This window comes from Silene latifolia, chromosome Y (assembly GCF_048544455.1).
Source record: "Silene latifolia isolate original U9 population chromosome Y, ASM4854445v1, whole genome shotgun sequence".
Taxonomy (NCBI): domain Eukaryota; kingdom Viridiplantae; phylum Streptophyta; class Magnoliopsida; order Caryophyllales; family Caryophyllaceae; genus Silene; species Silene latifolia.
In genome coordinates, this window is record NC_133538.1 from 106,465,066 (window position 1) to 106,537,154 (window position 72,089).

A 72,089-nucleotide genomic window follows, 5' to 3' on the forward strand; every position below is an offset into this window, starting at 1 on the left:
CGCAACCACTTTAATGGAAGTTTTAAGACTAGACAAACGAATGAAGAGTAGTCTTCATAAATTTCAATTTTGCTTCTCTTAGCAAAGACTCATTGAAATGAGTGGGAGCATTCTCCTAAACCGCTAAGACAGGGATGAGGTTTAAAGAAGTAAAATTAGAATGGAATTGATACAAGGTAATGGTAAAAGTAAAGTTATTGAGAATAACGATACTAAACCTATCAATCCTAACCGCTAAAGTTTCCATTGTTGGACACTAGAAAGGAAACTACCCCAAATTATTGAAGAATCAGCAAGTTAGTTGTGGGACATCTAATGGGACCTTCTTCTGTAAATTTTTATTTGATTGACATAAATTTTGCTAGTACTACTTCGTCAATATTAGAAACCGGTGGTGGTTTTCATCATTGTATTTGATACATAGGATGATTAGAATATGACGACTAGCAACAATGATGTCGAGAAATAAAGTCATTGTGTACTCAATCTAGTTTTTGGGTTTATAGTTGTACTTAATTGTGACTATTAAGTGCATAAACTCTAAATAAGAATATAAACTTGTTAAGATACAAAAGAGGTTCCACTTTTGTGACCCTATACACCATGATTTGATGTATGACTAGTCCATTATCAAAGGTGATTATATTCTAAACCAAACTAGAATGATATATCATGTAGATGATGCAAGACTCAAATTGGTAACCCAAGATTAAACCTTAAATTCTGGAATGATGAACGCAAAGAGTTATTGAGTACTCTTGGAACCATTAAATTGTTAATCTTATGGTATATGCGTATCTTGTATTCAGAGCAAGATGTCTCGTTCTTTTGGTGGAAAAGGAGATCGAGGTTGTAAATCATTGATCCAGAATAGGTTGATCATTTTCTTTTACCAACGATTTAAATTGACACTAATGTGTTCACTTAATAAGGTAAATAGAGAAATCTTTGAAGAAGTTCAAAGAGTTCAAAGAATCACGATTTAGTCGTGATGGGATTATCAAAGTGAAGACTTTCATATAAGCCAAAGGAAATGTGATATAGTATCACAAATTAATCTCTCTTAGCATGCATTATGGGATAATGTGTGGTTGGATAAAGAAATCAAACACTATTTGATATGCTTTGGACTTCAATCAACTTACTTTGAGTTACTTGATCCTTTTGGGGATTTTATCATTTTGTCTAAATTATTTTTCCACTAAATCAAAAACGAATCATATGAGATATGAAATGGTAAAGTACCATGTTTGTAAGTTTTAAAAAGAAACAAATGCTCATTTTTCCTTACTATAATCACGAGTACAACGGGTTTGTCGCTCGTGAAGCTCTCTTTCTAGAATATAAGTTATTTCTATAAGACAGAGTAGGAGAAATTATTCAAGAGTCACAAAGAACGTTATGTCGCAAGAAACTGGTCTTTCTTGGCTACATGAGACGTTTTGTGTAAGACGTTGTTTCTTCAAAACTTAGGAAAACCTAGGAGGTTAAAGTCATCACTTGTTGAAGATGATGAATTAGTGTTACTTTTAGAAAGAAAAGAGTTTGCAACTTACAGAGAAATTGTTTGATTCAAGTTAATTACTTCTGGAAAGTAATGAACATATGACTTACACGAGAGTGTTTAAGTCACAACTCAATACAAGGCTTAGAGCCATGAAAATCCGAAATAAATTCCAAGTGAATTGTTAGATATCAAAGCTTGATTGGTAGCAAAGGGTTTTGCACTAGTTGAAATGCTTAAGTCTATTTGGATCTTCTTAGGGATTGTGTTTCATTATGAGATAAATATAGCGAGTAAATCTAAAACCCACTTCTTCAATTAGAAGGAATGTATTCAATACATGTCTTGATTTTTGTAGATTCTTGCCATCCTAAGATAATGTGAAACCTAAGAGAGGGTCTTAAGTAGGACATCAATGAGTTGGAATCAATGTTTTGATCATGTTATAAAACTTTTCTCGATAGGTCGAGAAGTTGTGTTTATACATAAAGTTTAGTGGGAGTTACGGTAATTTTAATTAGTCTAATATTTGGATGACATATTGATCATTGGGAATGATTTAAGACTCGGAGAAATATAATACATCTTTAATATCCATATTTATGGAGATAAATCCACATGATATTAGCGTCAAATAAGAAGTCTTATGTTGATAAGATTCATGACTAGTTCAATTAAGTTGAACATATTTGATTGATTCCATTTGCTTCCGCTTCCGGATCATTAAATGTGTAATGATGTATAGCACTTCATATACTTTGAGTATGATGAGTTGTTTCAAAATTGAATTTAAGTAATAGTTATCAAATAGCCATATAGATTATTCTTAAGTGCTTGAAGAAGCATTAAGGATGGAAAGTTAAGTGTTTTTGATGCAATTCACAAATTTGTGTAAGGGCTTACACTAATGACTGTTGAGATTGCATAAGGTTTCGGACAAAAACCGTATTCGAAACACCTAAATATGGTTAAAGAACCATTGTGGCTATGTTATTTAAGAAATGGATTTGCTAGAATTGTTCTAGGACATATAGAACATTGAGAGATGCTTACAATGGAAATTGAGTACACTTGCAATCATGAGATGTGCGAGAGGGATGGGTCCCGCACACTGTTAAAACAGTGGGAGCTATTCTATGACTAGAGAGCTTTTGTCTAGATTGGATCTAGAAACGTACTCAGAAAGTTTTATAATACAAGGTATGCATTACGAAAGGAAAACGAGTATGTCATTGACTATTCATATGTGATGGGTTGAGCAAGGAGTTGCTAAAACCTACTTAGCAAGGCCTAATCATAGGCTAAACATGATGAGTCATGTCATTTCAATTGAATTGAAATGAACAACTACATACAAGATCAAATTAGATTATAGAATATGAAATAGTAATCTGGCATTGACTATTCATATGTGATAATCGCATTTGTCGTTCGAGTTTTTACTTTAAAAACTCTTTTCTTGTACTTTGTTACATCCAAACGGGTTGTATGACAATGTTGAACCCCGTTAAAGTGAACCCGGATTAACATGGTCTTTGCCCATAGTCACTTGAATGAGGTGATGTCTCGAAGTGACTAGAGTGTGATGCGATTGATGACAAGTTCAAGTGACATAGAGTCATGTGAGATGACTAGTCGATCACATAGGCATACTGTTAGGAACACTTTGTCGGGCAGTGCCCGCTTATAGAGTTCTGGAAAATTTATAAAGCCTGGTCGTGGCGAGAGCTACTATAGTATTCTAATGAGTCGATTCTTTAGACTAAAGACTGTTCGCCTAAGGTGGCATGGTTTCAGATTAACTTTGATTTATGTTACTACGACCTTCGTAAATGGGGTCAAATGGGCATATTTTGGGTTATGATGGCTGTGGCAAGTCGAAGGGAATAGTGCGATAGGAATTGTCCACCCCCTTGTCAGGGTTAAAACAATATCTCAGGGCCACTCGAGGAGTAATGAACTGGAAATGTGGGGCCACGCTCGGAAGGTATCTATGGTAGAAAATTCCGGTCAATCAGTTATTCTCTAGATCGAGGAAACCACTCTCAATGTGATCACTTGCAAGTACGACCTGAAAAACACCTTGCATTGCGTGGGAGATAGTAATAGGACAAGAGAATTGGTGACACACACTTGTCGAAGACAAGTGGAAGATTGTTGGAGTGTCCCCGACAATAATGCGATCACAATTGTCGATCATGATGATCACATGTTTAAATCTCATTTTAAGAATACGTAAGGGATGATTCAATTATATAGTCAACTGACCAACATTAATCGGTAACGATTGGCTTTCTAGAGTTTGACACAACTGTCGTGGGACGGTGGTGGTTAGTTGATCCCTTAAGGTCACACCTAAAGGATGATGCCCTTATCTGTAAAGTTGATTAATTGTATGACCATACAAGTTGATCAATTCCTTAAAATTGAACAATTCAATTGTGAGGGAGAATATTATTTCTTATTGTAATGAGATTAAATAAGATTTATTATAGTAATAAAAATGTTTTATTACTAAAATTGTTTATTGTTTGAGAAACAATAAAGATGAGAATGAATGGTTGATTATAATTACAAGATGTTGTGAATTATAATTAAATGACCCATTTTATTTATGTGATCAAGTATCACTAGTCAATTTGTTATATGTAATTTAAATAATTTTTAAAATGATATTTATGTGATAAATATGCATTAAATTAATTAATAACATGTATCATACTACATGTGACATATTGTGTGACAAGTGACAAATTGACAAAATAAAATGGTAGTCCATTTTATGTATATGGACCGAAATATTGGTGTAGAAGTAGTTAGTGGGTGAATTATTTTATGAGATAAAATAATGTAATCATGCCTAGCCTAAAACTAGCTTACACACCTACATATTTAGAAAAGAGTAAAAGAAAAAGTAGATGTCATATTTTGGCATATAGCCTCCACTTTCACGGCTCCCCTTACTCTTGATGATGAGTAGTTTTTCTCATTTTTGTCTCTTACCATTCATTCATCTCTCTTATTTTTGTTCATCTTTCTCTAAAAACTTGAGAAATGATGATCCAAATTGGTCAAATCACATTACTAATATTATTAATGTAATATATGAGTATTAGTAATCAATTTTAAGGTAAACTACTAAACAAATATCTAGCACATATTATTTAGTAGAGATAAGGGATAATCTTGGGTGCAATCAAGAGGAGTGCCTTCTATACTTGAAGTCTTTGGAGGATCATCCTATTACTTATCATAGCTCAAGAACAAGTGAAGGTAGGAGACCTTACTTGTGCCCATAACCCGAAATATTCAATGTAAGGAACCGGTTTTCCTCTACACTTATTTATATGCTTTGCATGCATAAGAATTCTTAAGTTTTTATGACTAAAACTTTAAACTAAAATATGTGATATTTAAAATATTTCCAACAGGGTTGTGTTTTTTATATTTTTAAATGCCTAAAAACAAAATGATTACCTACCTACTAGTAGCCATGCAAACCTATTTTCTTGGGAAGAAAATGGGCATCATGCATTGGCTCCCTTCTACCTATGCCCACCTGTTTACTATAGGGAAAATGAAGAGCGTTTTTCTCTTATATTTCATTCAATAAAATAGAGGATATACATGATATATTTTTCTAGTTCTTGTTAAAATAATTTTCCTCTACACTTTGAGAAAGAATAAGAGAGCAAAAACCTCACAATATCACTCCCTCTTGACCGAAATATTCAAGAGCATAATACAACTATTAAGGGTGTTATCTTGGTACAATACTTGGGGAGAGATTCTACACTTGAATCTTGTTCATCCATAAGGAAAGCTCAAGAACTAGCTAAGGTAGGTGACCTTACTAATTCCCATATTGCCGAAACATCGAATGTAAGGAACCGTTTTTCTTTACTCTTAAAATTGTTTTGCATGCATAAGATCTTGAATTAATTTTATGACTAAATTAATTATTCACATATTCAATATGTAAACATATGAGATTAATGAATCCCAACAGCTTTAACCATGTTTTGTTTTAGTGGAAAATTTAAATGCCAGACAAATTTTATAACAGAAACTACCTCTAACTACAATGTAAAGATTCAATCATATTGTAATGAAAGTGAACTTGTGATACCATATCACACTCTTTTTTGGTGCAGATACAAGTCATCACTTTATTGTTCCCCATTTTAACAAAGTACTAATACTTTGGTTTTATAATCTGTAGGTTTTGATACTTTTTAAACATTTATTGAACTTATTCAAAGAATTTCTCTTCTTACCTCATTAAGTGGATACCACATATCTACCTAGTTCGTTGGTAAAAGAGATGATGAAGTAATAACCTTTTCTAATTGAAATTGTATTCGACCATACACTTCAAAGTGTAAATAGGGCGAATATCTTGCTCTATTCATAATCTTTTTCAAGAAAAAATCTTGAATTAACTTGCTTTGAATACAAGATTCGCACACACCAAAAGATTCTCAATAAAATGGTTTGGGAGACTAGTCAAAACTAGTTTCTAAATGTTATTTTCAATCGATAATTGATAAGTGATTGGGGTCACCAACTTGAGTCTTGTATATATGACATTTTATTTCTAGTTTGAATATAATTACCTTGATTTGTATGGTCTCACCATAAACTTAATTGTGGTATGTTAGGGCACAACGCTTGTTTTAATTGCATAAAAGAGAAACCAAATTTTGAAGTGTAATCTTATTACCCCCACTAACCTCAACGTCAATAGAAAGCACCCCAAAAAGTCGTATTGTACCCTTATGAAATTGGGATTCATGGGTTCCTACTATTTGGTAAGGCTAAGTCTCAATTTTTAATAACGTGAGAGGTCGAGTCAATTTATTATCTATTAAATTTAAGTGAACTAAATTTTCGAACTAACGATAATTATAATTGACACGGTCGAATACTCGATATGATATGCATATGGCGATTTGGCAATGCATGCAAACATATAAAGAATAAATGCAAAGCAATAAATAAATTTCCTAGTATGGCCTTCCTAAAATAGAAAATCTAATATTCTATTTACAAATTCGGAAACCAACTCCATTGGTCCCTTTAACTTCAAGTGGCACACTTTCCACGGTAACACCGTCTTGATCGAAACACCTTTCCGAATGGCACCGTCTTGAGGGAACTCCGGAATTACAAATAATAATAAAATTACATAGCATTTCTATTATAGATTTGTAAAAATTAATCTATTAAAAATAAAAGTGATACGAGATCACATTAAAATTACAACCGAATTGGTATTCCGTCATATTACGGATAATACCGATTAAAACTAAGGCCATATTAAGATAAAATTACATAATTTAAAATTACATAAATAAAATATGACATTCATAAATAAAATATGCAGCATAAATATATGTGTCTAACATGCCAAATTAATGTGCCAAATCGCCCTACTTATACCTTATATCTTATATAATCCGGTTTTACGGAAATACGTGATAATAACTTATTAAAATCACAAATCAATACTTAAATCAAATTTAAGCCCAAGTTAATTACCATAACCTACTTAGGACTCAAAAATTAGTCTTCACTAAATATTTGACAATAATTCAACTTGGTTTTGTATTATTGCTTATTTAAACTTCTTTTAATCATAATAATTATGAAATAATTCCCAATAAATCATAAAAATTTGAAAAATTTCGAAATCACATGTTTGCATATACTGGAATATTACCAAGATTCCAACAACTCAATAAAATTTATCCACAAGATATTTATAATTTACTTCATTAATAAATAGTATAAATCATAACTTTTACCATTTAATCCAAATTAAACATAAAAATTATGAAAAAATCAAAATTAAAATTTTGAACATTCTTAAATAATTTCCAGAACCTGGAAATGGCAAAATTTCAACCAAAAATTTTGAATTAATTTTTATGACTAATAAAGTTGCCCTTTTATCAATTTTATCACATAAAAATCAATAAACATACCAAATCAATCAAAATTAATCATGTAACTTTAGATTTGATGTCCATATCATATATACAACATTAAGGAAAAATTCCATGCCATAAAAATCATTTTAGGTATTGTTGCTAAAAATAGTCACCATCTATATCATTTTAACCATTAAAATTATTAATCATGCATAATACATTATATTTATCTCAAATTTTACATACAATCCTTAAAATATTCATGTGACATCATGTTAAAATTTCATGGCCAGTTTCGAAGTTTAACTATTTTTAGTCATTTAACGTCCATTTATAGCATTTTTATCATATAAAAATCATAAAGCATGCAATATTAATCAGATTAATACGAAATTTTACATACAATATACAAAATATGCATGTGAGGTCATACTAAAATTTCATGGCCAGAGGTGAAATTTAACTATTTTTAGTAAATAGAAGTTCATTTTAATCAATAAAATGTAATTATTTCACTAAAAATCATTAAAATAAGCAATAATCATCCATAAGTCATCAAAATTACCTAAAAATATTTTAAAACCAGAATATATTACATTCAAAAAAAATTTGTGGCTTTATTCTTATGAATCACAAATTTTAGTTATTATTTTGTTATCAAATAACTCATAAAAAACAATAAAATGATATACATGCAACACCAAAGCTCTTGATTCCAATTGTTGGGTTCATATACCCCTATTAGACTCATCTAATCATTTTATAAATTACTCATAATTTATATACTAGTGGATCTAGTTGCATGCAAGATGTTTTTAATCAAAAATAAGGAGAACACGATTTTCTTACATACATTCGTGACAGATTTAGGGCACTAGATTTGGACACCTTCCAAATCTAGATCTTGAGCTAATGCCATTTTTTGATGATCCTCCAAGAACCTTCAAGCATTCAAGTGTAGAATGCCTCCTTAGTGATGCACCCAAGACATTCCCATAACACTAATTATATTACTAACTAGGTAATAAAATTAGTTAACCTTAAATATTAATTCTAATATTAGCTATATTACTACCATAGTAATCTTATGTGAATATTAGAATTATAAACAATTTTTTATGCATAAAACCCCATTTTCTTATGAGAGAGGAAGAGAGAATTAATTAATCTGTATCGTTATACAATTAGTTAACTTTACAGTTTGGGAATCGTCCCATAGGTGTGACCTTAAGGGATCAATTGATCACCACCGTCGAACGATAGTAATGTCAAACTCTAGTAAGCCAATCATTACCGATTAATGTTGATCAGTTGACTATATAATTGAATCATCCCTTATGTATTCTTATTATGACATTTGTTAATGTGATTGCACTATTGTTGAGGACACATACTCCAACAATTTTGTTTGGATTGGTATCCCTCTCAAAAATCGGGGTTTGATCGCTTGGTGTGTAACCCACCCTTTTAAGCCAAAACCCGTGTCAGCATTATACATAATATAATGAACTGCGAGTGCTTATGTGTTATGTGATCATAAGTCCTTCCGTGTCATTTCAAACTTTCAAAACCGCATTTTGCGCCGTTATAATGGCCATTTCAAACCTCGATCTTTCGCCGACCGTTGCATTTAAAAAAAAAGCACGCCTTTTTAGGACGTCGTGATGGCGAGTTTCAAACCCGATTTTCTATAACCATTTCAAAAAAGCACGCCTTTTTAGGCCATCGTAATGACGATTTTCAAACCCAGTTTTCTATAACGACTACAAAAATGACAGGCTAAAGTCATATGCCTCAAATTAACAATTTATAAAATTTAAATCCAAATACTAAACAGTAGTAAAGCGGAAATAAGGGTCGAACCCAAGGGAATCAGATTAACAATTTATGCAATTTATTGTGTAGGAACAGTCGATCTTTAATGTAATTAAAGATCGTAGTAACAAAAAGGGGGGGAAGGTTTGAGTTGATTTTCTAGTAAACTAAGATTAATAGCTAATGCAAATTGAGTAATAAAACTAATGACTTTTGGTGTATCAAATGATTTAAAAGGGTCTTAGAGCCAAGCATATATCCACACTCAATAACAATTGATCACTGTAAGACGGTTTCAATTACTAATTTTGATTACTCAATCGTGAATGACAAATTCCAATTCTCCTTACGAATAGTTAATTAAAACGAATCCCGTTCTTAATCAACCCTAACTGTTAAACAACCTTAACAATCCAGTTTAAGATTTAATTCAACAGCAGCAATATAAAATGGAGAACTCGATAGAGAATTAATAATGCACACAATACAGTTGCACTTTAGATATTTATGTGAATCGCTTCTAAGTACTAATATCAACGTATCCCGTTCAATATTAGTTCCTAGTTGTTACTAGTGTAGAGTTAATCAATAAATCCTATTGAATTAACAATACTAACAATAGAATGAAGAAATCAATCACTAGTTGTACACCTAGCAATAATCAGTCCACATTCATAAAATTAATAACTAAACAATTCTCAATAATCAAGACAAGAAATTAAAACCTTCAAACTCACAATCGTATTATGAGCGCTTCAATTGCTTGAATCGAAGATAAAGATTAGTTACACATCGTTTGTTAATAACAATAATAGGGTTTCTTTTCTCTCAAAGTTGTGTAAGTTTTTACTAAAGATGCCCTCACAAATTATATAGTAATAAGGTAAATAATTAAAGTAGGAAATAAAGTACTAAAAATAATAATAATAATAATAAAATTCACCAGAACAAACCGAGTCAAATAAGGAAACAAAACACGAGTCTTTAATTGGACGCAAAGCTGGACGCAGACATAGCAAGCATGTGCTCCAGTCGCGTCTTGGTCGCGCATAGGTCGAATACAGGTGGAACACAAGTCACGCAATAGCTGCTGTCGCATCCCTTTTCTTTTGATTTATGCGCGCTCAATTAGCGCACCTTAAGCGCACACGTCTCATGTATCTCCATAGGTATCCGGGCCTATCTCTCCTCGGACTTGGACTCCGTTCTAAACTTGAAAAACCGGCCCAATAGCTAACCAAAGCTCACTAGCAAATAACCTGCAATTCAGCTTCATAATACTACTCCAAGCCATTAAAACCATACTAAATCGCTCTAAATAACTACGACTAAATGAGTCGTATCAAATTCCCCATGCTTGAACTTTTACTCGTCCTCGATGTAAAACCAAAGGACACAATGAAAAGTATACCAACACAAGCTCAAACCCAGCACATGGTAGAAAATGACTCACAAAAAATAACGCTCTCTTCCTTCTCACGCCCTCCAAAGCTTCCTCGAATAAGAAACCAAACCACCAGTACTCACTCAAAGCAACATGTATATAGCAGCTCATCTCATAAATTTTCTGCATCTTCAAAATAAAATAAAGTAACGTAACAATCGTGGTGAAAAGAGGTCACCCCAATACAACAATACAATGCAATGCTACGCCCCTTATCGCTCCAACCTAAATCCATTCATATGGCATTAAAATGTGACATGCCCACTACCAGCAAGGCATGTCTTACCACTAGAATCTCAAAGTCAAGAAAAGCAACCTAACCTCCTCTACCTCAGCACGGCAACACAAAGCCAACAATCGCATGAAGACAGTGCAAACAACAACAACAACGCACAAAGATTCTTCTCACCTTAGCCACTAGTCCTGCCCGACCGACCTTCTTTAGCACTCTTCTTATAATGCCACACCAAAAACAAGACACAAAAATTAGTGTGAAATGGATTTTTTTTTCCTAAATCTCTCATTTTACCTAGAGCGCCCGCCCTTGTGGGTTTTCACTCTAGCTATTTTCCTCACACTACTCTCGTGGCACGCATCTCAATTCTTCATTTTACCTGGAGCGCCCTTTCGTTTTTCATTCTGTCCTCGGCCACTTTTCCCATTTTTGCCTAGGCGCCCTTCGGGTTTTCACCTAGCCGGGTATTTCTCTGTTTGTTTTTTTTTTTTCATTTTTTCAATTTTTTTTTTCCATTTTTTTTTCATTTTTTTTTGTTTTTGCTAAAACAAAGCAAATTAAATTACAAGTAACGGACTAAAATATGTAGAATAGTGAATATACCCCTCCCGATGCATGAACTCAACATTGTCCCCAATGTTGTACGGGAACACAAAAGAAAAGGGAAGGGGCATACCACTAGCTAGGAAAAAGGAGACCCGAACCGACGGGTCTGCCGGACTCTAGCACGAGCGTCTCTTTCAAGACGTCTCTGAGCCAACTCAGCATAGAAAGAGGCCCCTGGTGCTTTGTAAGACCCCGGATACATAGTTGTAAACATGTCACCCACGGCACGATGAAGTGCCAAACACTCCCTGGTCGCATCATGAACACTTTCAATTTCATCCCGCAATTCCTCTAACTCAAGCTCTACATGGTCTCTCCAAGCAGCATCACCAAACGCCTCCCTACCACTAGTACCTTCACCATCATGAGCCTTCTCTTCGTAATCATGCTCAGGTTCCTCCGAACCATCAGCCTCCGACATCACTAAATCCGTACTAGCAACTCCAGTAGTAGTCTTCTTTTTTGAGGTGACTAGAACAAGCAGCTCCGGAGGGTCCATGGAAATGAATAGATCGCTGTGACGCGGTCCCACTGGAATCAGCATCCCCTCCGGGCGAGGTAGTCTCAAGTAAGCTTCCTTCTTAACAGTTCCTAACAGCAAAGCATAGGCTAACTCCTCACAATCAATGCAACCCAACATCTGCATATGGCATCACATGGACTCAATGGTCAAAGAAGAGATCCCGTGGACGCGATCTCGTGGGTCTAACTCATACCCCAAATGCGTAGCAAGAAAAGTCACCATGCCTCCCATAGGAATCTTACCAATTTTGACACTCCGAACATCAACACACATTTGAACAAATTCACTCACCCAATCTGGCCGACCTACTCCTTCCGGCCCCATACCCCACAACATGTTAATTTCACTTCGGTTGATATTAGTAGGTTCTCCTTGGCACAAGAATGTCATGACAAGGACACGGTAAATAAAGCGGAATGTCGGGTGAGGTATCCTAGAACTTTTCTGAGTGTGACCATCATTACACTGATGAGTAAGTGTATACCAAAACTCATTCGTAGCTGCCCAAGAAAAACCAGCCCAACTCTCCGTATCAGCTCTTGGGGCTACACCAAATATTTCCCTCAAAGTAGGATAGGACAAGACGGTTTCTTTGTTCATTAACTGGAATTTAATGCTAGGGGGTCACTCTAAGGCACCTGCTCAACAGTGGATAAGAACTCCAGCGTTAATCTCTTTTACGTGTCAGCCTTCTTATTCAAAAACTCACTCAATCCAGCCCGTTCTAACAATACCTCCACCGCCTCAAGGACTCCCAACTGACTCAATGCCTCTCTGTCAAGAAATTAGGTTACGCGGATGGTTCTTTTGGGAAGTATAAGGGCTCTCCAGTATTTCTGTTGAACCTCAGTCAGAGTACATCCCATATAATCTACAGCTAGACGATTGGCACTAGCACGTGAGGTACTAGTGCTGGCCTTTGGGGTAGTTTTTGTAGCTTTTCGAGGTGGGTTTTTTCGTTTTGTGGTCATTTTACGGCACTGTCAGCAGCCAACAACAACAATATAGCAGCAACAACACACACCCTACTCCAATTCAACAGCTTCAAAAGACAACGACAACAACACAGCCCAGTAGTGCCTCACAAAACCAACACTCCCTCGTCACTCAACACAAACCCAATTTACAGCCCCCAAAACAACAATGAAACGCAAAAGACGACAACAATTGAGTGTAAGTACTCACAAATACTTGATTTATGCAATGAAATTTTCGATTTTAAGCAAAGAGACCAGAATGTTTGCAGAATTTATGAACACGAAAGTATGAGTACTTACAGACCAACCAAAGCAGTTGAGAAGGTGAGTGACCCGCTAGAAATCGACGCACACGACCCAACTCAGCGCCCCAAAATCATCAATTGAAGTATCAATTTACGATTTCAAAAATTAGGGTTTGTGAAAACCCATATTTGTCGCCCCAATATCGTCTAAATTGCAACAATAAGGGGCGAAATCTAAGCAATAATGGATCGAACTTATACGAATTAGGGAAGAATTTGTTGGGTTTGTTTCAATTCCAGAATTAGGGTTAGAAAACCCCCAAATTTTCGGACCAAATTCAGCAGGGGGATAAATTTTTCGAAATATCAATGGAGGAACACGAATTTTGCACCAGATTCAGCAATAATCCCCAATTTTTTTTCAGCAATTAGAGTTTACAAACCCCTGAAAATTTCGAACGCTTTTTTCGGAAATAAGGAGATAGAGTGCGATGAAATGAAGAACGGATTAAAGCTATTGGTGTTGTGAGGAATTTTCGTGAGATTTCAGCAGAAATTGTTTGGTAGATTTGGAAATAAGAAGGGATTTATGGTTGAGTGATTTTGTTTTTAGGAAAATAGAAGGGAAGGAGATGAAGGAGTCGAAGGAGGAAACCTTACCTGACGCGAAATTCGTGCGAATGCAAAGTGTGCCTGGTGTGAGCGTCGAACGCGTGTTGGGTGCGCATAGGGTGAATGTAGAGCGCGAAATAGGGACTGTCCGTCTGACTATGCGCGCTCAATTAATGCGACTGAGGCACACTTTACATTCATGACTTGTATTTATTTCTTTCTCCGTCTCGAAGCATTATTCATTATTCCTATTACATATAATAAACCGTCAAAATAAAATTAATTAAAACAAGTAATAAAAAGAAACATAATAAAATTTCTAATTACTAATTAAATGAAATAAATTAACTAATTAATAATAACTAAAGAAATATTACAAAGAAAAAGAATACAAAACCCGGGCTGCCTCCCGTTAGCGCTTTTGTTTATAGTCGTTTGCTCGACTTTTGGTGAAATTAATCTTCATAAACGGGGTCGTAGAGATCTAATGACTCTACCACCTCAATCTCGACACCATCATGATAGGGCTTCAGTCTTTGCCCATTGACTTTTAGCACTTTATCCATCGTCAGATCTCGTACCTCAACTGCACCATGAGGATAAACATTAGTAACTATAAGTGGACCGATCCAACGAGATTTCAACTTACCTGGAAATAGACGAAAGCGGGATTGGAATAAAAGTACTTTTTGACCAACTTTAAAGTCCCGTCTCAATATCATCTTGTCATGCCAAACTTTTGTTCTTTTTTGTAAGTAGCTGCATCCTTATATGATTCAAGTCGGAGCTCTTCCAACTCTTGCAATTGCAACATCCGATGCAACCCCGGGTCATCCAAGCTCATATTAAAGCTTTTTATTGCCCAATATGCTTTATGCTCCAATTCTACAGGTAAATGACACTCTTTCCCAAACAAAGTCGATAAGGTGACATACCAATTGGGGTTTTATAGGCCGTTCGATATGCCCATATTGCATCATCTAATCTCAAGCTCCAATCCTTCCGGTTAGGATTCCCTGTCTTCTCAAGGATAGACTTGACTTCTCTATTGGACACTTCAGCTTGTCCATTAGTCTGCGGATGATATGCCGTGGAAACTTTATGAGTGACACAATACTTTTTTAGCAAAGCACTAATTGTCTTGTTGACAAAATGAGTTCCACGGTCATTAATCAAGGCCCTTGGAATTCCAAATCGAGCAAATATGTTAGCCTTGATAAAATCCGCCACCACCTTAGAATCATCGATCTTAGTGGGAATAGCCTCCACCCACTTGGACACATAATCTACCGCCAACAATATGTAAAGATTTCCATATGAACTTGGAAAAGGGCCCATGAAATCGATCCCCCAAACATCAAAAACCTCACAGTTAAGCATATAGCTTTGCGGCATCTCATTCTCTCGGGAAATATTGCCTACTCTTTGGCAATTGTCACAAGTTTGACAAAATCCATGAGCATCTCTAAACAAAGAAGGCCAATAAAACCCACAATCTAGAACTTTTCTCGCAGTTCTACTTGCACCAAAGTGGCCACCACAAGCATGTGAGTGGCAAAATGTAAGGATAGAGGCCATCTCATTCTCCGGTATACACCTTCTTATGATTTGGTCGGAACAATGCTTCCACAAATAAGGCTCATCCCACACATAATACTTCGCATCACTACGAAGCTTGTCTTTTTTAGATTTAGAAAAACCTTGTGGAAATTTAGAAGAGCAAAGAAAATTTTCAAGATTGGCATACCATGGCTCTACGGAATGAATAGGGAACAAGGTTTCATCAGGAAATAATCCTTTCACCGGATTTTTCTCATGTGGATTTGCATCAACATCCACTAACCTGCTCAAATGGTCCGCTACAACATTTTTTGCTCCCTTCTTATCTTTCACCTCCAAATTAAATTCACTAAGCAATAGAATCCACCTTATCAATCCCGGCTTAGATTCTTTCTTCGCCATCAACTGGCACAGTGCTGCATCATCTGAAAATACCACCACTTTTGTACCAAGTAAATAGGACCCGAATTTTTCCAAAGCAAAAACAATTGCTAGAAGCTCCTTCTCAGTTGTGGTGTAATTTCGTTGTGCTTCATATAGGGTCATGGATGCATAATGAATAACATGGGAAGCCCTCCCATTCTTTTGACACAACACCGCTCCCAAAGCATAATCACTCGCGTCACACATGATCTCAAAAGGAAGAGACACAACATGTCCAAGTACTATACCTTGTTCCACCATAAAGTGACACTTCTCATAATTCAAAACAAGGTTAGCATCAATATAGCGCTTAAGAACAGGAGATAAATTGTGTAAACAAGTATCAAAAGAATCACCATACACCATAAAATCATCGATAAATACCTCAATGAAACGTTCAAGATACTCAGAAAATATGCTAACCATACATCGCTGAAAGGTAGCAGGTGCATTACAAAGTCCAAAAGGCATACGTCGATACGCAAAGGTACCAAAAGGACAAGTAAATGTGGTTTTCTCTTGATCCTCAGGTGCAATAGCTACTTGAAAATACCCCGAATACCCATCTAAAAAGCAATAATAAGCCTTACCCACTAGTCTTCCAAGCATTTGGTCAATAAAAGGAAGAGGAGAGTGGTCTTTTCTAGTTACCGCATTCAACCTACGATAATCTATACAAACCCTCAACCCATTTTGGATCCTAGTGGGTACAAGCTCACCATCTTTGTTCTCAACTACGGTCACCCCAGACTTTTTAAGGACTACTTGGGTAGGACTCACCCATTTACTATCAGAAATATGATATATCATACCTACTTGAAGCAATTTGAGAACCTCTTTCTTCACTACCTCCATCATAAGAGGATTCAATTGACGTTGTGGTTGCCTTACCGTTTTAAGCATCATCCTCTAGCAAAATCCGGTGCATACAAGTACTTGGACTAATGCCCTTGATGTCGGCAATAGTCCAACCAATAGCTAATTTGTTCTCCACAAGTACATCTTTCAACCTTGCTTCTTGTTCCTAAGTGATCTTACTAGAGATGATAACAGGAAGTGTTTCTCCCTCACCAAGGAAGATATACTTCAAATGCTCGGGTAGAGGCTTAAGTTTTACCACAGGTGCCTGCAAAACAGATGGCAACAATTTCTCCGAAGGAACAGTTAATGGCAATTTATTATTAAAATCCAAAGGAAGCTCCTCCAACTTATGTAAATTGGCCACAACCTCCTTCAAGTCAGCAGAAAAAACATATTCTACCTCTTGACCATCCACACTATTTTCTAAAGCTATCTGCAACTCATCATCACCATTAAAACCAAATAAATCTTGGGCCAAAGGGTCAATAATGTCAATAAAATTCAAAGAGTAGTAATCATCAGGATATTTCATAGCATCATAGATGTTAAACTGCACCACTTGACCACTAGACTCCATAGTCATAGACCCACTAGATACATCAATCTTAGTGCTAGAAGTTTTCAAGAATGGCCTACCTAACAGAATAGGAGCTGCATGTTTATCATGTTTCATGTCTAGCACATAAAAATCAGCAGGAAAGATAAGATTATCAACCAAAACAAGCACATCCTCAACAATCCCTTTCGGGTAGACATTCGATCTATTAACTAACTGGATAACAAAACTAGTAGCATGTAGAGGACCAAGTTTCATAGATTCATATAAGGAGTAAGGCATCACATTAATTGAAGCTCCTAAATCTAGCATGGCCTTTTGAATCTTAGTGTTTCCAATGGTGCAAGGGATAGTGAACATGCCCGGATCACAACACTTAGTGAGTAATTTTCTTTGAAACATAGTAGACACATGTTCACTAACCTTCACTTTCTTCACCCCTTTCAGCTTGTTATTCCTTTTAATAGTACACAACTCTTTTAAGAATTTTGCATATTTAGGAATACTTTTCAAAAGATTAAGAAGGGTGATACGGTCGTTTCTGTACCAAAAATAAAATACCTAAGTACTACTAACAGAAGTCAGCGGTAAGTAGGGTCGATCTCCACAGGGAGGCTAAGTTGCTATATATCTGTTTAATTCGGTCTGTCAGAATGTCACAGAATTGGGGGTTTAAATTGTTTTACTAAAACTATTAAGATACTAAGGAAAGAGAGATAAAAATAGAGGAAATTAACAATAAATTGAAGGGAACTAGGATTTCGGGTCAACAATAAACGTCATTCAGTCACAACTAAGGTCACAGATCAGTCGATGTGTCGGTCTAAGGGGCAACGAATATCTTCTTTCGGTCTCAATTCACCCTAAAATGCTATTAGCTTAACTTTCGCCCTCACTAAAGCATCCTATTGATCACTGCAGGTCTCACCCCTTCCAACCTTTCGGTCCAGGTCAAGGTTTACCTAAATTAAAAGGCTAATTGTGTCGACTCAACTAGTAGGATACAGTTAAAGCAGCAATTAACAACAAAGACTACAACTACAACGACATATCTAATAACCTAATTAGTAACTAACATTAGTCTAATGAATCACCTAGTCCTAGCAGAGGAATTTAGCTAGACATAATGGAATAAAGAATAAGAACAAGGAAAAGAATAATAAACATTAACATAAAATAAAGAGGGAAAAGAAGGGAAAAGAAGTTACAGTAGAAATAGATCCGGAATTAATAGAAAAATAAGGTAGCAGCAGTAATAGTGTATGGAATTATAAGAGATCCCGAGAGGGGAAGAGAAGAGAGAGTTACAATTGACGTAATACCTTCCTATTTATAAGAAAATAGGAATTATTCAACCTAATGACGGAAATAAATTAAAAAGCCCAAGCCCGTAGGAGAATCCACTCGATCGAGTGATTTAAAGCCACTCGATCGAGTAAACTAAAGCTTAAACCACTCGATCGAGTAGAAAATCTACTCGATCGAGTAAATCCTAAAATGCCACTACTCGATCGAGTAGAAAAAGGACTCGATCGAACATAATTCTACTCGATCGAGCACTTTCCAGCAACAATTTCCTGCTTTGCACACTGAACTTCAAACGGCTGCCATTTCTTCGTTACTTGGTCAAACAGAGTGATTCCGGTGGCATTGGAAAGCTAAGAGGACAAACTTTCATCTCCAGTTGGAATCACCTGAGTATCAGTTGTAGAATTCGAGATATGTCTCTCCAAAGTAGGCACTAGCAATTTGAAGTTCCTCCTTTGCTCGCCTAGCTATCTTTCTTCTTTGCGCATCTCAAAATAGCTATATTCCCGCTCAAAATTCACTCTTCCTCCAAATGCATGCTAAACGGACGGTAAAAGGCTTTATTTCACTACTTTCTGGTTCATTCCTGCAAATAAGACAAAACAAACCAAAGTAGCATATTCGGGGCATTTCGTAGCATAAACTACGATAAAAGCGTGGAAATACGTGCATGAAAAGGCCTAAAAAGACTATATAAAATGCACGTATCAAATCTCCCCAAACCAAACCTTTACTCGTCCTCGAGTAAACTAAATGCAAACTAATGGAACGGTAAAGATAACTCAGAGCTAGCTACAAATGCCCACTTAAACCAATTTAATGCAACAAACTAACACTTATAGCAAACAGTCAAATGCAAACGAGTTGTAAGATGTTTATAATAAAGCTGAACCGTTGACCTTGCAAGACCTTTAATAATGGACACTCACGGGTCACTCTTCTCTCATGAACCAAAGGGTAAGCATATGAATGTAAGAGAGGAAGAGAAATAGTCGCTCACCTAAACTACGACCTACACAACATGCATGCAACTAATATGATAGACAATTCTAGCTACCGTACATACATTCCAACCAAACAAGGTCCTGTCACAGCCGAGGGCTTACAAAATATGGTAAAGTGAGGCAATGGGTAAGAAAAGGCAAAACATTTATGGGAATGTGGAGGTATAGGTGATCAAGCTAGTACCTAAACAGAACAATATGATAACATCCATTTCCAACTCAATTATGAAATTAAGCACAATGCCCTTCATTTGGCATAAAACTCACCAAACCGAACTGAAAAATACTCCTCAATAAATGTAAATAAAGCATAGGAGTGAAACCGTCAACCAAACAACATCTTTTTTTTCTTTTTCTTTCTATTTTTTTTCGATTTCTTCTTTTCTTTTTTCTTTTTCGAACTCCCTTTTTTTTTTTTACATTTTTCATGTTTTTTCTTTTTCACGTCTTTTTTCATCATCCTCCCTTCCTTCATAAAATACCAACTCCGATAATAAATGGATACAAGCCAAACTCGGCACAATAAAATTAATACCGCTAAAACATACACTAAACTAGCTTGACAAGGCAGGCTTAAATTTGGAATGTAGCTAAGGGTCAACAGGCAAATTTGGCTAATGTGGAGTTAAATGGGTAAAAATGAAAGAAAAGGGAATGTAAGCACCTCCCTGCATGTGACACCAACCACTAACCCGAATGTATGTAGGCAAAAGGCAATTGAATTTCATATATGTGCAAATTGATGAACATGATATGCAAGGAGTAACTACTCACAATCCTGCATGAAACTGGTCATAAATCACACCAGTTTATACGGCTCTAATCCTTAGAATATATAAGTAGGTTGCCAAAATTTCAGGTCAAGTCTATTCGTTCAGCTAAATTTAACATAAACTCGTAGATTATGCAAAAGACAAAGCTAAAAAGATAATAGTTCATGCAAGGCTTAAGCAAAAAGACAAATAATAGTGCAATTTCATCATTGAAATCGACCGTTTCGACTCAACCTATATGCTAAAATAAACGTGATTTTTGAAATTATTGAAATTTTCAATTTTTATGAGATTTTAAATTTTATATGAAAAATAAACAACAATGCATACGAAGATTAAACGTGATAACCGAAATGCAAATAAAGACAAGATGCAGACACAGATATGGATGCATAACCTCCCAAAACCAAACCGTACAATGCCCTCATTGTACCAAAACATGGAAAGGAAATGCAAACTAAAAGAGAAATAGTGGAAATGCGGAAAACTTACAAGATTGCGCGAATAAGAGACCTCCCCAAACCAGCCAACAACGTGGGAGGTCACTAATAGCACCGAAATATCGTCACAAGAAGCTAATCCAAGCAATGGGCGTCCAAAACAGCTCGATCGAGAGGAATAGTGGTCGATCGAGTAAAATTGTGGTCGATCGAGTATTTATTTTTTTTATTTTTTTTTCCAGGTACTCGATCGAGTAGAATAAGTACTCGATCGAGTGATTTCAGCAGCAAAAGCTCTCGATCGAGTACAAAAAGTACTCGATCGAGTGATCCTTAGTATATTCCTGCAAAAGACGCAATAAAAACAGCCCGCAAAACTAACAAAGCAAGCATACTGATATAGTCCATGGTATGAAAACCATTTATTACAACTGAAATGAAATAAAATGAAAAATAAATCTCCTGGTTGCCTCCCGGGTAGCGCTAACCAATCAAGTCCCAGCTCGACCTTCTTTTCTTCGAGCCTCTCTAATCGATTATAATCAAAAACTCAAAGCGCGACATTAAATCATACATCTGCGCATGTGCTACAAAAAAGCATAAGTAGCACCATAGTGGAATAAAAATATAGGAAATAAAAATGTTAAACTGTTTAAGTCTAACAAATTTCCTATGAGAGCTCCTAAATTTATCCACAAAATATAGGAGCGCGGGAGCAATAGACGATAAAATAAGGCCCCGTTTCAGATTAACAATATTGAAATGATAAGGACGGCGGAAAATCGTTAAATTATTCGACCTACTGGGAAGGGGCAAAGCATTAGAATGTGGAGTGTAAGTTAAACGAGGCAGCTTACTATTTAAACAAACAATAAATAAATTATCGTTTACTACCTCGGGTTGGTCGTTCTCATTGACGGAATCATTAACAAAGGAAGATATTACCTCTTCCGCGCTAGGAGCAATCACCGACTCAACTGCCTCTTCGTCACCCTCCTCAGTGGATATCGTCCCGTAAATCGCAGCCTCTTGTGTATCCGACTCAGCTTTGAATATGGGAGATTTGTTGGGGTTGGTGTCCTTAACAGTTAGTGCAAGGACTTATAAACCTCTAAAAGGATCAAAGGGCATACTTTGGTATTATTATCAGTTGATCCACGTTTATCAATAACGGTTGGCTTGCTAGATAAGTTTGACGTTATTGTCATACAGATGGCGGTGATCAACTGGTCCCTAAAAGTCACACCTATAGGATACGTTCGAGAGATGTGACGGTATGAAAATACTGTCATGTAGATGCCAAAATTGACTAACCAGTTAGTCCGAGTTATTTGACTAGTAATTAGTCAAATGTGTGATGTTGAGATATTGTATTTAATACGGATTAAATATCATGGGCTATGGCGAATTAACCAGTTAATTCGTAAAATTAAATATAAACGATTTATATTTAATTAAATGTATATTGAATATAATTATACAATACTTGCTTTGTCGGACACGTATTAATAATTCAAATAACCCGTATTATTAGTTGATGCCTTAATTTCCGATAACCGATAACAATTTATAATATAAACCCGTCATATACATTTTAGCATTTGGCGAAACCGGACCTCGAGCTAAAATTAAGAGGAAGTGGAAGCCCACTTCCCCATGCATGCACTCGGTCCGGCCGAACCAAACAAAAGGAGAGACTCCCTCTCCTTTTGACCTAGACAATTTCATTTGCAGAAAAACTAGGGTTTTGAAGAGCATTCTCCTCTGAAAAACCTGAGATCTCTCATCTCGACAAAACTCACATCAGTTCTCCCTATATTGCAAGGCAATCGGAGAACACTGTTCTAGCACAAGGGCATATCTCGGACAAAGTCTTGGGTGTAACGATTAGGAGGAAATCGCTTTGATTTACATTTCTTTACGCCGCAATTTAAAGGACCCGAGGTTATTTCTATACATTAATCATTTCATTGTGTTTATCGTTTTATGACTATAAATTGCATGTCTAAATTTACGTTATAGTCCTGCAATTAAAGGGTAGTATACGGATATTAACCTACAAGTGGTATCAGAGCGAGGCCACGTGAATTTTTCATGTGTTTTTCATAAAACGTTTTTGAAACGATGATTTTCTGCTTTGAAAACCGTGCCTAGTATACACGGCAGATTTTTTTTTCAAACCGTGTCATGTATTACACGGTAATTTCATGTTTTTTCGATTTGGTTTTTGCATATTGTTGTTTTATACAGAGATTATAACAATATGTCATGTTTTGTCAATTGTCAAATTTGTTTTAATGCGTTTTTGATCATATTTGCAATTGATTTTGTCTCGAAATATGTTTTCACGAGGGTTTTGGATTTTCCAGAGATTTTTGCACTCGATCGACCATGTTTTTAATCGATCGAGTGGCTTTTCTGTATAATTTTTGCTCGATCGAGTCCCTGCTGTACTCGATCGACCCTGTTCCAAATTTTTTGCTTGATCGAGTCCTTCTTTGTACTCGATCGACCCCTTTCAAAACCCCTCTGCTCGATCGAGTTGTCCTCGTACTCGATCGAGTAGTTTTGCTGATATAGGTACACGATCGACCTCCAGTTTAGTCGATCGAGCACCTCCTGGTTAGCATACCTCTCGATCGACTTGCAGTTCAGTCGATCGAGCCCTCCTGTCCCTCGATCGAGCACTTATGTCCCTGGATCGAGGGATTTAAATCTTTAACAGACTTTGAAAATTTGTTTCTTTTGATTTAAATTTTCTTTTGGCTTAAATATGTACTTTATACGGATATAGTACACTCGCTTAATAGTGAATTGATTCACTCACGTACCATATAGTTGTTTTAAAGCGTCTTTAAAATGACGGATTATAATGGATTAAAATTAAATGATAGAAGCGGTTTTATCACATGAATTTTAATCATTAAAAGGTGGTTTGGATAAATTTAACATAATTACGGAATTATGTCACGAATGAATTTTTTTTTAGTTGATGCTTTTTTATTTATCGTTAATTTATGAATGCCGTGAATGCCTTTTAATTACGTATTTAATTTTTACAATTGATTGTAACTTAGTGTGGCCTTAGTAGAACGTGTTACCGTAATGATGGAACACGGTCTTGGTTGTATTTTGAGATCTTGTATCTCCGTTTTGGATTTTTCACTTGTAATTACAGTTTTAATTAGAATGTAAATAGGTTTATATTTTGTAATTATAAATTTGTAATTTTTGAGAAGACCAAAGATGGAGACCAGATGCTCACTCCCGCTACTTGGATCAAGATGGAACATCAAGACAAGCTTTTCGGGTCCAACGGTGGATTCCAAAGTTGTATTATGTTCTTTTACTAGGATAGGCCACACTAGGAAATTTTTTATTTACGTATTGCATTACTTTATTTATTCATTGTTACGATAATTTGCATCATTTTCCGCCTAAAACCAAACCACCTAATTATTACATGAAAACTGACACATATAGAGGTCACGAGTTAGTTTTCTTTGACATTCGTATGTCACACGATCATGTTAAGCCATCACCCAAATTAATTCATTCACGCAGACGCTAGTTATTCGTTCACTTAAAATGAATTATAATTTAGTTGATGGGATCTTCCTCGTATAAACAAAAATTGAGAACAGTCTTTATAGGTCAAACTTCAATGAGTCCCTTCTTCGTCGGTAGGCATACTATGACCCCTTCTACGTCGGGTAAGTTGGAACCGATTGACCTATTTTATCTCAACACTATGGTCACTCGTACGATCCTGTGACTATGGTGGACTATAGATAGGATTTACGGAAATCTATCGACCAAGAGTTCTTCCGGAAGAATTAGCTAAACAGTTGGCTTATCAGTTTACAGAAATTGAGTCTTGGGATCACTTGTATCATTCTTGAGGGAGATCAATTATGCAAGTGGGAGAGTCTACATGTTTAAAATGAATTTTAAAATAGACTTAAATCACCTCGATGAGTTGCTTATTTCGTTTTGTTTTTCCTTCTTTTTCAGTGTAGATCACGTATTAAACTGCTAAACATCAAATGGCTGGTTCAAGTGATAACCCAATGCCAAGTGCCACATTGGACCGTGAGTCCTGGCTTAGGATCTTCATGAGTCAGATGAATCAGTCTACTCGACTGAAGAATGACGGATCCAACTTCGCGGACTGGGAGGCGGCATTACGGAATGCTGCCGCTGCTGACGGAAAGCTCAGATATCTGCTTGAGCCCATGCCGTTAAACCCAGGCCCCACGGCTGGAATAAACGAGATCGACAAGTATAACGATTTCGCTTTAGAAGCGGGTGCGGTAAAGAACGTACTTATTTTTGCAATGGAACCCAATTTGCAGAAACGCTTCATAGCCCATGGTGCAAACAAGATTTTCACCACGCTCACTAAGGAATTCTCGAAAGCACCGAGAATCGTGACCTATGAGCATACCACTCGCTTCTTTGATGCGAGACTCCAGAAGGGCCAACCGGTTAGCCCACACATTCTCAGCATGATTGAGAATGTCGAGAAACTGGAGACCTTTAACTGTAACATCAGCAAGAATATTGTTATCGACCGTATTCTTCACTCACTCCACGATGGTTATTCGCAATTCAGAGCGAATTACTATATGAATGATTTGAAGAAAACTCCCCATGAATTGCACTCCCTCCTCGTACAGACCGAGAAGGACATGAAGTTCAGTGGGAGTTCGAAACAGGATGTTCTCGTTGTGTCAAACAAAGGGAAAGGTAAGGGCAAAGCTCCGGCAAACCTAACAGTAGGTAAGGCGAAGTTCAAGAAGTCGGGTTCAGGTAAGAGTGGTCCTGGTGAGGCGAGTAACTCATCAGGCATGACAAAGAGCAAGAGTGAAAACATGGAATGCCACCATTGCCACATGACTGGGTATTGGAGACGCACATGTCCTGTTTATCATGAGGACTTAAAGGCAGGTCGTGTTAAACCTGTTGGTATGTCTTCTCTCTCTTCTACTTTTATTCATATGATTGAGATTAACCACGCAAGTTACGGAACTTGGGTACTTGATACTGGTTGTGGTTCTCATCTGTGTAATCATGTGCAGGGGCTCCGAAACATCGAACCCCTCGTAAAGGGTGAGGTGGACCTGCGTGTTGGGAATGGAGCAAGAGTAGCTGCCATCTCCAAGGGGACATATGTGATCCAGCTTCCAAGCGGATTTGAGTTATCATTATATGATTGCTATTATGTTCCTAGTCTTTCGAAAAACATTATTTCGGTTTAAGCGCTTGATAAACTTGGTTTTTCATTTGTAATAGAAAACAATGCTTGCATTTTCTCATTACACGATATGATTTACTGACAAGCGGTTTCCATGAACGGAATTTATGTTTTAGATCAGACCTCGGAAATATTACACATAATGAATAAAAAGTTAAAGGTTGGTGACAAAGATCAAACGTATCTATGGCAACGCCCGTATGGGACACATTAATGAGAAACGCGTAAAACACTCATCAAACATGGAGCTATCTCGGCCTTTGATTTTCAATCATTTGGCACGTGTGAATCATGTCTCATCGGTAAGATGACTCGGATTTCCTTCAAAGGTGTTGGAATGCGCGCTGCTGACCTATTAGGGCTCATACACACGGATGTATGTGGTCCTATGTCAATCACCGCACGAGAAGGCTATAGGTATTTCATCACTTTCACGGACGATTTGAGTAGATATGGCTATGTCTACTTAATGAAGCACAAAAGTGAATCCTTTGAGAAATTCAAGGAATACCAAAATAGGGTACAGAACCTATTAGGTAGAAAGATTAAAACACTGCGTTCAGATCGTGGTGGCGAGTATCTTTCTCACGAGTTTGATCAACACCTAAAGGACTGTGGGATTGCCCTACAGTTAACTCCACCTGGAACACCTCAGTTGAATGGTGTGTCCGAACGGAGAAATCGAACACTACTTGATATGGTTCGATCCATGATGAGTCACACGGTTTTACCTGATTCATTATGGGGTTATGCTCTCTTGTCAGCCGCTCTAATACTTAACCGAAGTCCGTCTAAAGCTGTTGACAAGACTCCATATGAACTATGGAAGGGAACGGTCCCTAACTTGTCCTTTATACGGGTTTGGGGCTGCGAGGCTTATGTCAAGTGGAGACCTGAAGATAAGCTCGGCCCGCGATCGGTCAAGACATACTTTATAGGTTATCCTAAAGGATCACGTGGTCATTACTTCTATTCGCCAACCGAACAACGTGTTTTTGTTGCGGCTAGTGCGACATTCTTAGAGAAGGAATTTCTCGAGAATGCAAAGAGTGATAGAACCTTCGACCTGTCGGAGATTCCAGAACCAAATACCGAGCAACTATTGGAGGAACCTATTCCTTCAATCCCGGCTGCGTGAACATTCTGAGGAACCTAGGAGGTCGGGAAGAGTCTCTTTTCCTCCGGACAGATACATCGGTATGGTCGAGGAACATGACATAGATGACGTTCTACTCTTAACGAGTAGTGAACCCGCAACCTATAAAGGTGCCATGACTAGTTCTGACTCGAAACTATGGCTTGAGGCCATGCAATCCGAGATGGACTCCATGTATGAGAACAACGTGTGGGATCTTGTTGACTTACCTGCTAAGGTTCGTCCCCTTCAATGCAAATGGCTTTACAAGATAAAGCATTCTGTGGAAGGTCGGCAAGATATCTACAAAGCACGACTAGTTGCAAAAGGTTTCACCCAAGTGCCAGGTTTGCACTACGATGAGATTTTTGCACCCGTAGTTATCTTTGCGTTCCATTCGGATTATCTTAGCGATCGCTGCTTTTCATGACTATGAAATTTGGCAAATGGATGTGAAAACCGCCTTCTTAAACGGCTTTTTGGAGGAAGAGTTGTACATGGTACAACCCGAAGGTTTCATCGATCCTGAACATCCTAAGAAAGTGTGCAAGCTTAAGCGTTCCATTTATGGACTTAAGCAAGCATCACGGAGTTGGAATCATCGCTTCGACCAAGTGATAAAAGAAAATGGATTTACTCGATCGGTCGAGGAACCATGTCTATATATCAAGTCGAGTGGGAGCAAGATTGTCTTCCTAATATTGTATGTTGACGACATACTCCTGATTGGGAATGACATACCTCTCTTAACTTCGGTGAAAGTATGGTTGAAAAACCATTTCCGGATGAAAGATCTGGGAGAGGCACAAAGAATTCTAGGCATCCGCATCTATCGAGATAGATCACGACGGATGTTATCTCTCGATCGGGGAGTCTTACATAGACAAAGTCCTAGAGAGATTCAGCATGACTAACTCCAAGAAGGGTTCCTTCCCATGGCTCCGGGGTGCATTTGAGCAAGTCTCGGGCACCGAGACACACGGAAGAGAAAGAGCGCATGACACGGATTCCTTATGCTTCGGCTATAGGATCAATCATGTATGCCATGATATGCACACGTCCGGACGTGGCATATGCATTGAGTATGACAAGTCGATTCCAACAAAGAACCAGGTGAACCACATTGGTCGGTGTCAAGAACATTCTTAAGTACCTCCGGAGGACTAAAGATTGGGCATTGACTTATGGAGGCTCTCAAACGCTATGCGCAACCGGTTACGCAGATGCTAGCTTCCAAACGGATCGTGATGACTCGAAATCTCAGTCAGGATTCGTTTTTACTCTTAATGGCGCTGCGATCACCGGAAGAGTTCAAACAAACTGTTACAAGAGATTCTACGACCGAGTCCGAGTACTATGCCGCGTCTGAAGCTACAAAGGAAGCGATATGGATGCGTCAATTCTTACATGGGCTATCTGTAGTGCCTAGTTCGAATGACCCGATCACCATCTATTGCGACAATAGTGGTGCCATCTTCCAAGCTAAGGAGCCAAAGTCTAGCAACAAGTCTAGACATGTACAACGGAAAGCTCATCTAATCCGGGATTACGTGGAGCAAAAGACAGTTAGTGCGGATAACGTCATTGCACATGCACTTGTACGGACAAGTGGGAGCTTGTTGGGGTTGGTGTCCTTAACAGTTAGTGCAAGGACTTATAAACCTCTAAAAGGATCAAAGGGCATACTTTTGTATTATTATCAGTTGATCCACGTTTATCAATAACGGTTGGCTTGCTAGATAAGTTTGACGTTATTGTCATACAGATGGCGGTGATCAACTGGTCCCTAAAAGTCACACCTATAGGATACGTTCGAGAGATGTGACGGTATGAAAATACTGTCATGTAGATGCCAAAATTGACTAACCAGTTAGTCCGAGTTATTTGACTAGTAATTAGTCAAATGTGTGATGTTGAGATATTGTATTTAATACGGATTAAATATCATGGGCTATGGCGAATTAACCAGTTAATTCGTAAAATTAAATATAAACGATTTATATTTAATTAAATGTATATTGAATATAATTATACAATACTGCTTTGTCGGACACGAATTAATAATTCAGCTAACCCGTATTATTAGCTGATGCCTTAATTTCCGATAACCGATAACAGTTTATAATATAAACCCGTCATATACATTTTAGCATTTGGCGAACTGGACCTCGAGCTAAAATTAAGAGGAAGTGGAAGCCCACTTCCCCATGCATGCACTCGGTCCGGCCGAACCAAACAAAAGGAGAGACTCCTCTCCTTTTGACCTAGACAATTTCATTTGCGAAAAAACTAGGGTTTTGAAGAGCATTCTCCTCGAAAAACCTGAGATCTCTCATCTCGACAAAACTCACATCAGTTCTCCCTATATTGCAAGGCAATCGGAGAACACTGTTCTAGCACAAGGGCATATCTCGGACAAAGTCTTGGGTGTAACGATTAGGAGGAAATCTGCTTTGATTTCTGTTCTTTACGCCGCAATTTAAAGGACCCGAGGTTATTTCTATACATTAATCATTTCATTGTGTTTATCGTTTTATGACTATAAATTGCATGTCTAAATTTACGTTATAGTCCTGCAATTAAAGGGTAGTATACGGATATTAACCTACAAGTGGTATCAGAGCGAGGCCACGTGAATTTTTCATGTGTTTTTCATAAAACGTTTTTGAAACGATGATTTTCTGCTTTGAAAACCGTGCCTAGTATACACGGCAGTTTTTTTTCAAACCGTGTCATGTATTACACGGTAATTTCATGTTTTTTCGATTTGGTTTTTGCATATTGTTGTTTTATACAGAGATTATAACAATATGTCATGTTTTGTCAATTGTCAAATTTGTTTTAATGCGTTTTTGATCATATTTGCAATTGATTTTGTCTCGAAATATGTTTTCACGAGGGTTTTGGATTTTCCAGAGATTTTTGCACTCGATCGACCATGTTTTTAATCGATCGAGTGGCTTTTCTCAGATAATTTTTGCTCGATCGAGTCCCTCTTTGTACTCGATCGACCACTGCTTCAAATTTTTGCTTGATCGAGTCCTTGCTTGTACTCGATCGACACGCTTTCAAAACCCCTCTGCTCGATCGAGTTGTCCTCGTACTCGATCGAGTAGTTTTGTTGATATAGGTACGATCGACCTCCAGTTTAGTCGATCGAGCACCTCCTGGTTAGCATACCTCTCGATCGACTTGCGCTTGATCGATCGAGCCCTCTGTCCCCTCGATCGAGCACTTATGTCCCTGGATCGAGGGATTTAAATCTTTTAACAGACTTTGAAAATTTGTTTCTTTTGATTTAAATTTTCTTTTGGCTTAAATATGTACTTTATACGGATATAGTACACTCGCTTAATAGTGAATTGATTCACTCACGTACCATATAGTTGTTTTAAAGCGTCTTTAAAATGACGGATTATAATGGATTAAAATTAAATGATAGAAGCGGTTTTATCACATGAATTTTAATCATTAAAAGGTGGTTTGGATAAATTTAACATAATTACGGAATTATGTCACGAATGAATTTTTTTTTAGTTGATGCTTTTTTATTTATCGTTAATTTATGAATGCCGTGAATGCCTTTTAATTACGTATTTAATTTTTACAATTGATTGTAACTTAGTGTGGCCTTAGTAGAACGTGTTACCGTAATGATGGAACACGGTCTTGGTTGTATTTTGAGATCTTGTATCTCCGTTTTGGATTTTTCACTTGTAATTACAGTTTTAATTAGAATGTAAATAGGTTTATATTTTGTAATTATAAATTTGTAATTTTTGAGAAGACCAAAGATGGAGACCGATGCTCACTCCCGCTACTTGGATCAAGATGGAACATCAAGACAAGCTTTTCGGGTCCAACGGTGGATTCCAAAGTTGTATTATGTTCTTTTACTAGGATAGGCCACACTAGGAAATTTTTTATTTACGTATTGCATTACTTTATTTATTCATTGTTACGATAATTTGCATCATTTTCCGCCTAAAAACCAAACCACCTAATTATTACATGAAAACTGACACATATAGAGGTCACGAGTTAGTTTTCTTTGACATTCGTATGTCACACGATCATGTTAAGCCATCACCCAAATTAATTCATTCACGCAGACGCTAGTTATTCGTTCACTTAAAATGAATTATAATTTAGTTGATGGGATCTTCCTCGTATAAACAAAAATTGAGAACAGTCTTTATAGGTCAAACTCCAATGAGTCCCTTCTTCGTCGGTAGGCATACTATGACCCCTTCTACGTCGGGTAAGTTGGAACCGATTGACCTATTTTATCTCAACACTATGGTCACTCGTACGATCCTGTGACTATGGTGGACTATAGATAGGATTTACGGAAATCTATCGACCAAGAGTTCTTCCGGAAGAATTAGCTAAACAGTTGGCTTATCAGTTTACAGAAATTGAGTCTTGGGATCACTTGTATCATTCTTGAGGGAGATCAATTATGCAAGTGGGAGAGTCTACATGTTTAAAATGAATTTTAAAATAGACTTAAATCACCTCGATGAGTTGCTTATTTCGTTTTGTTTTTCCTTCTTTTTCGGTGTAGATCACGTATTAAATCGCTAAACATCAAATGGTCTGGTTCAAGTGATAACCCAATGCCAAGTGCCACATTGGACCGTGAGTCCCGGCTTAGGATCTTCATGAGTCGGATGAATCGGTCTACTCGATCAAGAATGACGGATCAACTTCGCGGATCGGGAGGCGGCATTACGGAATCTTTGCCGCTGGCGGCGAAAAGCTCGGATATCTGCGCGAGCCCATGCCGTTAAACCCAGGCCCCACGGCCGAATAAACGAGATCGACAAGTATAACGATTTCGCTTTAGAAGCGGGTGCGGTAAAGAACGTACTTATTTTTGCAATGGAACCCAATTTGCCGAAACGCTTCATAGCCCATGGTGCAAACAAGATTTTCACCACGCTCACTAAGGAATTCTCGAAAGCACCGAGAATCGTGACCTATGAGCATACCACTCGCTTCTTTGATGCGAGACTCCGGAAGGGCCAACCGGTTAGCCCACACATTCTCGGCATGATTGAGAATGTCGAGAAACCGGAGACCTTTAACTCGTAACATCAAGAAGAATATTGTTATCGACCGTATTCTTCACTCACTCCACGATGGTTATTCGCAATTCAGAGCGAATTACTATATGAATGATTTGAAGAAAACTCCCCATGAATTGCACTCCCTCCTCGTACAGGCCGAGAAGGACATGAAGTTCAGTGGGAGTTCGAAACAAGATGTTCTCGTTGTGTCAAACAAAGGGAAAGGTAAGGGCAAAGCTCAAAAACCTAACAATGAGGTAAGGCGAAGTTCAAGAAGTCGGGTTCGGGTAAGAGTGGTCCTGGTGAGGCGAGTAACTCATCGAGCATGACAAAGAGCAAGAGTGAAAACATGGAATGCCACCATTGCCACATGACCGGGTATTGAGACGCACATGTCCTGTTTATCATGAGGACTTAAAGGCAAGTCGTGTTAAACCTGTTGGTATGTCTTCTCTCTCTTCTACTTTTATTCATATGATTGAGATTAACCACGCAAGTTACGGAACTTGGGTACTTGATACTGGTTGTGGTTCTCATCTGTGTAATCATGTGCGGGGGCTCAAAACATCGAACCCCTCGTAAAGGGTGAGGTGGACCTGCGTGTTGGGAATGGAGCAAGAGTAGCCGCCATCTCCAAGGGGACATATGTGATCCGACTTCCAAGCGGATTTGAGTTATCATTATATGATTGCTATTATGTTCCTAGTCTTTCGAAAAACATTATTTCGGTTTAAATTGATAAACTTGGTTTTTCATTTGTAATAGAAAACAATGCTTGCATTTTCTCATTACACGATATGATTTACTGACAAGCGCTTTCCATGAACGGAATTTATGTTTTAGATCAGACCTCGGAAATATTACACGTAATGAATAAAAAGTTAAAGGTTGGTGACAAAGATCAAACGTATCTATGGCAATGCCGTATGGGACACATTAATGAGAAACGCGTAAAACAGCTCATCAAACATGGAGCTATCTCGGCCTTTGATTTTCAATCATTTGGCACGTGTGAATCATGTCTCATCGGTAAGATGACTCGGATTTCCTTCAAAGGTGTTGGAATGCGCGGCTGGCGACCTATTAGGGCTCATACACACGGATGTATGTGGTCCTATGTCAATCACCGCACGAGAAGGCTATAGGTATTTCATCACTTTCACGGACGATTTGAGTAGATATGGCTATGTCTACTTAATGAAGCACAAAAGTGAATCCTTTGAGAAATTCAAGGAATACCAAAATAGGGTACAGAACCTATTAGGTAGAAAGATTAAAACACTGCGTTCGGATCGTGGTGGCGAGTATCTTTCTCACGAGTTTGATCAACACCTAAAGGACTGTGGGATTGCCCTACGATTAACTCCACCGGAACACCTCGGTTGAATGGTGTGTCCGAACGGAGAAATCGAACACTACTTGATATGGTTCGATCCATGATGAGTCACACGGTTTTACCTGATTCATTATGGGGTTATGCTCTCTTGTCGGCCGCTCTAATACTTAATCAAGTCCGTCTAAAGTCATGTGAAAGACTCCATATGAACTATGGAAGGGAACGGTCCCTAACTTGTCCTTTATACGGGTTTGGGGCTGCGAGGCTTATGTCAAGTGGAGAACTGAAGATAAGCTCGGCCCGCGATCGGTCAAGACATACTTTATAGGTTATCCTAAAGGATCACGTGGTCATTACTTCTATTCGCCAACCGAACAACGTGTTTTTGTTGCGGCTAGTGCGACATTCTTAGAGAAGGAATTTCTCGAGAATGCAAAGAGTGATAGAACCTTCGACCTGTCGGAGATTCCAGAACCAAATACCGAGCAACTATTGGAGGAACCTATTCCTTCAATCCCTACTGCGTGAACATTCTGAGGAACCTAGGAGGTCGGGAAGAGTCTCTTTTCCTCCGGACAGATACATCGGTATGGTCGAGGAACATGACATAGATGACGTTCTACTCTTAACGAGTAGTGAACCCGCAACCTATAAAGGTGCCATGACTAGTTCTGACTCGAAACTATGGCTTGAGGCCATGCAATCCGAGATGGACTCCATGTATGAGAACAACGTATGGGATCTTGTTGACTTACTCGCTAAGGTTCGTCCCCTTCAATGCAAATGGCTTTACAAGATAAAGCATTCTGTGGAAGGTCGGCAAGATATCTACAAAGCACGACTAGTTGCAAAGGTTTCACCCAAGTGCCGTTTTGCACTACGATGAGATTTTTGCACCCGTAGTTATCTTTGCGTTCCATTCGGATTATCTTAGCGATCGCTGCTTTTCATGACTATGAAATTTGGCAAATGGATGTGAAAACCGCCTTCTTAAACGGCTTTTTGGAGGAAGAGTTGTACATGGTACAACCCGAAGGTTTCATCGATCCTGAACATCCTAAGAAAGTGTGCAAGCTTAAGCGTTCCATTTATGGACTTAAGCAAGCATCACGGAGTTGGAATCATCGCTTCGACCAAGTGATAAAAGAAAATGGATTTACTCGATCGGTCGAGGAACCATGTCTATATATCAAGTCGAGTGGGAGCAAGATTGTCTTCCTAATATTGTATGTTGACGACATACTCTGATTGGGAATGACATACCTCTCTTAACTTCGGTGAAAGTATGGTTGAAGAACCATTTCCGGATGAAAGATCCGGGAGAGCACAAAGAATTCTAGGCATCCGCATCTATCGAGATAGATCACGACGGATGTTATCTCTCGATCGTGAGTCTTACATAGACAAAGTCCTAGAGAGATTCAAGCATGACTAACTCCAAGAAGGGTTCCTTCCCATGGCTCCGGGGTGCATTTGAGCAAGTCTCGGGCACCGAGACACCGAAGAGAAAGAGCGCATGACACGGATTCCTTATGCTTCGGCTATAGGATCAATCATGTATGCCATGATATGCACACGTCCGGACGTGGCATATGCATTGAGTATGACAAGTCGATTCCAACAAAGAACCAGGTGAACCACATTGGCTGGCTGTCAAGAACATTCTTAAGTACCTCCGGAGGACTAAAGATTGGGCATTGACTTATGGAGGCTCTCAAACGCTATGCGCAACCGATTCTGTGAGATGCTAGCTTCCAAACGGATCGTGATGACTCGAAATCTCGGTCGAGGATTCGTTTTTACTCTTAATGGCGCTGCGATCACCGGAAGAGTTCGAAACAAATCACATGCAGATTCTACGACCGAGTCCGAGTACTATGCCGCGTCTGAAGCTACAAAGGAAGCGATATGGATGCGTCAATTCTTACATGGGCTCTCAGTAGTGCCTAGTTCGAATGACCCGATCACCATCTATTGCGACAATAGTGGTGCCATCTTCCAAGCTAAGGAGCCAAAGTCTAGCAACAAGTCTAGACATGTACAACGGAAAGCTCATCTAATCCGGGATTACGTGGAGCAAAAGACAGATTAGTGCGGATAACGTCATTGCACATGCACTTGTACGGACAAGTGGGAGCTTGTTGGGGTTGGTGTCCTTAACAATTAGTGCAAGGACTTATAAACCTCTAAAAGGATCAAAGGGCATATTTTGGTATTATTATCACTTGATCCACGTTTATCAATAACGGTTGGCTTGCTAGATAAGTTTGACGTTATTGTCATACGGATGGCGGTGATCAACTGGTCCCTAAAAGTCACACCTATAGGATACGTTCGAGAGATGTGACGGTATGAAAATATTGTCATGTAGATGCCAAAATTGACTAACCAGTTAGTCCGAGTTATTTGACTAGTAATTAGTCAAATGTGTGATGTTGAGATATTGTATTTAATACGGATTAAATATCATGGGCTAAGGCGAATTAACCAATTAATTCGTAAAATTAAATATAAACGATTTATATTTAATTAAATGTATATTGAATATAATTATACAATACTTGCTTTGTCGGACACGAATTAATAATTCAAATAACCCGTATTATTAGGCGATGCCTTAATTTCCGATAACCGATAACAATTTATAATATAAACCCGTCATATACATTTTAGCATTTGGCTGAATCGGACCTCGAGCTAAAATTAAGAGGAAGTGGAAGCCCACTTCCCCATGCATGCACTCGGTCCGGCCGAACCAAACAAAAGGAGAGACTCCCTCTCCTTTTGACCTAGACAATTTCATTTGCGAAAAACTAGGGTTTTGAAGAGCATTCTCCTCGAAAAACCCGAGATCTCTCATCTCGACAAAACTCACATCGCTTCTCCCTATATTGCAAGGCAATCGGAGAACACTGTTCTAGCACAAGGGCATATCTCGGACAAAGTCTTGGGTGTAACGATTAGGAGGAAATCGCTTTGATTTACTTTCTTTACGCCGCAATTTAAAGGACCCGAGGTTATTTCTATACATTAATCATTTCATTGTGTTTATCGTTTTATGACTATAAATTGCATGTCTAAATTTACGTTATAGTCCTGCAATTAAAGGGTAGTATACGGATATTAACCTACAAGATTCACCGTATCCATTATCATCGTCAAAATCGTCATCCAAAACAAATCCACATGACGAATCAATGCTCTCGATGGCCAGTTCAGTCGATCGAGTAGAATTGTTGCTCGATCGACCATTTCCTTCCTGATTTTCACTCGATCGAGTAGAAATATCACTCGATCGAGAACTTTCTTCTGGAAATTCACTCGATCGAGTGATTCTTCCTGTACAACGCTGAAATCTTCGTGTATGCTATTGAAATATGAAAGAAATTCGTCATCCGAGTCATAAAGATCATCCTCAGCATTGGGCAACACAGGTTCTTCATGGGAAAAACCGCTCTCAGGAAAGTATACCTCTTCTGTTTGCCAACTATCGACTTTCAATCGAGCTATTATAGACTCAAGCTCATCAATGTGCACGAAAAACCGTCTATCATGCTCTTGCCTTTTGGAGGCAAGTGTCTCTAACAAAGATTTCAGCTCCGCAATATCTTCTTCTTGTATATCAGGAGGATCTTGTTGCGGTGGCCATTGATAGGGTGGATGTGGCGTAGGAGAAGTGCAGTAATTACCACATCCCCAAGATTTCATCCTTTCCCAACTAGCAGGTTTTTCCGATTGGGCTTCAAACTGAGCGATTAGTCGGGAGACAGATGTCATCTTGGCAAAAGGGATCGAAGGTACTCAAGCCTTCCCTTCGATAATCTCCCTCGGTAGCCTGTCTAATAAACCTGTAGGCCTATCAAAACAGCACTAAAGAAAAAGATAAGAACAACCTCAAGGTACTTAGCCTTCCCTTGAGGCGAAAGACATACAAAATAAAACAGATAAAAAAAACGTCGCCTCCCCGGCAACGGCGCCAAAATTTGATACGGTCGTTTCTGCACCAAAAATAAAATACCTAAGTACTACTAACAGAAATCAGCGGTAAGTAGGGTCGATCTCCACAGGGAGCCTAAGTTTCTATCTATCTGTTTAATTTGGTCTGTCAGAATGTCACAGAATTGGGGGTTTAAATTGTTTTACTAAAACTATTAAGAGACTAAGGAAAGAGAGATAAAAATTGAGGACATTAACAATAGAGAGAAGGGAACTAGGATGTCGGGTCAACAATAAACGTCATTCAGTCACAGCTAAGGTCACAGATCAGTCGATGTGTCGGTCTAAGGGGCAACGAATATCTACTTTCGGTCTCAATTCGCCCTAAAATGCTATTAGCTTAACTTTCGCCCTCACTAAAGCATCCTATTGATCACTGCAGGTCTAACCCCGTCCAACCTTTCGGTCCAGGTCAAGGTTTACCTAAATTAAAAGGCTAATTGTGTCGACTCAACTAGCAGGATACAGTTAAAGCAGCGATTAACAACATAGACTACAACTACAAGGACAGATCTAATAACCTAATTAGCAACTAACATTGGTCTATTGAATCACCTAGTCCTAGTAGAGGAATTTAGCTAGACATAATTGAATAAAGAATAAGAACAAGGAAAAGAATAATAAACATTAACATAAAATAAAGAGGGAAAAGAAGGGAAAAGAAGTTACAGTAGAAATAGATCCGGAATTAATAGAAGAATAAGGTAGCAGCAGTAACAGTGTATGGAATTATAAGAGATCCCGAGAGGGGAAGAGAAGAGAGAGTTACAAATGACGTAATACCTTCCTATTTATAAGAAAATAGGAATTATTCAACCTAATGACGGAAATAAACTAAAAAGCCTAAGCCCGTAGGAGAATCCACTCGATCGAGTGATTTAAAACCACTCGATCGAGTAAACGAAAGCTTAAACCACTCGATCGAGTAGAAAATCTACTCGATCGAGTAAATCCTAAAATGCCACTACTCGATCGAGTAGAAAAAGGACTCGATCGAACATAATTCTACTCGATCGAGTACTTTCCAGCAACAATTTCCTGCTTTGCGAACTGAACTTCAAACGGCTGCCATTTCTTTGTTACTTGGTCAAACAGGGTGATTCCTGTGGCATTGGAAAGCTAGGATGACAAACTTTCATCTCCATTTGGAATCACCTGAATATCAGTTGTAGAACTCGAGATATGGCTCTCCAAAGTAGGCACTAGTAATTTGAAGTTTCTCCTTTGCTCGCCTAGCTATCTTTCTTCTTTGCGCATTTCAAAATAGCTACATTCGCGCTCCAAATTCACTCTTCCTCCAAATGCATGCTAAACGGACGGTAAAAGGCTTGATTTCACTACTTTCTGGTTCATTCCTGCAAATAAGACAAAACAAACCAAAGTAGCATATTCGGGGCATTTCGTAGCATAAACTACGATAAAAGCGTGGAAATACGTGCATGAAAAGGCCTAAAAAGACTATATAAAATGCACGTATCAAAGGGGAATGTTTACCTCACACTTCTGGAATACCTCATAAATGTCCTTGTCGTGCTCAAAGTGGTGAGTCCTCTTAAGTGCATCAGGAAAGGGTACCTCCGATTCCACCACCGGTATAGAAGAGGGAATCTGCTCCTTATTCTTAACAATAGAAGCTTCTTCACCTTCCTTGATCACTATCTCTTCCTCTATTTCATTAATCCCCGGTTCCTTGGCTTTTCTTTTCACTTTCTCAGCCTCCACTAGTTGTCTCCCATTTTTCAAAGAGACTGCACTCACATTCTTTGGAATCTCTAGCCTCCAACCGATTAATTGCGGTAGCCAGCTGACTAACCTGATTTTCAAGATTCTTAAAATTTTGCTTATTATCTGCTCTATCTTGAGTAACACTGAGAGTAAGAGCTTGAATCATATCTGATGCGTGTCTTTTTGATGTGAACATTATTTGCGCACATTTAGTCCCCTAATTGAGCCTATTTTGCATACTATTATAACATTTTATGGCCATTTTATCCGTCAAAACCTTCCTATTTGCTTTTCTATCGCATTTCATATGTTTTGTAGAAAAGGAGAGAATAAGGCGGAAATTCCCGTCTTTCATGCATATTTGGAAGCTTATTGATGATATTAGATGGACTAGTATGAAGAGGAGGGAAGAATGATGGCCAAGTATGTAGGAATAAAGAGTATATAGAAAGGTCATAAGGTTTAAAGCAAGGAGGAAAAGCAAGGAAGCCATTCATGAAGAAAATTGCTCGAACGCAAATCAAGGGCTGATCCTTTGGCTCTGAAAGTATGCTAGTTGGAACAGCGTCGAAAAAACAAGTGATCTAGGCTTTTGAATCACTCCAATAGGAGTCCGGATGAGAAAATGACGTCCGTTTTACAATCCGAGGTCAAACAAAGAAGCTGTTCGGGAATCCGCGCGTCCCGAGAGGAAGACGCCCGTCTTCCCCAAGACGCCCGTCTTCCCCATAAGACGCCCGTCTTATGGCTGGGAAAAACAAGAAAATTCACTGGAGGAGAATCCGCTCGTCTTCTCCCAAATCCGCCCGGATTGCATCTTTAGAATCCGCCCGTCTTCTCCCAAATCCGCCCGGATTGCATCTTTAGAATCCGCCCGTCTTCTCCAAAATCCGCCCGGATTGTATCTTCAGAATCCGCCCGTCCCGACTCCAATACGCACGGATTCCTGCACAGCACAATTTCGTCTTCTCCAAGCTACAAATAAAGAAGCCCTTCCTCCGAAAAATACCGGCTCCTCCCTGCTCTAAACTCAAAAGTGTAATTACTAAATTAGCCTTAGTTAACCCTAAATGCATCCACCTAATTTCCACTATAAATACCGCACTTGTAAATAATCAAAGGGCATCTCTTTAACATCTTTTTAGCTAGAAAAATCCTCTCTTAGATTAGATTAGGAGTAGATTAGAATAGATTACTCTTTAATCTTTCCACAAATCTCACATTAATCTCTCCTTAATTATTGTTCAAGTTTATTATTCAAGTTTGTTACTTTTGGCTAATTGAAGATTATTGGGTTATTATTGGGAGATTGACAATCTTCCATCAATCATCAAGTTTTTCTATTATTCTTTGCATTATTATTTGGATCACCTCAAGTTTGGTATAATCCCTTTACTCTTTAATCTTTATTGTTCATTTCTTCATTCTATTATCATGTTTATACTTGTTGTGATGATTGACACCATTAATGACATGTTTCCCATGATGATGAGTGAGTAGTTACTTAGCTAGGATTAGTGGGTAATTAAGGGAAGTCAATATGGGATTGATTCATGCTTAATCTAATATGTTTTCATGATTAAATTGCTTGCTTGTTGTGATGTCAACTTTATGCACATGTTATGTTTGATGAAATGCCAAGCCTATGAATCCTTGCATTTACAACCATCTATTATCTACTAAACTTGACTTGTAAGATATAAACCAACTCGAGTCTTGTTAGACCATGCATAGAAGTTGAATAGGAGGAAAGTAAGTCGACTTGTAGGTGTTGTACAATCTAATCGATTCGGCTCCGGGACCCAACCCTTCCTATGAACCGTAAGATATAAACCAACTCGGTTCCTCAACAACATTAATTGCTTGCAACTTCGTAAACATGTTTGTATGATCAACACCATGAATCCCCTATGACCCCATGATATCCTAGCACTTTTAATCATTTGTTTACATCTTTCCTTTTATTTCTTGTTTTACTTTATTGCTTTTATTAGTCTAGAACACAACTACAAACCCAAACAAATCGTGACACTAGCATAAATTGAGATAGATAGACTTAGAACCCAAAGCACACCATCCCATGGATCGACCTCGACTTACCACTAACTAGTAGTTTGTTGAGTATTATAAATGTGTTTGATTGGATGTGACCCGACGACATCACACTCCACATCAAAATGGCGCCGTTGCCGGGGATGGTGCTATGTGATTAAGTTCTTACTTGTTTGTCTATTTTGATTTTGCTTTCACCTTGAGGAACTTGTTCCTCAAGGATTGTTCTTACCGTTTTTGTGTAGTTTCCATGCTTGTAGTTGTTTCTTTATCTTGGCTATAATGATGACCCAAGACTTGACATATGGAGTATGTGGTGGATCTTTTGAGTATGACTATGGGTATGGGGAGTTTGAGGAGCAAGTCGACACAAACCTACCTTATTATTCATACAATGGAAATCCTAACTACTACCCCAATTTTTCCCACCAAAATCACCACACCCAATATCAACAACAACCATCCACCCAAAACTCACTTTACAAACAATTCCAAATGCCACAATATGAGCACTTTCACACCCACCCACAACAAAATGATGAGCCCAACTTTGACATTCCAGACATGGTTCTCCAAATGATGGGAGACCAAGAAAACTTCTTCAAACAAGTGCTAGAGGAGAGCCAAAATAGAAACAATGTTCTCCAAAGCATTGTTACCTATGGTGAGGAGTTGGCAATTCGAATTGCCCAAATGGAGGAAACCCAAGAAACCACCCAACCAAACACTCCCCACTAATCCTTGAGCATTGAACATGAATGTGAATTTGAGGCAATGACCTTTGATGAAGAAGATGTGAAGTGGGAAGAGCCAATCTTCTTGAGCTCTTGTGAGTATGAAAGTGTGGTATTTGATGATGAAGACATGAGGTTGAGCAAACCAAATACTCTTAGCCTTTGTGAGTATGAGGGTGTGTCATTTGAAGTAGATGTTGAGGTGTTGGAGAATGAGTTGGTGAAGAAGAGTGAAGCCCCTATTTATGATTCATATGGAGAAAGCGATGATGCATCTATGGAAGAAGATGATGAGGGAAATATGGACTCAAATGATGAAGGGAGTTATGGGATTAGCTTTCTTGAGGAACCCATCCTTGAGAAGTTTGAGGATTGCTTCGATGAAGAGGAGGAATGCCTTCATGAGAACCTTTTTGCACCCACTATGGAGCCCATGATAGTTGGAGATGACATTATGGACCTTCTCACGAAAGTTAAATCGTCATACAAGAATTACTTAGTGGGGAAGCTCAAAGAAAAGGTTAAGAAGGAGTCTATATGTGGAAATTTGGCATCCACTATCCCAAATCCTAAGACATCCCATCATCAATGCCATCAAAGTTCGCCTTCTATCCTTGGAGAATTGACTAGTCCAAGCATTCGCATCTTCAACTTTGGAAGAAATAGGAGCAACCGGAAAAGCCCCCATGACAAGAATCTCAAGTTTGCTAGTTTTAAGAGCCGGGAAGGCCACCATCACAAAGCAAAAGAGAAGGGCAAGGAGTTCAAAGGGAGGTCCCTCATGGATTGGCCCTACTCTATTTGGCAATGGTTCAAGACTTATTCATGCTTACTTGAGGACCATTCACAAACCTTTGATCAACTATTGAGAGCATTGAGCTCCATGGATAATGGAATATGAATGAGTTTGGTGGAGTTCTCCCTCAAACCACCATTTGTAAGATACCCTTTCCTTTCACTTTGCATTACATTTCCACTTGCATTTAGTTATATACATATACATTTAGCTTGCATTTGTATTATATTTCATATTGCATTTACATTAGTTAGTTCATAGTATAGTTGCATTATAATATAATTCATATAGATAATTGCATGTAGACTAGAATTCATGCATAGTCACTAATGACCAATCCTATTCTTTTCTACACTAGAAATAGTGTTTAAATCGGTTTGGGGAGGTTTGATCATAGGTGACTTAAGCATTTATCATGCATCATATAATATAGTTTAGATTGCATTCATTTGTTATATATGTCATATAGAATTGCATTTAGTTAGAGCATGCATTCATTCATATCATATCATTGCATTTGTACTTCAATTTCCATAAAATCAAAAATCCAAAAACATGTATTTCCTTTTTATTCCTACTCCTACATGTACATTAAGGACAATGTCCAAAATAAAGTGGGGGATGGGAATTTATAATCCAAAAATGCATAAAAATTTAAAAATTTCGAAAAATCACAAAAATATGTCTTTTAATTTCATAAAAACAAAAAAAACCATAAAAATTTGAAAATTGAAAGATTCAAAAACATGTTCATTTCCTTTGTAGTGTAGCCTTGTATATATTGTTTTGTATATATTGTGTTTGTTCTATCCTTGTTCACATTGATCGACTACGCCACATCCAAGACATGAGGATATTGAAGACCGCATGGTATGATCTTTCCAATCTCCTTTTTCCTCTTTATGTTAATGACTATGTGGCTTTATTTTGATTGATGCGGTAAAACAACGTGAGCTTAGGACTTGCCTTTAGTTTATATGTCATATTAGTTGGTAGAATCATATGCATTAGGGTGTTTATATGCTAGTTGCATTATGGCATGTAGTTGCATGTTAGAAAAATTCTGCGAAACCGTCTACTTGGGAAGCTTGACAAGTGTATATAGGCCCTAGTAGATGCTTTTTCTTCTTAAGACTTTGCTTGTTAGAATACTTGTAAAACACCCTAGGATGTGTCATGCTAGTATCCTTTGACCCATGGATTAAGGCCTAGTCAAGAGTACCTTGTGGTGTGATAACTCCTTGGCTACCGTTTATTCCAAGGTGACCCTTGAAACCATGCATCCATCATTCATCCATGTTCTACCATACATTTTACAAAGAATATTGTACAATCTGTGGGTTTACGCCAAGACTTGCAACAACAAAAAGGATTAAAGGCAATGAGTTACCAAACAGTTTTGCATTAAGGAATGTTGTCTGCAATAGGCAAGGTGTAAAGGAAAGTAGGAAAAGGAAGAGGACTGATACTGATACCGATACTGCTGAGAATGATGCAGAATCTGATGTGACAGACATAAGCCGTGTGAGGCCGATTACAAGAATTCACTGTTGTGCATTAGTGCAGTTTAAATACCAAGAAAATGGAACTTATATTGTTACCAGATTCGATGAAGCGCATAACCATCCACTTGCTTCGCCTGAATCTACAATATTCTTGAAAGAAAACCGAAAAATGACAGAGGTACAGAAGCAATTTGTCACAAACGTAAAGGTGCTAAAACTAGTTGGTGTGAAAGCCTATAGAGGTTGGAAGGAGCTGTGTGGAGGTTACGACAACATTGGGGCTACTGAGGTTGATTTCAAAAACTTTGTTAGGGACATAAAAACCTACATTGGTAATTTTGATGCACAAATGTTTGTTGAAAATCTTATTGGGATAAAAGACACATGCAGTTCATTTTACTTTGATTTTATAGTAGATGAAAACAAGTGCCTGGCTGGAGTGTTTTGGGTAGATCCGATCTGCATAAAGAACTACATGCTGTTCGGTGAGGTTTTATCAGCAGATGCTACATATGGAACAAACAAATACGATATGGTGTTTGTGCCTTTCACAGGAGTTGATCACCGTAAAAGGTGCATAATGTTTGGAGCTGGGTTGATAGGTGATGAAAGTATTGAGTGTTATACGTGGCTGTTCAAGACATTTTTGGAAGCAATGGGCGGGTGCCAACCGAGAATTATAATTACTGATCAGGACAAATCAATGAAGTCGGTAGTCCCGGAAGTGTTTAAGGAGTCAACACACAGACTGTGCATGTGGCACATAATAAAGAAACTAAGAGAGAAAGTCAGTTATCAACTGTTTCAAGATGAGGATTTTAAGACCAGGCTCAATAGGTGTGTTTGGAACAACCAACTTGAGCCTGATGAATTTGAAGAACAATGGGGGAAGATAATGACTGATTATCAACTTGTAGAACACGAGTGGTTTTCAGATTTGTACGATCTCAGGGAACAGTGGATCCCTGCCTATTTTAAAGATGTTTCAATGTCTGGCTTGATGAGGGTTACTTCTAGGTCTGAGAGTGAAAACAGTTTCTTTGACAGGTTCCTCACACCTCATTTGACACTTGTTGAGTTTTGGGTGTGCTATGAGAGTGCCTTGGAAGCACAAAGACACAAGCAGTCCAAATTGAACAGTGACAACAAACACTCTAAAATCCCACGGAAAACAAAGTCAAACCTTGAAGTCCATACTTCTGAAATGTACTCGCACAACATTTTCAAAGGCTTCCAAACAGAATTGGTTGCAGCTTTGTCTGATTTCCGTTTTAAAGATGTGGAGAAGATTGATGAGACAAAAATATATATTCTAACAGACTTGCAGATGCCAAATAAGTCATGGAACGTAGCATATTCACGAGAGAACATGGAGATTACTTGTTCCTGTTCTATGTTTCAGAGAATGGGTTTGTTGTGCAGGCACTGCCTTTGGATTCTACACAACCAAGATTTTCAGAAAATACCAGAGCAGTACATAACGCAAAGATGGACAAAAGCTGCAATGACTAAGCCTGTCTTTGACAAATATGGCAAACTGATAGATGTCTCTCAAAAGTTTTCTGACCGGGAAAGTTTGAGTACTGAACTGTGGCAAGAGGTTTATTCTTGTGTCAGCGTAGTTGAGTGTGATGATAACGAAATGAAGCTTTTGATTGAAAAACTGAGAGATATTAGATTGGATATGATTAGTAACAGTAGTGTACCAGCAAAGAAGAAAGACAAGATGAAAGAAATAGAAAAGTACGTGGGCTGCAAAATACCTGAGAAGTTGGTGATTCATGTTCCTAAAAAATCTAAAAACAAGGGTAGGACCATGGGCAAGAGAATTGAATCACAAATGTTTAAAGCGCTAAAGAAGAGAGGAAAAGAGAAGAGGTACTGCAAAACATGTGGCCGCCAAGGACACAACTCTAGGACTTGCAAAGAAACAAACCATCTGACAGGTATGTATAATTTGGTTCCTTGTTAAAGCATATTACATTAATGTTAAATAATTATTAAATTATACAAGCATATCGCATAGGGTTTACCTTCCAAAATCATCAATCTTATATGGAGGCACATAAGCTTTTTATGCAATGAACATTATGGTTGTTCTAAAGGAACAGATGAGAATTTAAGCAATTTATATTTGGTTAACATTAAATCTATTATCAATTTAGTTGTTCATTTTGGCCATTTTCTCCTTATAAAATCTGATATTTAATTTACATTTTGTTGCATATTCACCAAATACTACCATGAAGATGATGACGATGAAGGAGATGAATCTGATGATGTGGAGGACGACGATGAAGAAGATGAATCTGATAACGAAGTGTAAGGTGCAAATTTTTGATTCAAGGATAGACATCCATAATATACACTACGAGAACATTCTTAAAGGCTTGTATGCATAATTCGATTTTACTGCCAAAGTACATTACTCTTATAGGGAAAGTATATTAAATTTGAATTAAAGGTTCATTATTGTTGTTCTGCAAGGAACATTCTTAAAGGCTTGTATGTACATTACTCTTATAGCCAAAGTACATTACTCTTATAGACAAAGTATATTACATTTGTATTAAAGGTTCATTATTGTTGTTCTGCAGGGACATCATCAACTTGATTCGAATTGTTTTCCAAGAGTACAATAATTTTAAGGCGTAGCACAATAAACATTATTGTTGTTCAGCAAGAACATAATAAACTTTATTGAAATTTGTTTCCGCAATATAACACTCTCTTCAATTAAAATTTTTTCAAACATCAGGTTGTACGACTCGTAGCTTCCTCAATATATGTTACATTACTCACACAAATGTCACAAACGAAACTAAAAAAAGTTTTTACAGCTTCAATTCAGCATCTTCTTCATCTTCATCGTCATATTCTTCCCATGGCAAGGGGTTTGAACGGAAATCCATTGCCTTCTTTAGTACAGCATCAAAACATAGATTGCCATCTGTTGAAATCATATATGAAATGTATTTCTTCCGCAGAATCAGTAGGGGAGCATCCTAGCAAAATAAAGAAAACAAGGGGTTAGAACATGTACAAATGTGTACTGAATTATGTATTAAAAATAATTGTATCACTTCTGAAACTCACATCGCCTTTTTTACGCCCACAGGTCCAATTTAGATTACCCTTAAATGTCTCCATATGTCTCATAACGTAAACACCACAATCAGTCTTGTTAGTGTTGTTTCTCCACTTCATCTTTGCAAGAATAGGCTGCAGTTTTTTAATGCGATCAAGTTTTACCTTTGAAACACCGATGTCTTTCAAGTATTCTGCTAGAACATTACGCTGGCGAAGAAGGAGTGCAAGAAAATATTAGGACACTAATAATTATGAGGTACAATATCACAAAAATTAGAAAATTAAGACAGACACAAAATTTTTGGGGAAGGTACATTCTATGTAAAGTCATTGTACATTCACAATAATGAATAAGAACAGTATGTAGTGCTGTTAAGCAAAAGAGAGCATATAATCTTACAAAAGGCAGTGGTCTATCGTGGAAAAATTCTTCTGGTTTTCTATCACGATGCACATTATCAATGATGATGAACTTATACTTGTTGCTGTCAATGACTAGTAAATTGTAATGCCTTTTATATATAACTGGGAAGAAGAACTGTAGATTTTAAAAGATTTAATTAGGCAACAAGCAAATTAAATATAACATGCAGAAAAAGTGTATATTGTCAATGCTAACCAAATCAATTCTATCTGGGTTAACCGAGAATTGGGTAAACTCTTCTTTAATTATATCCTTAATCACGATAAAATTTTTAACAGTGTCCAGTTCTCCATGAAGCATCATCTGTATGCAAGACAAGTAAAGTTTTTGATGTTAATCAAGGGAAAAAACATTACAAAATTTACTTGTTGAAATAAGTTTATATAAATATTTGACTTACGACACAATTTGTGGTGAAAAAAATCGATAAGGCTCAGAAGAGTTTCTTCTAGATTCCTTGACATTCAAAAGTTTTGCCCAACAATCGATCACATCACTCGTTAAATATTTAGATTGTCGTAGCGTTGCCATTTCAATACGCCGAAGAGAAATTTCACCCACATGCACAAGAAGTTCCCTGGTTCAGGACTACCAGTGTTAACTCAAAACAGGATACAGAACATTTTAAATTTAAATATTGTACATTAGTAGAGATATATATATATATATATATACCTGCTAAATCGTATGTTTTCCTCTACTATACGACACATAATCAAAGCAATGCAATTACGAAACTCAAGTAAGAGGAGTAATAATGCATGTATCTGTGCTTAGTAAATTACGATTTGCAAGGATGCTAAGAGACTCTCGTTGACTTCTTTCATGTTCATGAACATTTTCATTGTTGATGACTTCGCCCTTGGTAGTGTCACCACTGTCAACCAGATTATGCTCATTTATATTACTCACATCTGTCATGTTCTCATTCTTCTCAGAAGCATCATAGCCATCTGGTATAATATTCCCTTCTGTACAACCTACCTCCATTCTTCTCTTCTTAACCCTAACAGTCTCATTGTTCTCAGGGACACCAATATCATCGGTACTCTTCTCTTTCTTTCCAACTGTCTCATCTTCTATCTTCTCATCCCCAACAGTCTCATCACCCTCGTAGAATTCTTCATCAGACGAATCCAGTTTCTTTGGGAAGGGCTTCTCTTGATACTGCTTCACCTTTGTTAAAACGTCATCACAAAAAATGTTGCACTTGGATGAAACCAAAGTGCAAAGATATTTGATTCTCAATATTCGAAGTCCATCCATCTACAAAAGTTAAAATATCTTGAGGATAGGTAACTTATAAACAAGAATGTGCTTTTAATACTTTAAGAAAGATCATTTAATTAAACCAAAAGTACATTTACAATTATTGGATATAAATTGTTTAGAAACTTACGTTGTTTTTTGTCAACCCACAAGTCCAATACTGACCCCCCCTTGTACGTTTCCATGTGTTTCATTGTGTAAATACCACAGTCAACAACATTTTGATGGTTTCTCCAAGGCATTTTCAATACAGCAGGCTCCATTGCTCTTACTCTTTCCTTCAAATCACCAATGTCATTGAAATATTCTGCTAAAGCATTACGCTGCATGGAAAAATTCAGATGAAACTGTATAGAGAGACCGTGCAAAAAATATGACATTGTAAAAGAAAAAATAACCAATGAAAGGCAACTGAACAATTACCATATTCCAAGGTTTGTTTCCATAACGAGTTTTTGGGGTTTCATCATGCTGTTGATTATCAAGAATGACAAACTTGTTCTTCTCCATATTGAATACGAACAGGTAAAAATGCTTGTCGGATATTATTGGGAAAAAAACCTGTTTTATATAAGAAATGATTAGAAGATACAACAGACATAAAATTTGTTACGAGAGTAAATTAGTAGCAGAATACACTTTGTATTGACTATATATATTGTTTGAGCTAATCATATCAACTTTTGTCACATCAATAATCCCAGCATGATTTAACTCATTTCTAAAATGCCTCTTGAATACTTCCAATTCTCTTTCAAATTTGAATTCTTTCCTTTGCCCTTGAAATGCTTGCTGCACACACAGAACATAATATTCTTCTATTAATATACACTTGTATAACATAAAATAATTGTAATATAGAATGAAATAAAATTTTACATACAAATACGAGGGTTGAAGCAAAGAATCGACGTGGTGCTGAAGATTTTCTTTCAAGTTCATTGAAATTCAAGTAAGCTGACCAACAATTAATCAACCACAGCATCTGTTATATACCGAGGTGGTTTTAGAGATGCAAAAAGATATCGGGTACCCATGACATTCTTAAACTCAAAGAGCTTCTCACTGGTTCAGACATTACACAAAACAAGTCAGTTAATTACACATATGTACATTATCTTTATTAATAATGAACATAATACCCAAACAAAATGTACAGAATGATTAAATGAAAGAAACATAATGAGTAGAATAAAATATACCTAGCAAGAACAGTGCCTTTTCCCTTGGTGTAGTAGACGTAGTCAGCAATACAGTGCTGAAACTTAGATGGTTCTGTACATGGGTCAGTGTCTCCTCTTAGTAAATCAAGTTCAGTACTAATATCTAAGCTTGGATTGGGATTGGTTGCCTTGGGTTCTTCACTATAATCTTCAGATAACATGCTACATACAAGGGTATTTATAAGATTATCCATATTGGCTTCTTCCTCATTCTCCACGTCACTATCAACATAAAGATGCTTCGAATCATTTCGTACATTTTTGTCATCATCTTTCTTGTTGTCAACATTCCCATTTTCACACTCCCCTTCTGACACCTCTTTCTTGTTGTCACACTCCCCTTCTGACACCTCTGTCTTGTTGTCTTCATTCCCATTTTCAACCTCAACTGTTTCAACTTTGTTTTCTTCTGACTCTCCTTTTGACACCCCTTCCTTGTTATCTTCATTCCCATTGTCAACTAATTCACCTTCTTTTCTCAATGCACAAGGCTTCTGGAATAGTTGAAATGTATCAAATTAAAGAACAATACACTTAAGCACCAAGTTAACATAATATAACAAAAAATATGATCAACATATTTACCTTTTTGTATGTATAAAAAATCGGCCTCTTCAATGACATGCTTTCAACCTGAATACTATTTTTTAAAGTTATGTTTACATTATTCAAAGCTTCAACAACCAAAGGATGATTACTAACATCAGTCTCAACAGCAGGAACAACATCTGGAATATCAGCAACATTAATACCAACAGAACTTTCACTATCAGCGGATCTGTGCTCATTTGACAAATTGAGTAAACTAAGTGCGTGATCACAGAGCTTCTGAGCAGTCATGTTCTCCTTAATTATTGATGATCCTTTTTCTAGCTTAGCCTTAACAGATGATATGTTCTGAGCTAAACTAGTTATACATTTAGCAAGATCAAGAATATACTCCTCCGTGTAGTCCTTTGTTTAATAGACAGATTCGACACCTGTATTGTCAACCACCTCCTCCATTGGTGCTTCCAACTTACCATTTCCAAACATACCGCTTTTCATCTCATCCTTCTCTCTCGATGATAACAAACTACTAGTCCAACCTACCAACGTATAATAATCTCTTTCAACTTTTCGTTCCACATGAACAACGCGATCAACATAGATAAGCTGCACAAAAAAAAAAATTAATTACAAGAGAATGAAAACGTACCTTCCAATAAATTAATTTATGAACTTCAAATATATTTTTGGGGACTTTTTACCTCCAAAAACAACAGTGGCCCGCCGAAGTGAGTCTCCTTTTCCACCCACTCAATCTTGCTTTCTTGCAAACTTTTTAACAAAAAGGAACACCAATTGTAATCTTTGATTTCATCAACATTCATCAACGATTTTAAAATATGATGATTAACCAAAGGCTTTTGCGTGTTTCTCATTAGCAAAGAAACAACAAACACAACAAAGTTAACCTTGAATTCATCACCACCATGATCATGATTTATCAACCAATTCTCAAGCGTTTTGAGTGGAACTTTTCCATCTTTTATACCAAATTGTTGCTTCCATTTGCCATAAAACTCTTGAAACTCTTCTGATTCAGTATGCGTTTTGGATAATTCAACTGTTTTAGGGCCTATTGGAAATCCAAATGTTGATCTTACATCAGAAACCTTCAAGTACAACTTCTCAACATCAAGAAGATCGATCTGATTTTGGTATGGGTTATACTGCTTAATTAACCAGTACCCAAGTTTTAAAGGAATGGAACGAACTCTTAACCAAAACAGCCCACTAAATCCAATCTCTTCCAGCGCGCACCACTGTTCGTATGACAAACGTTCAACTACCTCAACTACTCCTGTAGGAGACATTCTCGTATATGCACTTTTAAACGAAGAGAAATCAAACTTCTGCTTACACTTGGAACCTAATACCATCTTATTACTTACTTTACCCTTTTGAGGACTTTCTTTCTTTGCAGTAACAATTTGTTTATTAACAGAAACAATTTGTTTCTTAACTGTAAGATCATCGTCACTTTCTTCATTTATCTTCTTTGCGAAAGATTTTATAGACTTAGATTTACTGTTAATAGTAGCTGATTTACGCTTTCTTGTAAATGGAGCACACTTATTTTTACCATCAGTGGAACTTTCAGTTGGTGAAAAAATAAAAGTAACTTTTCTCCGCTTTTCAGATTTTTTATCTTCCTGCTCCATAGTCTGTAATAATAAAATGAAATTACGAAACAAGTACAGATAATCAGCAGTTATCTAATTTTAGGAACTGTACATTAATCGCAAATATAATGTTCTTTTAGATGATTCAGAACAATTTCTATATTAATAACAAACGGCACATTAATTTAAGCTGAATGTCCATTATATTATTACCTTCAATTATAAACCCAAAAATTCACAATTAGAGATAATCATCAGTTACCTAATTTTACGAAATGTACATTAATAACAAATATAATGTTCTTTACATATTTCAGAACAGTTCCTATATTAAAAACAAACGGCATATTATTTTAAACTGAATGTATTATATTATTACATTCAATTGAAAATATAAAATTGACAAGTAGAAATAATCACCAGTTACCTAATTTTAGGAAATGTACATTAGTCACAAAGATAATGTACTTTTAGATGATTCAGAAAGATTTCTATATTAAAAACAATACGCACATTAATTTAAAGCTGTATGAACAATATATATTATTTCCTTCAATTAAAAATTCAAAATTAACATAAACTAGAAAGTAAATGTTAAAAGAATACTTCGGAGATATAAAATTGGGGAAGAACAATGCGAATGTGTTTCTAAAGGTAGAAAAAATAATTCATGCACATTAATCCGAATTAATTTTTAACGATAAAGCGAAAGATAAATATCAGAAATCAAAACATCAAAATTATACTGCTATTGAACAATTAAGTGATCCAAATTAAACATTATATTAAGTTATGATAGAGAAGAAACGAAATTGAAAAGAAAATACCTTAGTATAACGGAGGAAATTGGGCGTAACTTCAAAATTATACTGCTGTTGAACAATTCTCCTATGACAACGTCTACACTAGTAATGTAAAACGACTGAGCTAAAAACTGGTTACTACTTTTATTTTTTTACTCCGTTTCTTTTTTCTTGTAGGTAGTTAGTTACTATTGTAATGTAACTGTTAAAAAATAAAGGAAATGATAAATACATTTAATACCCTAAAATAGTTAGTTAGTTACCTTGAAGCTTGGCCACTGCAGTCCCCGAAAGGGGTGGCTTACATGCTCCATGTGTTGGTGCGAGAATGCATGGACCCGGGGGGGATTCAACCCCCTCGTCAACATATTTTTTTTTAAAAAAAAAAAACAAAACAAAAAACGACACCTGACGGACCAAGTAAACCTTTTTTTTTTTAGTATAACAGGGGGGAACGGGACGAGAAAGAGTTTAGAGTTGGATTAAGCGGATCTTTGCTTCTCATTTGAAGGCGGCAAGACAAAAAGACACCCTAGAGTGGCCGAGTGAGCCCTTTTTTTCGGGGGGGGGGGGGGGGTATCCTAAAACGGGACGGGAAAGGGTTTAGGGTTTGATTAGGCGGACCGCTACCGCGGATCCCCCTAATCAAACCCTAAACCCTTTCCTTTGCTTCTCATTCGAAGGCGGCAAGACAAAAAGACACCCTAGAGGGGCCGAGTGAACCCTTTTTGGGGGGACCGGGTATCCTAAAACGGGACGGGAAAGGGTTTAGGGTTTGATTAGGCGGACCGCTACCGCGGATCCCCCTAATCAAACCCTAAACCCTTTCCGTTTCTTCTCATTCGAAGGCGGCAAGACAAAAAGACACCCTAGAGGGGACGAGTGAACCGTTTTTTGAGGGGCCGGGTAACCTAAAACGGGACGGGAAAGGGTTTAGGGTTTGATTAGGTGGACCGCTACCGCGGATCCCCCTAATCAAACCCTAAACCCTTTCCCTTGCTTCTCATTCGAAGGCGGGAAGACAAAAAGACACCCTAGAGGGGACGAGTGAACCCTTTTTTGGGGGGCCGGGTATCCTAAAACGGGACGGGAAAGGGTTTAGGATTTGATTAGGCGGACCGCTACCGCGGATCCCCCTAATCAAACCCTAAACCCCTTCCCTTGCTTCTCATTTGAAGGCGGCAAGACAAAAAGACACCCTAGAGGGGACGAGTGAACCCTTTTTTGAGGGGCCAGGTATCCTAAAACGGGACGGGAAAGGGTTTTTGGGTTTGATTAGGCGGACCGCTACCGTGGATCCCCCTACTCAAACCCTAAACCCTTTCCCTTGCTTCTCATTCGAAGGCGGCAAGACAAAAAGACACCCTAGAGGGGACGAGTGAACCCTTTTTGGGGGGACCAGGTATCCTAAAACGGGACGGGAAAGGGTTTAGGGTTTGATTAGGCGGACCGCTACCGCGGATTCTCCTAATCAAACCCTAATCCCTAAACCCTTGCTTCTCCTTTGAAGGCGGCAAGACAAAAAGAGACCCTAGAGGGGACAAGTGAACCCTTTTTTTGGGGGCCGGGTATCCTAAAACGGGAAGGGAAAGGGTTTAGGGTTTGATTAGGCGGACCGCTACCGAGGATCCCCCTAATCAAACCCTAAACCCTTTCCCTTGCTTCTCATTCGAAGGCGGCAAGACAAAAAGCCACCCTAGAGGGGCCGAGTGAAACCTTTTTGGGGGGACCGAGTATCATAAAACGGGACGGGAAAGGGTTTAGGGTTTGATTAGGCGGACCGCTACCGCGGATCCCCCTAATCAAACCCTAAACCCTTTCCATTGCTTCTCCTTCGAAGGCGGCAAGACAAAAAGACACCCTAGTGGGGCCGAGTGAACCCTTTTTGGGGGGACCGGGTATCCTAAAACGGGACGGGAAAGGGTTTAGGGTTTGATTAGGCGTTCCGCTACCGCGTATCCCCCTAATAAAACCCTAAACCCTTTCCCTTGCTTCTCATTCGAAGGCGGGAAGACAAAAAGACACCCTAGAGGGGACGAGTGAACCCTTTTTTGGGGGGCCGGGTATCCTAAAACGGGACGAGAAAGGGTTTAGGGTTTGATTAGGCGGACCGCTACCGCGGATCCCCCTAATCAAACCCTAAACCCCTTCCCTTGCTTCTCATTCGAAGGCGGCAAGACAAAAAGACGCCCTAGAGGGGACGAGTGAACCCTTTTTTGAGGGGCCGGGTATCCTAAAATGGGACGGGAAAGGGATTTGTGTTTGATTAGGCGGACCGCTACCGCGGATCCCCCTAATCAATCCCTAAACCCTTTCCCTTGCTTCTCATTCGAAGGCGGCAAGACAAAAAGACACCCTAGAGGGGACGGGTGAACTCTTTTTGGGAGGACCAGGTATCCTAAAACGGGACGGGAAAGGGTTTAGGGTTTGATTAGGCGGACCGCTACCGCGGATTCCCCTAATCAAACCCTAAACCCTAAACCCTTGCTTCTCCTTTGAAGGCGGCAAGACAAAAAGAGACCCTAGAGAGCACAAGTGAACCCTTTTTTGGGGGGCCGGGTATCCTAAAACGGGAAGGGAAAGGGTTTAGGGTTTGATTAGGCGGACCGCTACCGCGGATCCCCCTAATCAAACCCTAAACCCTTTCCCTTGCTTCTCATTCGAAGGCGGCAAGACAAAAAGCCACCCTAGAGGGGCCGAGTGAACACTTTTTGGGGGGGACCGAGTATCCTAAAACGGGACGGGAAAGGGTTTAGGGTTTGATTAGGCGGACCGCTACCGCGGATCTCCCTAATCAAACCCTAAACCCTTTCCCTTGCTTCTCCTTCGAAGGCGGCAAGACAAAAAGACACCCTAGAGGGGCCGAGTGAACCCTTTTTGGGGGGACCGGGTATCCTAAAACGGGACGGGCAAGGGTTTAGGGTTTGTGATGTGACCATAATTGGCGCATATTTAGCCCCCGAATTACCATTGTTTCCATGCTTTTTGTGCCTATTTGGGTCATTTCTTATCTTTAGTTCTTTGTTTTGCATATTCTTTGAGATTTTGATCCCTTGGTAGGAAAGGAGTAAGAATCTTGCATTTTCATGGCAAAACGAGGCTAAATTGATTGTATTCAATGACCAAGCATCAAGAAGAGACAAGACTAGAAGGCCTTTGTACATATTATAGTAGAAGAGCAATGTTGAGAAAGGATCCTTGCGTCCCCAAGGAAATCCCCAAGGAATTTATGAAGAAAAGGGAAGAAAAGAAGAAGAATTGACGCTGACCAACAATCCGAACGGATTGCAGACAATCCGTCCGTCCAGCCTCAACAATCCGAGCGTCCCTCCTTGGAATCCGCTCGGATTCCCCCTCAACAATCCGAGCGTCCCTCTCCTGAATCCGCTCGGATTGCCCAGCCCAATTCCGGCCGTCCCGACTCTAATCCGCACGGATTTCAGTACAGCACGGATTTCATTCTTCAAGCTACGAAAAGAGAAGCCCTTCTCTCAGAAAATACCGGGTCCTCCTTGCTCAACTTAAAAAGTGTAATTACTAGTTTAGCCCTTAGTTAACCCTAATGCATCCTCCCTAATTTTCACTATAAATACCCCATTAAGCTAATTAGAGGAGCATGTTCTTCTTATCAATAATTAGTGTAGTTAATATCAATCAAATCTCTCTTCAATATTGTAATCAAGTATTAATCAAGTTTTAATCCAAGTTTTAGTTCTTTAATCTCTCTCTTGTTCTTCCTTTATTTTGGGTAATTGAAGATTATTTGGGTTATTATTGGGAGATTGACAACCTCTCAATCTAGGATTCAAGTACTTCTATTATTCTTGCTTTATTATTGGAATCATTAGTAGGTATAATCTCTTAATCCCTTTTTAATTATTGTTAATTACTTTCATTTATTCATCATGTTTCATATTGTTGGTATGATTGACAACCTTGCTAGCATGATCAACATGATAATGAGTGAGTAGTCTCTTAGCTAGGGTTTAATGGGTGATTAGGGGAAACCAACATGGGGAATGATTCATGCTTAAATCAATATGCTTTCATATCTTATTTGCTTGCTTGTTTTGATCTTAATACATGCACATGTTATATTTGATGAAATGCTAAGCCTGTGAATCCTTGCATTTACTATCATCTTCTATCTTTTCAATGAGACTTGTAAGACATAACCCAACTCGAGTCTTGTTAGACCATGCATGTGTTGAGTAGGAAAGATTAAGTCGACTTGTAGGTGTTGTACAATCTAATCGATTCGGCTCCGGGACCCAAACTTTCCTAGGATTGTAAGATATAACCCAACTCAATCCATCACAACAATAATTGCTTGCTTATAATTTGAGAACATGTTTGTATGATCATATCCCATGATTTCCCTATGAACCCATGACACCCTAGTGCTTTTAATCAATTGTTTACACCCCTTATTTTATCTTGCTAGTTTATTTTCATTGCTATTTTAGCTTAGTGACCTTCTACATCAACCCAATTTGTGACACCCCCTAGACACTACTAGTTACAATAGAATTCTCATTTCAATACCCGTCCCTTGGGATCCGACCTTTACTTGCCTCTTTACTAATTGTAGAGTTGTTTGTGAAGTATAAATTGTGTTTTGTATCGACCATTGACCAACGACCACATATACTTAATTGTGAACAAGAAATGGCCTCGATCAGTTTGATTAGGCGGACTGCTACCGCGTATCCCCCTAATAAAACCCTAAACCCTTTCCCTTGCTTCTCATTCGAAGGCGGCAAGACAAAAAGACACCCTAGAGGGGACGAGTGAACCCTTTTTTGAGGGGCCGGGTAACCTAAAACGGGACGGGAAAGGATTTAGGGTTTGATTAGGTGGACCGCTACCGCGGATCCCCCTAATCATACCCTAAACCCTTTCCCTTGCTTCTCATTCGAAGGCGGCAAGACAAAAAGACACCCTAGAGGGGACGAGTGAACCCTTTTTTGAGGGGCCGGGTATCCTAAAACGTGACGGGAAAGGGTTTAGGGTTTGATTAGGCGGACCGCTACCGCGGATCCCCCTAATCAAACCCTAAACCCTTTCCCTTGCTTCTCATTCGAAGGTGGCAAGACAAAAAGACACCCTAGAGGGGACGAGTGAACCCTTTTTTGAGGGGCCGGGTATCCTAAAAACGGGACGGGAAAGGGTTTAGGGTTTGATTAGGCGGACCGCTACCGCGGATCCCCCTAATCAAACCCTAAACCCTTTCCCTTGCTTCTCATTCGAAGGCGGCAAGACAAAAAGACACCCTAGAGGGGACGAGTGAACCCTTTTTTGGGGGGCCGGGTATCCTAAAACGGGACGGGAAAGGGTTTAGGGTTTGATTAGGCGGACCGCTACCGCGGATCCCCCTAATCAAACCCTAAACCCCTTCCCTTGCTTCTCATTCAAAGGCGGCAAGACAAAAAGACACCTTAGAGGGGACGAGTGAACCCTTTTTTGAGGGGCCGGGTATCCTAAAACGGGACGGGAAAGGGTTTAGGGTTTGATTAGGCGGACCGCTACCGCGAATCCCCCTAATCAAACCCTAAACCCTTTCCCTTGCTTCTCATTTGAAGGCGGCAAGACAAAAAGACACCCTAGAGGGGACGAGTGAACCCTTTTTGGGGGGACCAGGTATCCTAAAACGGGACGGGAAAGGGTTTAGGGTTTGATTAGGCGGACCGCTACCGCGGATTCCCCTAATCAAACCCTAAACCCTAAACCCTTGCTTCTCCTTTGAAGGCGGCAAGACAAAAAGAGACCCTAGAGGGGACAAGTGAGCCCTTTTTAGAGGGGCCGGGTATCCTAAAACGTGACGGGAAAGGGTTTAGGGTTTGATTAGGCGGACCGCTACCGCGGATCCCCCTAATCAAACTCTAAACCCTTTCCCTTGCTTCTCATTCGAAGGCGGCAAGACAAAAAGACACCCTAGAGGGGACGAGTGAACCCTTTTTTGAAGGGCCGGGTATCCTAAAACGGGACGGGAAAGGGTTTAGGGTTTGATTAGGCGGACCGCTACCGCGGATCCCCCTAATCAAACCCTAAACCCTTTCCCTTGCTTCTCATTCGAAGGCGGCAAGACAAAAAGACACCCTAGAGGGGCCGAGTGGACCCTTTTTGGGGGGACCAAGTATCCTAAAACGGGACGGGAAAGGGTTTAGGGTTTGATTAGGCGGACCGCTACCGCGGATCCCACTAAACAAACCCTAAACCCCTTCCCTTGCTTCTCATTCGAAGGCGGCAAGACAAAAAGACACCCTAGAGGGGACGAGTGAACCCTTTTTTGAGGGGCCGGGTATCCTAAAACGGGACGGGAAAGGGTTTAGGGTTTGATTAGGCGGACCGCTACCGCGGATCCCCCTAATCAAACCCTAAACCCTTTCCTTGCTTCTCATTTGAAGGCGGCAAGACAAAAAGACACCCTAGAGGGGACGAGTGAACCCTTTTGGGGGACCAGTATCCTAAAACGGGACGGGAAAGGGTTTAGGGTTTGATTAGGCGGACCGCTACCGCGGATTCCCCTAATCAAACCCTAAACCCTAAACCCTTGCTTCTCCTTTGAAGGCGGCAAGACAAAAAGAGACCCTAGAGGGGACAAGTGAGCCCTTTTTAGAGGGGCCGGGTATCCTAAAACGTGACGGGAAAGGGTTTAGGGTTTGATTAGGCGGACCGCTACCGCGGATCCCCCTAATCAAACCCTAAACCCTTTCCCTTGCTTCTCATTCGAAGGCGGCAAGACAAAAAGACACCCTAGAGGGGACGAGTGAACCCTTTTTTGTAGGGCCGGGTATCCTAAAACGGGACGGGAAAGGGTTTAGGGTTTGATTAGGCGGACCGCTACCGCGGATCCCCCTAATCAAACCCTAAACCCTTTCCCTTGCTTCTCATTCGAAGGCGGCAAGACAAAAAGACACCCTAGAGGGGCCGAGTGGACCCTTTTTGGGGGGACCAACTATCCTAAAACGGGACGGGAAAGGGTTTAGGGTTTGATTAGGCAGACCGATACCGCGGATTCCCCTAATCAAACCCTAAACCCTAAACCCTTGCTTCTCCTTCGAAGGCGGAAAGACAAAAAGAGACCCTAGAGGGGACAAGTGAACCCTTTTTTGGGGGGCCGGGTATCCTAAAACGGGACGGGAAAGGGTTTAGGGTTTGATTAGGCGGACCGCTACCGCGGATCCCACTAATCAAACCCTAAACCCTTTCCCTTGCTTCTCATTCGAAGGCGGCAAGACAAAAAGACACCCTAGAGGGGCCGAGTGAACCCTTTTTGGGGGGGCCGGGTATCCTAAAATGGGACGGGAAAGGGTTTAGGGTTTGATTAGGCGGACCGCTACCGCGGATTCCCCTAATCAAACCCTAAACCCTTGCTTCTCCTTCGAAGGCGGCAAGACAAAAAGAGACCCTAGAGGGGACAAGTGAACCCTTTTTTGGGGGGCCGGGTATCCTAAAACGGGACGGGAAAGGGTTTAGGGTTTGATTAGGCGGACCGCTACCGCGGATCCCCCTAATCAAATTCTAAACCCTTTCCCTTGCTTATCATTCGAAGCCGGCAAGACAAAAAGACACCCTAGAGGGGACGAGTGAACTCTTTTTTGAGGGGCCGGGTAACCTAAAACGGGACGGAAAAGGGTTTAGGGTTTGATTAGGTGGACCGCTACCGCGGATCCCCCTAATCAAACCCTAAACCCTTTCCCTTGCTTCTCATTCGAAGGCGGCAAGACAAAAAGACACCCTAGAGGGGACGAGTGAACCATTTTTTGGGGGGCCGGGTATCCTAAAACGGGACGGGAATGGGTTTAGGGTTTGATTAGGCGGACCGCTACCGCGGATCCCCCTAATCAAACTGTAAACCCTTTCCCTTGCTTCTCATTCGAAGGCGGCAAGACAAAAAGACACCCTAGAGGGGACGAGTGAACCCTTTTTGGGGGGACCAGGTATCCTAAAACGGGACGGGAAAGGGTTTAGGGTTTGATTAGGCGGACCGCTACCCCGGATTCCCCTAATCAAACCCTAAACCCTAAACCCTTGCTTCTCCTTCGAAGGCGGCAAGACAAAAAGACACCCAAGAGGGGACGAGTGAACCCTTTTTTGGGGGGCCGGGTATCCTAAAACGGGACGGGAAAGGGTTTAGGGTTTGATTAGGGGAATCCACTACAGCAGATCCCCCTAATCAAACCCTAAACCCTTTCCCTTGCTTCTCATTCGAAGGCGGCAAGACAAAAAGACAACCTAGAGGGGACGAGTGAACCCTTTTTTGGGGGGCCGGGTATCCTAAAACGGGACGGGAAAGGGTTTAGGGTTTGATTAGGCGGACCGCTACCGCGGATCCCCCTAATCAAACCCTAAACCCTTTCCCTTGCTTCTCATTCGAAGGCGGCAAGACAAAAAGCCACCCTAGAGGGGCCGAGTGAACCCTTTTTGGGGGGCCAGGTATCCTAAAACGGGACGGGAAAGGGTTTAGGGTTTGATTAGGGGGATCCACTACAGCGGATCCCCCTAATCAAACCCTAAACCCTTTCCCTTGCTTCTCATTCGAAGGCGGCAAGACAGAAAGACACCCTAGAGGGGACGAGTGAACCCTTTTTTGAGGGGTCGGGTATCCTAAAATGGGACAGGAAAGGGTTTAGGGTTTGATTAGGCGGACCGCTACCGCGGATCCCCCTAATCAAACCCTAAACCCTTTCCCTTTCTTCTCATTCGAAGGCGGCAAGACAAAAAGACACCCTAGAGGGGCCGAGTGAACCCTTTTTGGGGGGACCAAGTATCCTAAAACGGGACGGGAAAGGGTTTAGGGTTTGATTAGGCAGACCTCTACCGCGGATTCCCCTAATCAAACCCTAAACCATAAACTCTTGCTTCTCCTTCGAAGGCGGAAAGACAAAAAGAGACCCTAGAGGGGACAAGTGAACCCTTTTTTGGGGGGCCGGGTATCCTAAAACGGGACGGGAAAGGGTTTAAGGTTTGATTAGGCGGACCGCTACCGCGGATCCCCCTAATCAAACCCTAAACCCTTTCCCTTGCTTCTCATTCGAAGGCGGCAAGACAAAAAGCCACCCTAGAGGGCCGAGTGAACCCTTTTTGAGGGGGTCGGGTATCCTAAAATGGGACGGGAAAGGGTTTAGGGTTTGATTAGGCGGACCGCTACCTCGGATCCCCCTAATCAAACCCTAAACCCTTTCCCTTGCTTGTCATTCGAAGGCGGCAAGACAAAAAGACACCCTAGTGGGGACGAGTGAACCCTTTTTTTGGGGCCGGGTATCCTAAAACGGGACGGGAAAGGGTTTAGGGTTTGATTAGGCGGACCGCTACCACGGATCCCCCTAATAAAACACTAAACCCTTTCCCTTGCTTGTCATTCGAAGGCGACAAAACAAAAAGACACCCTAGAGGGGACGAGTGAACCCTTTTTTGGGGGGCCAGGTATACTAAAACGGGACGGGAAAGGGTTTTTGGGTTTGATTAGGCGGACCGCTACCGCGGATCCCTCTAATCAAACCCTAAACCCTTTCCCTTGCTTCTCCTTCGAAGGCGACAAGACTAAAAGACACCCTTGAGGGGACGAGTGAACTCTTTTTTGGGGGGTCGGGTATCCTAAAACGGGACGGGAAAGGGTTTAGGGTTTAATTAGGCGGACCGCTACCGCGGATCCCCCTAATCAAACCATAAACCCTTTCCCTTGCTTCTCATTCGAAGGCGGCAAGACAAAAAGACACCCTAGAGGGGACGAGTGAACCCTTTTGGGGGACGGGATTAAAATTAGGGGGCTGAGTATCCTAAAACGGGACAGTGAAGGATTTATGGTTGGATTAGGCAGACAGTGGTCTGCCTAGTGCAACCTCAAACCCATTCCCTTATTTTAAGAGGATAATCTTTGAAAGAAATGCGGGGTTAAAGCTTTGGTACATCGTTACATAGTAATATGGACATTTGTAAAATGTTGAAAGTACATTATAGTTGATCAGTCTTGTAACTGGCTTTACGTTAGAAAGGGTCAATTCTAAACAGTTAATGCTTAGGTAGATGATAATAATTTAGATTCAAATAAACATTCATAATAAACTGCTAATATGTTCTGACAATAATACTTAATAAAAACGCATATGTTTCTAAACTTAACCGCATATTATAATTATACATAAATTAACATCAAAGTTCTTAACCCTTTCTGCGTTTCTTCGCAAACAGATGGATGAACATTGCTCTCACCCTCCAGCAAGTCCTCCTTTAGATGTTTCTTATAATCGTCTATTAATTCCATAGCCTTCACATTGCTGGTCAAGGTATAGTATTTTCACCATCAAGAAGAGCATATGATTCTCGTACAAATGACACACCGGTGAGAAACGACGGTCCATGTCCTCGTAATCTTTTTTTGTCTATTAGATTCAAGTTGTCGGGCTATCTTTGTCTCTTTCACCGTGATAAACTTCATCTGCGCTTGAAGAATGTCCACCTCTGTTGTAGTGACTTTCATTCACTTCAGCTATGTCCGATTTCTCGTCTGACCCTTCCCGATGTTCTTCTAATACTTCGTTTTTACCAAGCACCTCAATAAGATGTTGATCCAGTGAATCTCTTTCACGTTTCGTTTCAGCGAGATCATACTCAACGTTAGTGAGTTTTTGCTCGATATCCGACATTATTTCCACATTGGTAACCGAACTCATATTCTGGTTCAGGCAAAAAATAAACGTATTTTAAAAAGAGTGACAATAAACTTAAGGCATTATGGGAAGTACCAACTTCAACCATATTTAGGGCCATACTGTAGGGTAAAACAAATTAACGTGGGCTTTCACATTGTATAATCATGCAAAGAGCAAACAATGTTATTGTGAAAACAGATTACAGCAAAAGGTAAAATAATCTTCTCCGCAAATATTAAGCACATTGCCAGATTGAAATATCTACTATACTTAATTTTGGCAAAACGTTCGAGCCACAAATGCGGTTTGATTTTCGGACACAAAAACAACTTTTAATTCATCAGGGACTATAGTATATATTTCTTTTCACAAGATTTAAAAACATACTGATTAATCAAATAATACTTATAAATGAAATAATCTGAATGTTATATAGGCTACTATATTACATAAACCAGATCACCTTTTCAAGGGAGTGAAGACGTTTTCTATATGTTTATTCCATAGATTTTGTAATTAGCACACTTGTTTAGACAAGTATTTATAGTGAGTTTTATATTTAAACTGATTTTGAAACAGTCTTGAATGGCTTTTGTAAGTATTTCTAATATTAATTAAATAGTATTGTGTCGTTTACTGTCATTAACATTCAATACATTTTTTATATATGCTATATCAAAGTGCACAACAATATTTCCTATGAACATTATCAATAAAATAAATGTTCCTTTAAAGGCATGACAATGGACATTGGCAGGAATACATTAGATAGAAACATTTATTTGTATGAAATAAATTACCAGAGCATATTACAATTCCATTACTGCATTATTCTTGCAATAATATTCGATATACTTATTTACATGAAGATATGAATTTCTTTTGCAGGGAAAAATTAATAAGAACAAAAAAAGAAACAGAAATTAGAGTACCTTTTTAAGGCAGTGAAGACGGTTTGTATGATTATTCCTTAGATTTTGTAATTACCACACTAGTTTAGGTAAGTATTTATAGTGAATTTTATATATAAACTACTTTGGATAAGAATAGGAGAAGTTACAATTTATGAGTGTAGTATTATTTGTCTTTTCCCATGCATTAGTTTACAACTGCCATTTGACACATGTCTCATTTAAGCAAATAATCATGAATAGTGGTATCTTTTCACCTGAATTATTTTACAACTTGCATCTGAGAGTGTAATTATTAGATGCATTAATTTATATTATTTAATTTAAATGGTACATTGTTAATGCACGTAATGGACATTGTAAAGGTACTACGTCAATATAATAAAATATCATTAACAAATAAGAGAATGTACTTATATTCTTATATTCTGAATGGACATTGAAAATCAACAGTAGGTACAAGGGGTATGAGGTAAATATAAAACTTATACTCAAATGTACTTCAGCTGTTTATATATAGTATTACTCGGTTTGATTTCATAGAATAAAAGCAAGTTTGACCGCTGGTCGGGAAATTGACGTTGGGATAGAGTCAAAATCTTCTTCTTCACTGTCTACAACGACAAGATTTTCTAACTCGGGTGCCAAATGATATTGAAACAGGTGCAGTGTCCTCCTTGTTATTGTCTGTCAAGTAACAAAGACACCTTCGGAAAACCACTACATTATCCCTGGTAGTCGTTCTAACCCCAAATGAATTGCTTGTCTGTAATCTGCTTTCATATTCCTCTCTTAAACGGGCTTCCTCATTGTGTAAGATAAACATCTTACCCCAACACTTGCATCTTTGCTTCCATGTTATGTTTGTCGACTTGATTAACTTTTTGAAAGATTTGTAACATGTAAGTTTCATCTTGTAGTACTGTGTTTTTTGCATAGTTATCCTCCACCCCTGCAATTATGGCGTCCTTCCCATTAAATAGCCATCCTAGCATTGTCTTCTTTGTATCAAGATGATGTGCAATGAATTGTTTTCTGTCTTCCTCTTCAGAATTTGTTACCAATCCCAAGCAAAATAATGACATGATTTGCTCTGTAGACAGATTTAAAATGGTTATTCCAAAATGTTCATTGGACGATAGCATTTAGAACATCATCTCGTAAACTTTAAAAACACTATTAATTAAACGATGAACACTGTGAGCAATATTCGAAATTGAGTAAATTGTACAATTAGTATTTTAATTTACCTATTACTCGTATTTCATATGTTGTACACAATTTTCGTACTTGCCCCCAATTATCCCAACACACGTAAAATCTCACACAATTGTAATCAATAAATAACATCCCATTAAACTTGACATGAACATCCAATTAAACTGAAAACGATGAAAATGTAACCAACAAAAGAGGCGTGATTTTCAGGTGATTTTGTCAATGATTTAAATCAACCAAGTATAATTACCTAAGGAATACACCAAAAGAATGGACGAAATTCAGGACAATTTAGTAAATGAACGTGATTACCTGGCAATGAAGAAGTATTGAAAACGAAGGTGGAGTATAACCAAAATTTATGGAGAAGTTACCTAATACTCCGTAGTTGAAAGAACTATTTTCTTTGGAAAGATTGTTTGAAAGAAGTATTCCATTTATCTATTTTAGATTTACACCTAATTGTGTGTTTTATAATTGAACATAAATTGGCTATATTTCCATAATAGGTATTATTAGGTCCACCCTAGATTTACGTGTGTTGGGGTTATTTGGGCAAGTAGGAAATTGTGTGCAACATATGATATAGAAGTAATAGTTAAATTAAAATACTACGTACTAATTGTACATATTTACTCAATTTCGAATATTGCTATTAGTGTATACGGAGTATTAGTGTATACGGAGTATTAGTGTATACGGAGTATATTTTTTTGTTTTCCTTAAAATGAACATTCTTGTATTAAAATGACCACGCACGATATAAATTAATTGTATCAATTGCGAGATCCTAAAGTAAGAAAGTTACACAGGATGTAAATTTGGTTTCCTTAAAATGAACATTCTCGTATTAAAGCAAGAACATCATTGATTTTGGTGAACATTTGTTTTCTTTAAAATGGACAACTAATCATTATAGAATGTACATTATAACAAGTACCTTGGGTGAATGCACATCCAGTACAACTTCGATGTACATACGCCAAAGATCAAAAGTACAAAAGGAAACTAATAAATCATATTCAGGAACTATTTGTGAATGTCGTTACACGCTAATGCATGTCTAATAATGCTGTTACGATGTTTGTTGTGCTCAAATGTTAGTAGCGTGCATAGGTACTTGAATCTCAGCATTGTCAACGATCTCATCTGCAAAAAAAAAAAAAAAAAAAAAAAAACATGAAATTAGAATTTAATAACTAACAAAATAACATTGATTTGTTCTAAATAAGTTACATTTAAAATGTAAAACTCACATCAATTTTGGACAGTCCACAGTCCCAAGTGGCTATTCCCATAAATGTTTCCATGTGCCTCATGGTGTAAATACCACAATCAAAAATATTTCTGTTATTTCTCCATGGAAGCATTGCTATTGTAGGATCCATGCCCATTAATATATTACTTTTCTCCATAGTTGATTGATTTTCACCCAAAAACCGTGCAAAAGCATCACTCTGTAACACAATAATAAAAATTAGACGAGATGAACCATAATATACATGAATTTACCAATGCAAGTGAACGATAATAATTCATAGTTGAGGAGAATGTAAAATTACCAGTTCAAGTACACTATCACCATACTCTTCTAAGACACTCCCCCTTCTAATGCGGTTGTCAAGAATAATTAGACATTTCCTTGGCAGGTCGAAAACGTACAACACAAAATGATTCTCAAGTACAATAGGGAAGAAGAACTAGCATCAGGGAAAGAAACAATTGTAAGGTCACTGACAAATAAAGGTTAATTTCATGTTAAGTAATAGCACATTTTGAAAACTTTGACAGTACATTCACTGACTTCTATTTAAATAGACTACTACAGTAATACTGAATTTAATTTCAATTACTAAATGAAGTGAGGGACTCACTAGTTCAATGGATGGAAGATCAATCCACTCAAACTCATTTAATTTTACTTCGATGCGGCGCTTGAAAGGTTTGTAATGATGATCATCAATAGAAGCACCTGTGTTCTTCAATAATAACAACTGCATAATGAAGATAAAATTTTAGTAATGTGAAAATGTTGGAAATAGTTAACTGGAACACATGAAAACAATGACCAAACTTACATATGTAAGTGTACTAAAAAAGAATCGTGTGGGATTGGTTGGATTCCCATCCTTTTCTTTGTAGTTTATATATGCCGACCAAGAATCTATGACAAAGCTTGAGATATAGTGATACGGTTTTAATGACAACAGTTGATCCCAACCAAGGACATTATTTTTGAACTCAAATAACGTATTACTGCACAAAAAACATTAATAGAATTATGATTAGCAGCAGATATGTAAAGATGAACTATGTAAATGAATATAAAATATTAAATCTTCTGTATGTAATTACCAACTGTTATCCACAAAGCCGTGGCCAGTGAACACATAATTTGAAATCTGATATTGCATTGATGTCAAAGGTATGAAGAGATTCGTGTCGTCAATAGCATCAAGGAGAGGTTCACAGGAAGGACTCTTACTAAAATGATATTGATTCCCTGTTTTCGGATATAAAGATGGACGATCAGCAGACAATTTCTTTCTTTTTTTACCCCGCTCTGGTGCTGCATAAACAGAAGAGTCCTCATCTTCTGAGAACACACCTAAATCGAATGACACATCAGCGTTTGTAGGCGCATCCTTATTCCTCTCGGCAATTAATTTTCTCACTTTACGAAGAGCCGCTATGTGTTTGCTAGCGAAGTGGGTTGTTTGTTGAAAACCTGGTCCATTTGATATGACGTTTGAATTGGTGTTTCGATTAAATGAGCAAGAATTTCTATCGGTGGCACTTCGCACTTGTTCCTAAGGTAGCCTTAACAATGTCATGTTTGTCCCTCACAGTCTGTTTAATGAGTGGCCAGTTACAAGATGGATCAACAAACCCATCTTCAATGGGGCTGTCAGAAACATCAATCAACAAAGGATAAGAGGAGTTTTTTAAGATGCTACACGAAGTGCGGCGAACTCTAGGACGATTAACAATCTCGTCTATTGTAGGGCTGTCGGGAACATCAATTATCGCAACAGAAGAATATTTTTTGTCAACTGTTTGTAAAGTATGACAAATGCTAGGATGATGTACTACTCCTATTTTAGGACTGTCAGAAACTTCAATTATCTCAGCAGAAGAAGAGTCTGTGGTGAATCTTGATGGAGGTTGACAAACAAAGAGGTGAATCGGACTGATGTGCACAACCATAGTGACATCTGTGTTCTTGATTTTAAATATTGTTTTTTTTTTAAAAAAAAAAAAAAAAAAACATATAAGACAAAACATATAAAGCCTTTAAAAATACGGATATCCGAAAGAACATGCTAAACATTAAGAAAGTACATGAAGAAAATACATCCTAAATATTAAGCCATAGCAAAGAACATCAAAATTATTTGGAAATAATGTGTACAAATTCCGACATATTAATATGAAGCACAAGTATCCAGAAAGTAAATGCTAAACATTAGTAACAAACTACATCAAAATCATTAGCAAACAATTCGTATAAATTCCAACATATTGATATGAAGGACACGTATCCAGAAAGTAAATGCTAAACATTAAAAAAATTACATGAAGAAAATACATCCTAAACATTTAAAAATATTAAGCCATAGCAAAGTACATCAAAATCATTAGGAAACAATGCGTATAAATTTAGACATATTGATGCACCTGAGAAATAATAGTAGGACTGATTTATAATGAACATCTTCGAACATTAACAGCTAAGGAAACTATGTTAAATTCGAAGCAGATGAAAAGTAAACACAGTTGTTTTTAGCAAATAATTAAAGGCAAAAAGTATAACCTTCATTCCGATAGAGAGCGATAAGAGTAAATGAACGATCTGAGAATGAGAAAACGTGCAGGTACAATTTAATTGACAGGTTTATCAAAAAGTAATAAGATATTAAAGAGAAGAAGTTTAAAGTGGCGGTTTTTTTTTTAAAATTTGGGTCATACTATAATTCCACAAGTCCATTTTTTATTTTATTTTTCTTTTTTTGTTTATTCCAACTACTAGAACCATTTGAAACTCTACTTTTATATACCCATTTTATAATTTAAAACTTCAAATTAGGTCAAATTAGGATATATGGCCATTTAACACAATGGTAATGTTATAATTTGTCAATGTATTTTCTAAAAGTCCTAAATGTACTTTTTCGACATTCACAATGTACAAATTAGATCAAGTTGTTGGATTACGAACGACCACAAGATCAAAAGACACCATAGAGGGGCCGAGTGAACGCTTGTTGGGGCGGGATTAAAACTAGGGGACCAAGTATCCTAGAACGGCATGGAAAAGGGTTTACGGTTGGATTATGAACGGCCGCAAGACCAAAAGACACCCTAGAGGGGGCGACTGAACCCTTGTTGGGGACGGGATTAAATATAGGGGGTCAGGTATCCTAAAATGGGACGGGAAAGCGTTTAGGGTTGCATTAGGCGGGGCCGCTACCGCGAATCCACCTAATCCAACTCTAAACCCTTTCCCTTATGTGTGGTTTGTATAGCCGCAAGACCAAAAGACACCCAACAAGGGGCGAGTGCATCCATTTTTTGGGAAGGGATTAAAAATAGATATTTGACATTTTCTTAAACAGGTTTTCCTGTTTACACTGTATATATTATGTAATTTATCTAAACAGTTTAATTAAAATGTCCATTATCTATATTCAAAATGTGCATGTTTTGATAATTAGGTGCAACTAAAATATCATTAAGCACTGTTTGGAAAATGTACATTATATTATATTTAAAGGTACATTATATTTTTTTAAAAAGAACATGAAATATTAATTAAATTTTAATGCATGTGATCGTTTAATAAGATAGAAAACTTCAAAAGTTCATTCATATACTTAGATTATGATGTCGCTCTAGATAGATCTTTGACGTGATTTTAGACCTATTTCCCTGTTTTCAATGTATAATAGAAATAAATGTGCTTTCAATTTAATTCAAATGTCCATTATGTATGTTTATAATGTGCATGTACTGTTTTACAAAAGAGATTTAAAAGCAGACCTGAAATGTACATTATATTATTTTGCTAATTCAGTACATCATAAGTCGCTATTCAAGGATATAATAACGTTCAAGTAAATAGCACGCCAAAAATAGACAAAAAAGTACTTTAATTAAGTGCAACAAAACATTGGTTCACAAATTCAACATTTTGCTTATGCAATTACAAATCATTACACATACTAACGTACACTAGAATTTAAAACATCGTACTACATGAACAGGGATGTCATCGGACAAATTCTAACATCTTTGCGTAGATAATATTCGAACATTAAATGTAATCACTAGCTTTAGAGAAATGACCCTTCTTCGCATGATCAACAACGGTTTCATGGCAATCGTTGTGCTCGAACATAAGTAATGTGCATAGATATTTGTATCGTAACACTTTAAGCACGCTCATTTGCAAATCGAAAGCCAACAATTAACAAGATAGGCAAAACACAATGAACATGAATTTCTTTAAAATAAGAACCAACACTCACATCATTTTTCATCAGGCCACATTTCCAAGAGATTAATCCCATAAATGTTTCCATGTGTCTCATTGTGTATATACCACCGTCATCAACATTGTAGTTATTTCTCCAACTAAGCTTTGCAACAATGGGATCCATAGCCAACACAATGTTGCTAGAGTCAGAAGTTTTTGGGTTCTCACCCAAAAACCTTCCAAAAGCATCAATCTATGACAAAACATTGTAAACCAGTGTTAAGCGTGACTAATAGTCAAAAGTCAATAGAACAACAAAAATGTGTCAAATTCAAACATACATTAACGTGGAGATACACCATATTTCTTGATGGCATCTTCATCTGATAGTGAGTTGTCAAGAATGACGAAACGCTTCCTCACCA

General features: G+C 38.3%; 2 protein-coding genes across 2 annotated transcripts; one reads left to right on the forward strand and one right to left on the reverse strand.

Moving 5' to 3' along the window:
• Nucleotides 1-16,901: 16,901 nt before the first annotated feature.
• Nucleotides 16,902-17,654, reverse strand: LOC141628687 (uncharacterized). The gene has a single exon (XM_074441795.1). The coding sequence runs from the start codon at nucleotides 17,652-17,654 to the stop codon at nucleotides 16,902-16,904; it is 753 nt and encodes a 250-aa protein (XP_074297896.1).
• A 14,881-nt stretch (nucleotides 17,655-32,535) lies between these two features.
• On the forward strand, nucleotides 32,536-47,041 carry LOC141628688 (protein FAR1-RELATED SEQUENCE 5-like). Its single transcript, XM_074441796.1, has 4 exons — nucleotides 32,536-32,540; nucleotides 44,350-45,684; nucleotides 45,850-46,124; nucleotides 47,025-47,041. The coding sequence occupies exons 1-4, from the start codon at nucleotides 32,536-32,538 to the stop codon at nucleotides 47,039-47,041; spliced, it is 1,632 nt and encodes a 543-aa protein (XP_074297897.1).
• The last annotated feature ends 25,048 nt before the right edge of the window (nucleotides 47,042-72,089 follow it).

Coding starts and splice junctions, on each gene's coding strand:
- LOC141628688 (XM_074441796.1), top strand. Junction 45,685..45,849: donor ACAGAATTGGTTGCAGCTTT/GTCTGATTTCCG, acceptor TTTGTTGTGCAG/GCACTGCCTTTGGATTCTAC.
- LOC141628687 (XM_074441795.1), bottom strand. CDS start 17,654: ATGTTCACTATCCCTTGCACCATTGGAAACACTAAGATTCAAAAGGCC.